This window comes from Melospiza georgiana, chromosome 18 (assembly GCF_028018845.1).
Source record: "Melospiza georgiana isolate bMelGeo1 chromosome 18, bMelGeo1.pri, whole genome shotgun sequence".
NCBI lineage: Eukaryota > Metazoa > Chordata > Aves > Passeriformes > Passerellidae > Melospiza > Melospiza georgiana.
The window spans coordinates 9678330-9748543 of record NC_080447.1 but is presented as its reverse complement, the minus strand read 5'-3'; the positions used below and the strand labels follow the sequence as shown (position 1 = coordinate 9748543).

The 70214-nt window shown below is 52.1% G+C and overlaps 1 protein-coding gene across 2 annotated transcripts; it reads right to left on the bottom strand.

The window, feature by feature from the left end:
• Nucleotides 1-9797: 9797 nt before the first annotated feature.
• On the bottom strand, nt 9798-65055 carry RBM19 (RNA binding motif protein 19). 2 transcript variants are annotated; one of them, XM_058036848.1, is made up of 25 exons: nt 64935-65055; nt 64118-64300; nt 63218-63340; nt 62415-62453; nt 61268-61481; nt 59922-60178; nt 59398-59472; nt 59080-59158; nt 58363-58434; nt 57235-57435; nt 56636-56766; nt 56189-56310; nt 55390-55486; nt 54869-54979; nt 53846-54046; nt 53226-53343; nt 52854-52996; nt 51820-51880; nt 50469-50548; nt 50023-50078; nt 48071-48187; nt 29784-29889; nt 24142-24262; nt 17402-17515; nt 9798-10180 (listed from the first exon to the last, which is right to left on the bottom strand). In XM_058036848.1, exons 1-24 carry the CDS (start codon nt 64968-64970, stop codon nt 17424-17426), a joined length of 2835 nt encoding a protein of 944 aa, XP_057892831.1. In that variant the 5' UTR covers nt 64971-65055; the 3' UTR covers nt 9798-10180; nt 17402-17423. The 2 variants fall into 2 exon arrangements, with proteins under 2 accessions (XP_057892831.1, XP_057892832.1); XM_058036849.1 differs by having other exon boundaries at nt 59922-60166; nt 64935-65035.
• Between the last annotated feature and the right edge of the window lie 5159 nt (nt 65056-70214).

Here is a 70214-nt window from a genome sequence, read left to right as displayed (position 1 = left end):
TGGCAGCAGGAGCAGGGATTCCCTGTAGACCCTACAGAATGGATTTGGGCTTTGGTGCCACCTCCTTGTGGTACTGCCAGCTGTGGGACCCCCAAACCACCCCAAATCCTCCTCTTCTCACACACAGCTGCCTCAGCAGGACCCAACAGATCCACCCCCTGATTTCCCTGGGAGAAATGAAGGGATTTTTTTCTCTTGAGCTGGGGACAATTTCAGAAATGGGTTTGCTTTGCTCACTTCTCCCTTCCCACCCCAGCCCGTGCATCCCCAGGCCTAGCACCAGGATGGGCACCAGGATGGGCGCCAGGATGGGCACCAGGATGGGCTCTGAGGCTCCTGTGGCTCCAACCAGCCCCAACCTGGGCAAACAAACGGAATGTTCATCAGCCAAAGGGCTGCAGCAAAAGCTGGGCAGCAAACTGGGCTGGGAAAAGAGAAAAAAGGGGACAAAGAGGAGGAATTGCAGCGCTGAGGGGTCAGGGGTGGGGGAACCGAGGGGTAACAAGGGGCTGGAGCTGCTGGAGGCAAGGGGTGGCAGGAGAAGGAGAAAAGGAGAAGGAGAAGGAGAAAAGGAGAAGGAGAAGGAGAAAAGGAGAAGGAGAAGGAGAAGGAGAAGGAGAAGGAGAAGGAGAAGGAGAAGGAGAAGGAGAAGGAGAAGGAGAAGGAGAAGGAGAAGGAGAAGGAGAAGGAGAAGGAGAAGGAGAAGGAGAAGGAGAAGGAGAAGGAGAAGGAGAAGGAGAAGGAGAAGGAGAAGGAGAAGGAGAAGGAGAAGGAGGAGAAGGAGAAGGAGAAGGAGAAGGAGAAGGAGAAGGAGAAGGAGAAGGAGAAGGAGAAGGAGAAGGAGAAGGAGAAGGAGAAGGAGAAGGAGAAGGAGAAGGAGAAGGAGAAGGAGAAGGAGAAGGAGAAGGAGAAGGAGAAGGAGAAGGAGAAGGAGAAGGAGAAGGAGAAGGAGAAGGAGAAGGAGAAGAAGGAGTGGCCCCATCTGCTCCTGGTGTCCCCTGTCCCCCCTCCCAGCCCACAGAGCTCTCAGTGCCATTTCCCTCTGCCCCCGAGGCATTGGGTGATGGAAGATGCCTGCATTAGCACGAGGGCAAGCAGCAAATGTCTAGAGATAAAGGAAAACATATAAAAAATACATAAATATATATTTATATATATATAGGGCAGGGGCATCTTCCACCATCCCAGGCCGCTCCAAGGCCTGTCCAGCCTGGCCTGGGACACTTCCAGGGATCCAGGGGCAGCCACAGCTTCTCTGGGCACCCCTTTGCCAGGGATTTACAACAATTCCTTCCCAATATCCAGCCTAACCCTGTCCTCTGTCAATTTAACTCCATTCCCCATCACTCCAGGCCTTTATTAGCAGTTCCTCTCCAGGTTTCTCCAGTGCAAACCAGTGTAACAGCCCCAGAACCAGCCCCCAACCAACCCTGACCCTTCCCAAGGATCAGCTTTGCCCAGGCCACCACACCCAGAAGCTCCCTGTCCATGGCCAGGGGATTTGTGATAACAGCAAGGCACTGACCTTCCCAGTGGGAAAACCCTCTGCACACCAGGCAGGTGCTGCATTCCTCAGCTGAGGGGCAAACACAGATTTTCCCCACATTTCCAGGCAGGGAAAAGGGAGCAGGCAGTGCCAGGGAGGTGACAAGGGCCACCTCTTCTGTCCCTGTCCTTGTCCCCTGCCCCAGGTGCCTCTCCCACAGATGGATGCTCCAGTCCTGGGTGGGTGTTTCAAACATCAAACTGAAAAGCTGAAGGGAAATAAAGAGATGTGCTGTGCCACTCCTGCTGGAACATTAATATTTGCCAAAAATAATTTGTCTTTAATCAGACACAGCCATATATTCAGTTTTATGTCCGTTCTGGATCAGACTTTATTACCTGGGGCCACTCCAGCTCCTTCCTGGCCTGCCAGGGATCAGCATCCAGGAGGGCAGAGCTGGTGGCACCCGGGGAAGTGTCCCCAGCCCTGTGTGTGCAGGGTGAGCCCCAAAAGCAAAGCACTGCAGGAGAACAACACAACAAGAAGCAGTTTTGTGTTTCTGTGGGGTGGCACAGCTTGGAGGTGGATCAGGGGCGTTTAATTCATTTCTGATGTGGAACAAACCCCGTTATTTTCCCTCCTGGCAGTTCTGTGCATGCCCAGGGCAGCTCCCCAGGGATGACAAGCCCGTTCCTGCCTGGGTTTGCACCTCCAGCCCGCGCCAATTAACGAGGTGTCACCCCCAGGTGTCACCCTGAGGTGTCACCCTGGGCCCTCCCTGCCCACCCTCCCCTCCTGCAGAGCTCTCTGAGCCCCTCTCCCCAAACAGGGGGTGCCCCAATCCCAGAGGATGGGCTGGAGCAGGGAAATCCATCCCCAAACAGGGGGTGCCCCAATCCCAGTCCCCAAACAGGGGGTGCCCCAATCCCAGAGGATGGGCTGGAGGAGGGAATTCCATCCCCAAAGCCCAGTGACAACCCTCTGGCTCCAGTGCCAGGCTTTCCCCCAGAAGGAAGGCTCCAGAGCTGGGCAGAGCAGCCTTAACCCAAAATCTGCTCCAGAACAGCCCTGGGAGCAGGCAGGGAGCTGCCAGGGGAGCCTCCTGCTCCAAACCCCATTTCCAGAGGCAGAGCTGTGAAAGGAGGGCTCCAGATGAGCAGTTCCTGAGGCCCTGAGCTGGGCAGGCTCTGCAGCCCCACACAAACACAGGGGCAGGGATTTTGGGGAGCAGCCCCAACTCTGCCCTGCCCTGATGAGAGCTGAAGGAAGAGCTCACCACCACTCCAACACATCATCTGTCAGAAAATGCCAGTGCAACACCCTAGAGCTGGCTGGAGGCACCACCAGTGATTTTATAGTCATGGAGATCCCACCAAAAACCACTCAGAGGTGTCCAGGAGCCTCCTCCAGCCCAGCCCTGCGCATCCCTCACCCCAAAACACATCCAGAACCTGCACCACTCAAAGATTCTCCTCCCACCCAGTTCATCCCACAGACACTCACCCCAAAACACATCCAGAACCTGCATCACCCAAAGATTCTCCTCCCACCCAGTTCATCCCACAGACCCTCAGAGAGTCCATTTGAAGACCATCAGAAGTGGAGAATTTTGCAGCAAAGCTCAGAGCTTGCAAGATGTTGGATGGGCTGGAGCAACCTGCTCTGCTGAAGATCTCCTTCCACCACAGGGATTGGGATGGGATGAGCTTCAAGGACCTTCCCAACACAAACCATTTAATGATTTTAACATCCAGGTTCCCCTTGGTTGAACTCTTATCCCAAACCCACAGTTGAATGTACAGGGTGAGCCCAACCACAAACCAAAACTCAGAATATTCATGGCCAAGGCACTCAGGAAAGGTTTGTGGAATACATTCACATAATTAATACATATGAGAACATTGCAATTCCCCTCTTTGCTGGTCCACAAACAGAAAGAAGCTAAATTCATTAGATTAATATTTGTTGAGACTTATTAGTTTAGCTCTAATTTCAGGATCAGATGGCATTTTTTGGGGAGCTGAAAAGCAAGCTCTAAAGATTCAATGGATCTAAATCATGGCATTAAAGAGCAAGGAATTTAAAAATTTCTAGGAAAATAAATTTCCTGTTGCTGGTTTGCTTCTGACACCGTTGTATCACCAGCTGGGGAATCAGGCACTTGTGTTCCTCACTCAGCCCCAGCCCTGGTTGATATTAAAGCACATAAACAGCTTCTCAAGGCTCCCCAAAATGGGCTGGCCTCTGGCTCTGATGGTGCCACCACCCATGAGAGCTCAGCAGAAGGTCCAGATTCCTTTAGGCCACCTTCTCACGGAACTGGGTGGTGACACCTGGGCTGACAGGGGTGGTGTCCCCATTCCCATCCCCATCCCCAGGGTGACCCCAACCCTCTGTGCTGCAGCCCAGGTAGGGCAGGAACACAACCCAGGGCTGCTGACCCTGCTCCAGGTGTGAATTCCTGCAAGCCCTGGAGCTAGGGGAGTAAATTTCATCCCAAGGAAGTCTTTGTGCAGCAAAAAAGGCATCACTATGTGCACCAAGAGCAAGGAATGCTCAGGGGATGGCTGTCCAGCAAAATTCCTGTCCCCAAAACAGCTCAGGATGCTGGAGAATTATCCCAGGTTGTGCTCTGGAGGTGCTGGAGAAAGCTGGACATGTCCCCGTGCTGGGGAAAGCTGGACACGTCCATTGCTGGGGAAAGCTGGACTTGTCCCATTGCTGGGGAAAGATGGACATGTCCCCGTGCTGGGGAAAGCTGGACAGGTCCCCGTGCTGGGGAAAGATGGACATGTCCCATTGCTGGGGAAAGCTGGACATGTCCCAGTGCTGGGGAAAGCTGGACATGTCCCAGTGCTGGGGAAAGCTGGACAGGTCCCCGTGCTGGGGAAAGCTGGACATGTCCCATTTCTGGATAAAGCTGGACATGTCCCCCAGGAAGGGCACTCCCCTCGCAGGTGACACCATGCCGCATTCCTGCACCTGAAGGACCCTTCCAGGGAGGCAGGATTAATTCAGAAGTGTCATTATCTCAATTAAGAGCCCGGCAAAAGCCAAGGCTCTCATCTGGCAGAAACCACGGCAGAGTTGTGGCGGCTTGGAAGCAAAGCTCAGGTGCAGCCTCCAGGGCTCGGAGGCACTCGGGGCTCCGTGCTCGTCCCTGCTGCGGCCGGGAGCTGCTCTGGTCCCGGCTGGAGGGGTCAGGGCAGGGCAGGGCAGGTCCAGCCCATCCCCGGGGGCGCCGGCAGCTGCGGGCGGCGGGGTGACCCCCGCGGGTGCCCGCGCTGACAAAAGGCCTATCTGCTCTCCGCCTAAATGATTTAAATTCTAATCAAACATCATTTATAGCACATCTCGGAGCCGTCTCCCGGGAGCCGGTCCCACGTGAGCCGTTGCCAGGGCAACCGGGGGGTCTCATTTCAGAAATGTCAGATTGCATTATTGTCTTCACACTTCTCTGATAACCCGGTGTCTCTCCCTCTCCTGCCAGCGCCAGCCAACCCCCACTCGCTCCCCGGAGGAAATCACCGGCTCCGTTTCACTCCCTGCCCTGCCGGCACCACCCTCCCCCGGCAGGGTCCCCGTGGGCTCTGGTGTGCAGGGTGGGAGGGACAAGGAGGGGTGGCTTTGTGGGGACCGTGCTGGGATGGAGGTGATGTTCCTGTCACCCCGCTGCATTCCAGGGACGGGAGCTGCATGGGGATGCTGGCTGGGCTCCCAAAAAATTAAAGGGAGAAGGGTGGACAGAGCTCAGAGGGAGGTTTTGGTGTGTCTGCAGCTCTCACAGGGATGTCCCAGCACGTCCAGAGCAGGGTGTGCCGCAGGATCAGCCCTGAGGAGACCCTGCAGGGCTTCCCCTGTGCCCCATGGCAGTGAGGGACTGACCCCATGGCTGCTCCTCTGCTCCCTGGTTTTCCCTTCCTTCCTTCTAGGGAAAGGTGTCCCTGCCCATGGAACCACTGGGTCTTGAGGGTCCCTTCAAACCAGACATAAACTCCAGTTTCTCCTCATTCCCTCATCTGCAGCCACCACCAAGCCCCTGCAGCCAGCTGAGCTGCTGTGGCCCCCTCCATGGCTCCAAGGACACCCCAGAGGTCCCAAAGGCCAGCCTGGAGCAGTGACACCACAGATGAGCCTTCAGTGCGGTTGTGCCCAGCCCTGAGATGTCCAAACCCAGCAGAGCCTGTCTGGCACAGCCATGGTTCTCACACACTGCTGGGAATAAAATCCTGGGGAAAACAGTCCTGGAAGGGTTTGGCCAGGAGCCAGTGAGCCCAGGGAAAAACTGAGGTGTTTTTATGATTATTCTGGCACACCTTAGGGAATCTGGGTGCATAAACTGGGCCTGGTGTTGTGGTTCAGGTGGCTCCTGCAGGAGCTGTCCCTGCTTGTCTCCCACCCCATCCCAACAGCCCCAGGTCCCCTGTTTCTAACCCTGTGTCCTGCTGGAAGGTGACAGGGCAGTGGTGGTGTCATCCCCACAGTCCCCAGGCACCATCAGGAGCCCACATGTGCTGTCCCACATCCGTCCATCCATCCATCCATCCCTCCATCCATCTGCCTGATAAACCCCTAATGAACCTCCCAACTCTGCCTCTTCCCAAAGAATAAACCAGCCCTGGCCCAGGCGGTTAATATTTAACTGAATAAGGGCCATAAATATGGAAAATGGGACTTTTAATTAAATAAGCAGCTTTTAAAAGGGCCCTTGGGCCGAAGAGGCTTTTGTTTAAATATGATTGATTTGACACGTCCTTTCCCTCCCGCTTCCCGCCGCTCTCTCTCTCTCCTGCCTGGTGCAGGGATGGGAAGCAGGAGTGGGAAGCAGGGATGGGAAGGAGGGTGCAGGATGGTCCTGTTGCAGCACTCTGTGCCTGCCTGTGCCCCCAAACCTGCCCACAGCCTCGGGCACCCAGCCCTGGGGGCGTGGGGGCACCTGGATGGGCACCAAACACAGACAGATGATCTGGTTTGTAGCTCTAAATGGGAGCAGGAGGTTTGCCCTGGCTGCTGGGCCTCCCCAGGGGTATTGGGGTGCCCCTTGCACCCCCCGGGCCAGCACTGAACCCCCATCACATAACCCTGTGATTGTCCCCATGGAGGATGAGGGGACATTACAAAGGCGACAGAAGGGAAACTGAGGCAGGCAGCAGCTGGGCAGCACAGCCAGGGGAAAGGAAGGGACTTTTCTGGTGCTTTGGGGCTGGATTCACCCCCAGAATTTCCTCACACACACAGACTCTGGGAGCAAACACGGAGTAAAACCAGGTCCTCATGACTCTGCTGCCCCTGACATTTGGGCACTGCCTGCTGGAGCAAGCGGCACTAATTACTTCTTCCTCAGCCAGGCACGAAGGGAGCAGGGGGTTCAGGGAGTGCCAGGATCTTCCCAGCCTTGGGGAGACCCTGGGGGGGTGTGGGGGGCCCTGTCCAGGCCAGCAGTGTCACCCCTGGGCAGCTGATGGACCCAGTGTGCTCCCAGGGGCAGCACCAGGCCTGGCTCTGCCAGGAACACGAGTGGGGTGAGCTCAGGGGGGCTGAGGGGCAGGAACCCTTGGGAAAAGGTGGGACAAGGACCAGAGCTGCTCCCACACGGGCAGGGGAGGATGCAGTGCCCATCTCTGGCTCCTGTGGGGGCTGAGGGGCAGGAATCCTTGGGAAAAGCACCAGAGCTGCTCCCACATGGGCAGGGGAGGATGCAGTGTCCATCTCTGGCTCCTGTGGGGGCTGAGGGGGAGGAACCTTTAGGAAAAGATGGGAAAAGCACCAGAGCTGCACCCACATGGGCAGGAGAGGATGCAGTGCCCATCCCTGGCTCCTGTGGGGGCTGAGGGGCAGGAATCCTTGGGGAAAAATGGGAAAAGCACCAGAGCTGAACCCACGTGGGCAGGGGAGGATGCAGTGCCCATCCCTGGCTCCTGTGGGGGCTGAGGGGCAGGAATCCTGGAATCCTTTGGGAAAGATGGGAAAAGCACCAGAGCTGCTCCCACACTGGCAGGGGAGGATGCAGTGCCCATCCCTGGCTCCTGTGGGGCACAGGGAAGCTGGGGAAGGATGTCCCCAGATCTGAATGGCCCAGACTGAGGGGCAGGGACACACCAAGAGAAGAGGCAGCCCAGGGAGGTCACTCTCAGCTGGTTCCTCCTGTGTTTTCCACCTGTGGTTGTCCCAGTCCATCCCCCACGGATGGCACAGCCCCAGGCTGCCATGGCAGGTTTCAGCTGAGAACACACAGTTAATTATCTCCACAAACAACTCGGGGCAAGCAAAGTGTTCCCGGGGCCCAGACCTGTTGCTTGCATGGGATTTCATGAGGGAGGATGTGAAAATGGGGGGAAAAAAAAAAGAGAAAATGTGGAAAAGAGCAGGTAGGGATTCACAAAACTTCTGGGTATCCTTGGGTGTGGAAATGCCCAGCACGAGGTGCCCAGAGCCAGACTGTGCTGCTGGGGGTGCTGTCCCACAGGAATGTCAGCAGGATCCCCTCAGGCTGGGTGGATCCCTGGGCAATGTGCCCAAACTCTGCCCAGTGCTGGGTGCCCAGAGGTCTGGGAGCAGGCAGGTGTCCCTCAGTGCTGGCACTGCTGGATATTCCAGGCACCCTGGGGTGACTCCAGGTCTGAATCCTTCAAACCATCACTAAAGTTTTTGTGTTTTCCCTTTAAAGCAGTCAAGGCACAGCCTGGATGAGCTGGTGATGAGCTGCCCCCTCCCAGGGCTCCTCTCCTCCAAACCTCCCTGTGGCACCCCCAGGTTTGGGTGCCCATTCCAAGGCACTGCAGTGTCCTCATTTTTCTCCCTCTGCAATCTGGGCACGTCTCAGCCCTGGTGTGCAGCTTCTGAGCAGCCAAACATCCCAGAATCCTGGAGTTCCCTTCATCCCAGCCCTTCCCTCTGGTGTCAGTGCTGCTGGGAGGACAAGGGATGGGGCAGCTCAGGAGGTGGTGCCAGGGGACAAACCTGGGCAGGGGTTTCTCAGATCTACTCATCTCCTGCTGGTGCCACCTGAGGGCTTTAAGGTTTTCAATGCCTGAACATATGATTTAAAAAGCAAATTGCAAACCTATCCCAGCTGGGGATGGGAGAAACCCTTGGCCCATGGGTTGGGGTGTCCTGGATGACCACCATGAGTGGATCAGACATGGTCCCCAGTGTGACACTGCAGCCTGGCCCTGAGCACCACTCTGAGTCCCCCTGAGCTCCGGGGATGCTGTGGCTGCAGCATTTTTGGATGCTGAGGGCTCCTAAAATCTCCCCCCTCCCAAACACTGAGCCAGCCCATCTGATGTGCTCAGCCCTGATGGAATCAGTGACATTTTCATGGATTCAGGCTCAAATTAACCTCGGTGAGAAAACCAATCTGGCCAGAGGCACCACCCAGGGGGGTCTGATGCCACCAGCAGATCCCAACTCTGGGCTGCTCCTGGGGGCTGGAGGCAAAAGGCAGAGCTCCTCCTGGCACTGCAGAGATAGAGATTTATTTTTTTTTTTTTTAAAAGAAAAAAAAAGGGGGGGGAAGGGGGTAAAAAAAGGCCCCGTGTTTGCAGCCAACACGTGTAATCTGTTGCAGCCCTTGTCAGACAAAACAGTTTTGCCGTAAGACAGCGATTCCCAGAGGGGAAAGGGGCGAAGTGAAAATACTTTATCAGCTGCCTACATATGTAAAGCAGTACCCTGGTTGAAAAGCAAAGCCTCTTTCCCTTTGAAAGCTGGGAAGGGAGAGACGGGAGGCGACTGCCTGCGAGCGGGGACAGGAATGACACAGGCACAAAGCCCAGCACAGCAGAGCCCAGGCCTCCCTCCTCAACTGCTCTTATCTCCCCATCGGCCCCAAAAACTACCTGGCTGTGGAGAGGAAACAAAGGCAAACAAAACCCAGATGTGCCTCAGCTTGGGAAACTAAAATATGGTTTGTAATGTACAGCAATTATTGCTCTAACTCCCCTGTCAGCCCCAAAACTGCTCTTATCTCTCTATCGGCCCCAAAAAACTGCCTGGCTGTGAAGAAAAAACAAAGCCAGCCAAAACGAGGATGTGGCTCAGTTTGGGAAATTAAAAATATGGTTTGTAATGCAGAGAATGTGGTTTTTAATGTACAGGAATGGTTTCTCTTATCTTCCTATTGGTCCCCCAAACCTACCTGGCAGTGGAGAAGAAACAAAGCCAAAAAAATCTCAGATGTGGATCAGTCTGGGAAAATAAAAATATGGTTTTTAATGTACAGGGATTATTGCTCTTATAACTCTATCAGCCCCAAAAAACCTACCTGGCTGTGGAGAAGAAACAAACCTAACCAAAACTCAGACGTGGCTCGGTTTGGGAAATTAAAAATATGGGTTTTAATGTACAGAATGTGGTTTTTAATGTACAGAAATTATTTAATTCAGATATTAAGAGCAGGTTCTGTCAGTCCCCAGGTCAGCAGGGAAGTGTCCATTGCTCCAGGCTCCTCTTCCCTCAGGTTGGGCTGAGATGAAGGGAATCAATCCCTGCCTGGACTTAAGAAGTGATGCTCAGGAGCTGCCAGCAGACAAGGGTTTTCCTTCCTCTCTGAATTTCAAAGGCTGAGATTCCCAGGATCTGGACACAGGGCATAAATCAGCCCTTGGGTCCACAGGATGAGTGGACTCCACTGGCAACAAGTGGGCTGGCTCCTCATGGAGGCTTCTCCTGCTCCATCCATCAGCCAGGAACCTGAGAAGGTGGGGAAAGAAAATGAATTCCATGTAGCAGCTTCCTCAGCAGGATAGAGAGGGGACAGGGGGGACACTGAGCTGGGCTGGAGAGCCCAGGAGGGGCTGAGATCCCAGAGCACTTCCATGGGTGGGGATGCACAGAGGCAGGAGGGAGATAAGGAATGGGATTGGGGGGCTGAGGGGGGCAAAGGAAGGAGGGAAGCAGGAGAAGGGCAGGCAGGGAGGCAGAGGGGGGAGAGGGAAGGAGCCTGCACTGCCCATCTGGGCCATGCATCACATTGAAATTGTCCCGCATTAAAAATTCACCAGCCAGTGAATTTTCAAGGGATTTGTAGTAATTAGATGACAAAATGCTGGCAAATCTCAGGCTTGCCAAAGATGTTACTCAGGGGTCAAAGACTCGACACTTTTGGCTGGGTAATTTGTAAGTGTCAATCACACTCAGGCATCAGAGGGAAAGGAGAGCTCCAAGGGCTGAATCCTAACGAAGCCCAAGGCTCCTGCCTGCTGAGCCCCCTCCTGCTGCCACCCAGGCCTCAGACCCCCAGCTGAAACCACACGGGGCTGCTTTGCCTTCTCATTTGTTAAATTAAAAGCAGAAACTTCCCAGTTTTGCTTTTCAGCAGGGAGAGCTGCTGCTCTGCTCTGCTGGGGTGATGTGCCTGTCCTGTTTATCTTGCTGGGGCGATGCAGCCCTGCACCAGCTCTTGTGCCACCGGGGTGGAATTGCTCCTGGCCCAGTCCACCCTGCTGCTTCCTGGGCTGAGCTGGAAATGGAATTAAAGCATCTCCTGCCTTGTTGCTGGGTGTCACAAGAGACTTTGGGGCCACCAAAGCAGCCCCATGGGCTGTGTGTGCCTGCCTCAGGCTGAGCCCACGGCAGCAGCTCATCCCACATACCCACCCAGAGCCTGGGGGAGAAAAGAAATTTAAAAGTTTTCTACATCATCAGCTTAAAACCAAACCACAAAATGCAGAAATTAATGCTTTGCCCAACACAGCAGGGGAGATCTGTCCCAGCCAGGTGTGGAGCTCCAGTGTGGGCTCAGCCTTGCTGGGGCTGAGGTTAAGCCTGGGCTTTGCTGCTGGGTTTGGGGGCAGGGGGTGGCTCAGAGGGGTGGCTGCCTAGGCCCAGATCGCTCCTATTTTGGTCTGGTTTCTAAGCTGATGAAGTGAAAAGCCCTGGATTTCTCAGCCCCACCAGCACCAGGGGGATGGCTGCTGCCAGGGGCTACTCTTACATCCAAAAAGATTTGGGGTCAGGACTGTGGGAGAGGCAGGAGCCTGCTTCACTCTCCATCCCTCGTGGCTCATACAGCCATCCTTGTCACCCCTGCCAAACCCCACCTCCAGCTCTGGTGTGAGGGATGTTTGAGGCTCTAAGGGAGGGATGGGGAGGTCCTGGCCATCAGCTCTGAGGGGCTGAGGCATCACACAGCTCCCACCACACCCCATGGAGAAACACTGCACACCCCAAACCCCCTTGCAGAGGAAAGGAAGTCCCAGAGCAAAGGAAGCTGAAGGAGGTTTGTTGGCTCCATCCCTCCCAGTGTGCTGGAGGGAGGGGACAGAAGGGAAAAGGAGGGAAAGGGCAGGAGGGAAATCACTTCTGACAGAGCTGCTGTGGGTTAGCTGAGTGCAGACTTGCTGCAGGCCAGCAGCACTGGGAGAGCTGCAAAAGGAGGCAGGCAGCAGTGTAATCTCTCCAGGGTGATGTGCCCCAGACAGGGGAAGGGGGCTGAGGGGACTGGGAATGTGGCTGGAGGCTCCTCCTCACTTTCCAAATTCACTCAGCAGCTGCAAAACACCTTGCAGGGCAGCCTTCCTCCAGCTCCTCATCAGCTGCACTTCCAGCTCCTACTCAAATAGCCCAAATCATGGGCTGAGGTCTGCAGGGAGGCTGGGCTGAGGGGTTTTTCCATGGTTTTATCTTCACTTGATCTCACAGTGCCTTCAGATGCTGCTGGAAGGGTATTTTGGGAAGCAGCAGGGAAGGACTGTGCCTGTCCCTGCTCTGTCCAGTGCTGGGCACCTGGAGCCATTCCCTGCTCACAGGGGGTGTCCCTGGGATGTTTCCTCCCTGTCAGAGCCTGATGCTGGCAGATGGAGACCCCCAGCCCCACCCCACTGCAGCTGAGCACAGCTCCTACCACTGCCCCACCTGGTATTGCAAGAGAAAATGAACCACAAAACACCAAATTTTACTTGAGGGAACACAAAGAAAACCTTTTCCCCCCAGATCACCTCTCCTGACACCACAGCCCTTACTGCCCTCCCACTCTGTGCCAGCAGCTTTGCTATACCCTGAGCTGGGGATGATGCCACATGTGGGGACATGGTGACGCTGGCTCTGTACCCCCCTGGTCCCCAGCAGCCCACCATGGTCCTGGGGCTGGAACATGTCGGTTTCTCAGCTGTTTTATGGCCTGGAAAGGCTCGGGGATGGCTTTGGACAGCCCGCGCTCCAAAGGACGAGAAGAGGCTTCAGATCTTTTCTCGGTCTCGGTGTTTATTAATTGTTTATCTAAAAGATTTTCTCTTGGCCCGACAGAGGTCTGCTCAGCAGCCAGCCATGAGCACACTGAGAGCCCCCAGGGTGGTCACTTATCTTTACACTCAAAATTACGTATACAATATTTATCATTTTTCCCCAATACCTTTTACCCTTATTAACCGGTGCACTTTTAGTAATAACCAATCCCAAAGCGCCAACATCACCACAGAACATGGAGGCCAAGAAGAAGAAGAAGAAGAAGAAGAGGACATGCCCCAATTCCTCCATCTTACTTCTTTAGACCCCCCTGTACAGAAATCCTAAACCCTGTGTTTCACACTCTAATTAACTTATCCCTTCACCATTCACCCAGTGAAATCCTCCCATCCTCATACAGGTGTCATGTCCCGTGTAGGATCAAAGTCCAGCCACCAGACACTTCTGGCAACATCCCAGGACCCCCGAGCCCCCCAAGGGTGGTCTCGGTCACTCTGCACATCAGTCCTGAGGTGCTGAGATCCCACAGAACAGAGAGACAAACCTCATTACATGGCACTAATTACAGCCTGTGGAATGCAGGGACTGTGCTCCTGCAGCTCCCGGGGAGGTGAGGCCCTCCCTCCTCCAGGATCCTGCCCACCTCCCTGCTCCTGTGCTGCCATCACTTCCTGCACACCCCCAGCTCTGCTCTGCTCTGCCTCCCCAGCTCCAGTTTGGGGTGAAAGCCTCCCTGATTAGCCAATTTGGATCCCTATTTGCTGTGAATTACTGAGCCTGATTATTATTCATGGCTGGCGAAGGCTGAGCTCCCAAGCCCGGCCATGCGGTTTCTCTTCCTCTCCAGTGCACACATTTAGGGAAAACAGGAGGCAGAGTGCCTCACTCAGGGAGGCTGCACCCTCCTCCTCCTCCTCCTGCTGCGTTTCCTGCTGAGGAAGGTGCTGCTGGAAGCTGGAATGTGGTGCCAAACGCTGGTGGTGCTGTGCCCCAGGGTAAAGCCCAGGTGTGTTGGAATATTGGCCCCTTCCAACTCAGCTTCTCCTGGGACTCTGGGATTAAGGAGAAGCTCCCCAAATCTCCCAGCCAGCATCCAAGTCAACTCTCTCAATCTGCATTTGCAAATTCTTCCTGAAGTCCAACCTGAACCTCTCTCTGGAGATTCCAGAGCTCCAGGAGGCAGCAGCTGGGCTGGAAAGCAGCAGGTAGGACACATCTTCCTGCAGAGGGTGAGGGAATGGCATTTACTGTGCCTGCTTGGCCTTGAAGTGCTTCCCAGACCTCATTCCATGGGAGGAAGACCAGGGAAAATGAAGGCATGAGAAGAGCTGGAATTGTAGGAATTGTAGAAATTGAACTGCAGGAGCAGTGCAGTGGTGATGACAAGAAACCACCAAGAGCTCACATCTGCTGCCTGCCTGTCCCTGCCAGCTCTCCTGTGGCACAGAGAGGAAAACACAGATGGTGGTCAGGAGTTTTCTAAGGGAATGGGTCACTCTGGGCACTCCCAGGGCACTGTGGCACAGCAGAGGGGCTCCCTGGGTCTCTCTGTGCCTTGCCTTGCTTTGCTGCCTGTCCCCATAAGGAGATAAAAGCCCACACAGGCCTCTGGCAACAGGCAGCAATGAGGGAGAGCTGCTTCTACATTAAAACCCCTTAACCCTCTCATTCAGTAAAAAAGCTGCATTTGAATAATATCCTAATCCAATTGCAGAGCTGGCCCTGGGGAGGGGGATCTGCAGCGTGCCTGGGAGCAGCTGCAGCCAGCACAGCTCCTGCTCCTGTCCAGCTCACCAGGGTCTCAGCCTGCATGGAGCTGTCACAACCTGACACACACTCACTGGCCAAGGCAGAGGGTTCAGCCCCCCAGGGACCCTGCAGTGCATCCCAGCAGCCAGGACTGAGTGTAAAGCACTATTTTGGGCTTTCTGAGGGGAGAGCAGAGGCTGAGCACAGCCCAGAGAGCCCAGCTGGGGTGGCTGTACCCAGCTCCCACCTGCACAGCCAGGGCTGATGGATGAGCTGGAGCTTGGAGCTGCTCATCTTCTCTGCCACAGCACAGCCTGGCCACAGCACTCACACCCCAAAAATGAGCCCCACACCCCTCCTGTGCCCAGCTGTGCCCAGGGAGCTCAGGGCAGCTGAGGGGTGACAGGAACACACGGTGACACCACCTTGGGCTGTCAAGAGCCAGCAGAACAAGGGGGACAGGACTACAGCTCATCCCAGCCCAGTCACAACCAGCAGTGTGCAATCATTTGGTACAGACAAAACCTTCCTGAATAATAGAACAGGAACTGTTCCCCCTCCCAAAGCAAACAAGAGCATTGCAGCAGCACAGCTGAGGTTAAGGACCAGGGGGAGGCTGTTCCCTGCTTTAGCTCCATGGACAGGTAACAGAGTTTGCATTATTTTATCATTAGGATTGCTTCAGATCAGGGGGAAAAAAGGAAAACAGTCAGTGGGGAGTGCTGAATTTCTGCAGACCTACTTAGGTGATCATTTTAATTCAGGTGTAGGCTCGTTTTGAGAAAATTCCTGCTGTAATTTTAGGGGTGCAACGTGTGGGATTCTCAGTACGTAACAAAGAAGTGGAGCAGGAATTAACTCCAACTGTTCTCCAGAGCTGTGATCAGCACTTCCATAATTAATGTCCAGGCACATATATATCTGTGTACACATACACAGCCCCCCCCTGCTCACATCAAACAGATTTCCTTGATACCAAATTGCCTGAAAAATTAACCAATGTCAAACTGCTCCACAAGATAAGTATCATTAAGGGAAAAAGAAAATCTTCATTATGTTTGAAGGTACAGGGGAAAAAAAAAACCCTCATGAATGTTTTCCAGCCTGTTCCCAGCCTGGGAAATAACATGTTTTAAAACATATCAAAGGGTTAAATTAATTTTCATTAAAATTTAAATTTGAGAAGGCTCCCTCTCTTCTTTCCTCCCTCCTCCCCCTTTGAACGTTTGACTGGCAACCATTTCATATTTCAATCTCGGCAGAACAAATTGAATTAGATGTTGAAACCAAACTCTGCTCTGTTCTCTAAAGCCTACATGCTCTGCTTGTGCTAATCCTTTTCGTCGCTGCTGCAGACCTCAGAGACACTCAGCAAGAAACCTGCCCTGCCACAAAAGACAATGAAGGGAAAGAGGAAAAAAAAAAAAAAAGAAAAAACAGGGAAAAAAAAACCCACAGGAAAATCCAAGCCCAAGCTGCAATGCTGCAGAGCTCTGCTGAAATCATGTGCTGGGTGATGCATGTGCCTGGAGGGGAGCCTGCCCAGCTCCTCTGTCCTCTGTGCTGGACTTGGGCTGGTCCTGCCCAGGCAGGATGGTCAGACATCCCTGCTGGGCTGAAATTTAACTGAGCTGAGGCTGAGATTTCCCTGCAGTGACCCCCTGGTGCAGAGCTGTGCCAGTGCTGGGGCAGGTGATGAAGGGCCAGGAATGCCACTCATCAGTGCCAAGCAAAAAAAGGGGAATCAAGCTTGTCACCACTTGAGGTGCCACTGCCACCCCCTCTGACAGCACTGCTTCCACACCCGTGCCTCAGTTTCCCCACCTGCTGCACAGGATGAGGGTTTCACACCACATCCCTGAGACATCCCAAGGGGCTATTCCTGGATTTTGGTTTGTCCCCTGAGCCAGGTGCTGGCAGGAATGGCTGCTGTGGGGCTTGGGAAGCCTCTCAGTGGCAGCAGCAGGGCTCTGGAGCTGCAGCACAGCTTAGGGGAGCAGCAAGGGCTGTCACAGCTCTGGTCCCTGGGCAGGAGCTCAGTGCTGAGCCCTGTTCTGGGAATTGTGCAGAAAAGCTGGGACAGGACATGTCTGTAAGCACAGGGCTGGGCTCTGAGCAGCACAGCACACACACCTGGAGGCACCCCCAAAGCAGAGCTGGGCAGATGGCACCCCAAAGCCCTGACAGATGTCACCCCAAAGGCCTGGCACTCCTGCAGGGGCCCTGCATGGAGCAGGCAGTGTGGTTTAACCCAGCTCAGCTGCTGTGAACAGGCTCCCATCAGATACTCAGGGTTTGCACAGTGGCCCCACACACACAAGGGACACCACGAGCCCACCTCACCTCTCCTGAGCCCACACAGGGTGAGCTTGGGGGTCTGGAAAGGATCAGAGGGGCTGCCAGGACTGCAGGGTTTGACCTTGAGGGGCCATTTCATCCTGGCTCCCTCTTGCCATCCCATATGTTACAGCCTTGAGGTGCTGCCCCAAGACACAAGCAGGAGTGATGGCAGCCAGGACTCACTCGGGGTGTGGTGCTTTTGAAGGGAGAGAAGTTGTGGAGATTTTGGTGCTGGCTCTTGCCAAACTATCTGTGACATGGTGGCAGCTGCAGGTTGGTGTCCAAACAGGGATTTTGATTTTTTGACAGCCCACAAGGAGGGACAATTCACACCCTGACAGAGATTCTGCTGCCTTCCCCTGGGGGATGCCAACAGCCAGGGGAGCACACAGAACACACCCAGGGCATGCACTCACTTCAACACTGGGCTCAAACCCAGCCAAATCTGGGCTGTAACCCCTGGGACCACAGCCAGGAGCCTCTGGGGTCACAGCTGGGAGATGCAAAGGGTGGGATTCCTGCTTGGAGGCTGCTGAGACTTTGGAATCCCACCTTCTCCTGCTCCTGGTGCTATCGACCCTACAGCATGGACACTGTGACTTTTAGGTCCAGCTGTGCCCACCCTGCCCCAGTACCCACCTCAGCAGAGCCCAGGCAGCTGTTAGATGTCCTCATCCTTGTTATTGTCCTCCTGTTCCAGGTGCTCCATGATTTCATTCAAAAGCTCCGATCGCTTTTTCTTCTTCGGGGAGTCTGTCCAGGTTAGGGTGGGAGCAAAGGGGGGGAGAGAAAAGCAAAAATTACAACCTGGACACACCTTGGGAGGGGCTGAGGGGGCTGGAGGGAGCAGGATACCCTTTCAGATGAGGGTTATCAATATAATCGACTTCTCCTCCCCAGGCAGGTCCTGGAAGGAGTTGGGATTCCAATATCTCCCACCCATGCTTTAATTCACAGCATGGGAGCAAACAGCACCCAGAGAGGTGATGGTGATGCCAACCCTTCCTGCAGACCCCAATTCACTGTGGAATTCACCATCTCCCTGTGGAAAAGTGGCTGCAAGCCTCAGCAGGAGCTCCTCAGGCTCTTGGCAGGACACAGCCCCACCAACACGCGGGCTGAGACCACCCCATCCCAGCAGCACATCCCTCACCTGGGTGGGACCATGTCCCTGCTTTAATTCACAGCCTGGGAACAAACAGCACCCAGACAGGTGATGGTGATGCCAACCCTTCCTGCAGACCCCAATTCACTGTGGAATTCACAATCTCCCTGTGGAAAAGGCTGCAAGCCTCAGCAGGAGCTCATCAGGGCTCTTGGCAGGACAGCCTGGCTGAGACCACCCCATCCCAGCAGCACATCCCTCACCTGGGTGGGACCATGTCCCTGCTCTGCCCCACAGCACCCTGCACACAATCCCTCCCAATGCCTGCCAGCACCTGAGGGAAGATCCCAGCCCTGGCTCTGAGGTGACAAAGCCATTTGGTCCCTGATGTGAGGCTGACACCCTCCTTTCTGCTGGGCAGGAGCCGTGGCACAGCCCCCTCTCCCCCCCTGGCTCCCCAGCTCGCTTGCAGCACATGGAGAACAGCTGTTTAAATCCTGCTTTCAGACATCAAAAGCCTCGCTGGGTTTCTCAAACAAACAAACATACCATAGGACTAAAGAAAAGGTGTAAAATAAATAAATGGAACAAGCTGTGCATTTTCTTTTAGTATTACAGCTGCTGCGGGAGATAAACAACAAGTAAATGTCACAAAACATCAATACAGAAGAAATTAACCTGACAAAAGCTCACATCCCCCCCCTCTCTGCCTCCCCCCAACTCCCAACAATTTTTGCATTTCTGGAGTTCCCATCTAATGATTTTATTTTTCAATTAATTCTTTGACAGAGAGCCAGAACCTGCCTGCTTTCTCCCTGGGGGCTGTGGGGACAGGAGGGGGACGAGGGTGCTGATGGACCCTGCTGCCCTCTCAGCTTCCACCTCAGGGGAGCCATGGGGGCCACAATGTGCTACCCCCAGACCCTCCAGCAGCTCCTCCCAGTTCAATCACCCAAAGGCACCAGGGATAACCCACCCTGGATGCAAGCAAGGTGCAAGCTCAGCAGTTCTCCCTCTCTACTCTGCTCCCAGCTCTCCTGCTTTGGAATGGCATCAAATGTGCTCTCATCTCCCAAATCCACTGTAGGAGCGTGTCCTGTACCTGCCACCTCTTCCCACCCAGAGCCTCATGGAGATGCTGAGGCTGCACAGCAGAGGAAAAGCTGGATATGGGGCACTGGGGGCACAGGGGACATCCCTCAGCAGAGCAGGACCTGGCAGAGCAATCCCCCACTGCATCCCCCAGATTCACCAGCTCTGCCACGGGCAGCACCAGCAGCATCCCAAATGTGGCATCAAATGTGGTCTCATCTCCCAAATCCACTGTAGGACCATGTCCTGTACCTGCCACCCCTTCCCAACCAGAGCCTCATGGGGATCCCACAATGCTGAGGCTGCACAGCAGAGGAAAAGCTGGTTTGGGACACTGGGTGCACAGGGGACATCTCCCAGCAGAGCAGGACCTGGCAGGGCTCTGGCAGTGAAATCCCCCCATTGCATCCCCCACATTCACCAGTTTGGCCAGAGGCAGCACCAGCAGCATCCCAAATGTGGCATCAAATGTGGTCTCATCTCCCAAATCCACTGCAGGAGTGTGTCCTGTACCTGCCACCCCTTCCCAACCAGACTCTCATGGGGATCCCACAATGCTGAGGCTGCACAGTGGAGGAAAAGCTGGATCTGGGACACTGGGTGCACAGGGGACATTCCTCAGCAGAGCAGCACCAGGCAGTGAAATCTCCCCACTGCATCCCCCAGATTCACCAGCTCTGCCACGGGCAGCACCAGCAGCATCCTCCTCTTGTCTAACAAGGGGAAAATAAAAACCCAGGAGGGTGGGGAGGCGAATTGGTTGGGCTTCCTTCCGTTCTGCTGCTCCAAGCTGGTTAAGGTTTGCCCGCTAACGATCCCATTTGCTTCCTTTAAACAATGGGCAAAGCCGGCGGGGGTGGGCCGGGAGGGGGATTACCACGGGATTAGAACGTGGCAGGGTTGTGGATGCCACGCTAATCCTGCAGGGTTTTACTCCCCGGCTCCGGCATGTGTTTGCATTAGTTACAGATGCTCTCGAGAAAAAAAAAAATTAAAAAGAAATAGGAAAGGACAAAGGAGAATAAAAAGGGAGCCCAGCAGTTGGGAGGTGAGGGAAAAGGAAACCTGGGGGATGGAGGCCAAAGGAGGAGCGATCTGGCAGAGAGGATGGAGGCAGGAAGGCTTTCCCAGCCCGGCAGGAGGATCAGGACCGTACCTTCCCTGGCTACCCCCTGCTTCCAGCCACAGCTGTAAACAACCAGGGACGAGCCACAGCGGGGCTCGGCTGCTCTACAGCCCCCCACGGCCTCCCAGCTGAACCCCTCCTCACACACCATCACAACCCCCCCACAAGTCGTTGTTCCCCTCCCGGCGTGGTGAAATTCCCCATCTGTCAATTTAATGCTTTGATCGATGGCAAGGAGCAGGAAAGCGGCCCGGCACAGCTGGCTGCCCCCGTTAGGCCTGGCGGGGGAGCGGCGGGGCGGGCTCAGGAGCAGGGGGATCGGCCTTTAGTGGGATTGGGAGCCATGGCCTTCCCTGCACGGCCCGGGCTGAGGGGGAACAGGAGGGATCAGCCTTTAGTGGGATTGGGAGCCATGGCCTTCCCTGCACGGCCCGGGCTGAGGGGGAACAGGAGGGATCGGCCTTTAGTGGGATTGGGAGCCATGGCCTTCCCTGCATGGCCCTGGGCTGAAGGAGGGATTATAATTTAGTGGGATTGGGAGCCATGGCCTTCCCTGCATGGCCCTGGGCTGAAGGAGGGATTATAATTTAGTGGGATTGGGAGCCATGGCCTTCCCTGCATGGCCCGGGCTGAGGGGGAACAGGAGGGATCAGCCTTTAGTGGGATTGGGAGCCATGGCCTTCCCTGCATGGCCCTGGACTGAAGGAGGGATTACAATTTAGTGGGATTGGGAGCCAGAGCCTTCCCTGCATGGCCCTGGGTTGAGGAGCACTGGGTGGGATTGGAACAGAGCCCTCCCTGCAGGGCCTGGGCTGAGGGATGGATTATAATTTAGTGGGACTGGGAGCTAGAGCCCTCCCTGCACAGCCCCAGGCTCCCAGGGAGAGCAGAGCACCCCGAGGGCTGGGCAGTGCTTGCCAAGCTCCCCTCAGGATGGAGCTGGGGAGGAAAGGGCTTGGAGCTGCTCTCAGCCCTTTGGGAGTGGTGCCTCCATCATTTGGGGATGCAGGGGTGAGTGTGGAGTGTTCCCCCTGCACAGGGCACACATCCACGGCTGCCCCTTGCCCCAGTGGGATCCCTCGTCCTCGAGCCAGGACAGCCACCCTGCTGGTTTCCAAAGCTTCAGTGTTCCTTCTTTTCCAAAGGGAGGATCCCCCTGCCCAAGCCAGGCTGAGATGCTGCTGCTGGTTGTGTTTGTCACCTGTCCCTGCCCTGCTGAGGCATTTGTCACAGCCCTGCCCCAGGTTATGGGCTGCACTAGAGGTTACAGGGACAACAGTTGGCCAAGCTTTCCCTGGCTGCTCCTTCCCACATAGAGTCACTAATTTCATCCACACAGCCTGTCCCTGGCCAGGCCCTTGAGCCCTCCAGCCACCTTACAACAATTAAAATTGCCCACAAATTAAGTGGGGTGCAAACAAAACTCAAAGTGTCTTTTTTTTTTTCTGTCTAATATAAGAGCCTCCTGCCCCAGGATGAAGAGCTGATACTCTCAGAAATGAGCAAAAAGCCTTAAACCTCTGCTGGGAGCCAGCAGGGCTGAGGTGCCAGGCCTCAGGGCTGAGCTGTGGCTTCACTCCTGACAGAACTACTGAAACCACCCGTGGCAGTCAGTGACCACTCCTGGGCTCCTCACTTTCTCCTGGAACATTACAAAGCCTCAGAACAAGCCATAAAGAATGACCTGAAAACTACACAAAATGGGAAGGAAGCCTATTCCATTTTATTGCATCTATTAGACCTATTGAAAAGTCGGCTCAGAAGTGCTTTGATTGCCATGACAAATGCCTGCATGGAGAAAAGATTTGGGAGACCAGACCTCTCCTTCACAAATAACAGCAGAGACCTGGAACTGGAAGCCCAATCTCTCTAAATGGTCTCTAGAAATAAGGTGTGTAATTGTAGCAGAGAGCAGAGTGGTAGGACACGTCTGTCACAGCCCAGGTCAGGACCTTGAAATGCTAAGACAAAGATGATGAGGCTGACATTAGAGCTGGGGACACCACAGACCTCAGTCCTGATTGTTTCCTGAGGCTTGAAGACCTTAAAGGATCTTTTCTTTCCCATTTCCAGCTTGGGATGGGGACCTGGCCACTGCAGCTGTGGGAAGACCCTCACAGTTCACCCACACAGTGCTGGCAGAGGAGAACTCATGGGACAAACAGCACAGGGATGTCTGAGCTGCTCCTGGGCCCTGTGGGGAGAGGAGGAGTCTTGGGGAAACTGGGATCAGTAGGAAAAATCCTGTTTTCTGGGCTGTACCACCAGTGAAGAGAGATGTACAGTGTCAGCCTGGCTGTTGGGTGCTGTGTGTGCTCTGCATCCTCTCCATCCCTGCTCCATGTGGGACAAGCAGCCTCTAGCCAAACCAGGGAGAAAAGCTGAACGAGCATCCCCCTTCCAGAGGGCTGCAGGCAGAGTGGGGCCAGCCTTTTTTCCTCTCTTTATCAATATCACCCTCTGCACACCCACAGAGGGACAGGGTCCAGCTCCCTCCTCACCTCACAGACACTGGGCACCCCACAGTGCCTTGAAACCAGGAGCAGGCATTTCCCAAGGGAACAAAATCTCACCCTGACCCTCCAGTGTGACACAGAGAGGCTGAGACCTGGTGCCAGGCACCAGCCAGACCCTGGTGCCCACAGGTGTGCCCCAGCCTGGCTCTCCTGGCACAGATCCCTCCTGGCACACCCTGCTCTGCCACAGCATTAGCTACTGGCCAGGCCTGGAGTCCCTGGGTGTTCCTGAGACAGGCTGGAGCACAGCAGGGATTGTGCTGCCATCATGTTTCCCATCCCTAAAGATGGAGAGGGGCAGCCTTGCTCCCGTGTCTCACCTGAGACCCTGGAAACACTTCAGCTCCAAGGCTGCATTCCTGCTGGGATGTGAAAATGCCCTTCCTGCTGCCCTCCCCAGGGCCCCAGCTTGGTGAGGAGGAGCCCAGACAAGGAAGCTGGAGCAAAGGCAGGCAAAAATTGGGAATAAGATTTCCCAAGTTTTGGGAAACGTGCTGAGAGTCTGCAAGGATCCTAAAGCCAAGACTGCTTACTTCCCCTTACAGTGAGCAGAGTGGAAAGGGGGGAAGGAGATCCTGAAGATAAAACTGGGAGCTTGAAACACCTCACTGCTGTTTTCTCCACGTGCACAACGTGTCCCTACTCCAGGGCTGGGTTCTGGGCGGGCACATCCACCCTCAGCCCTGCCACCACCCAACTGCAGCTTGCCCAGCCTGCAATGAGCAGCCCTGAACTATTTCAGGAGCAGCCCTGAAGCATTTCAACATGGGGATCACTGGATCAGTCAGGATCACTAAATAACTGAGATGTGCAGCCCCACAACTGCTGCCCCTGCACTGTTTCAGGACATGGGGATCACTGGATCAGTCAGGATCACTGAATAACGAGATGTGCTGCTCTTCCTTCACCAGGGATGTGCAGCCCCACAACTGCTGCCCCTGCACTGTTTCAGGGAGATGGGGATCATTGGATCAGTCAGGATCACTAAATAACTGAGATGTGCAGCCCCACAATTGCTGCCCCTGCACTGTTTCAGGGAGATGGGGATCATTGGATCAGTCAGGATCACTGAATAACAAGATGTGCTGCTCTTCCTTCACCAGGGATGTGCAGCCCCACAACTGCTGCCAAACTCCTGGGCCATGGGCATGTGGTGATGGAGAAGGGAAGCTGGAAGGGGATGCAGGAGGAGGAGCATTGATCTCCAGCTTAGCCCTGCAGCCCAGGGGAGCCCTTCCAACATAAATATTTGCCAAGCAATGCATTTGTGCCTGTCGATGGCTGTCAATAGGAGCCTGCAGTGCTGTCATCTGCAGAGCTGTCACTCCCAGCAGCCTGAGCCAAGCAGCCCCTTCTGCATCCCATCACCACAGAGTTTTCCCTTTTCAATCCACGTGCTGCATGCCCAGAGCCTGTCCCCACCTCGGGAGCAGCCAGGGGAGGGAGCAAAGGCGCTGTGGCTGCCCGGGCACACGCAGAGTTAACAGCTCCCAGGCAGAGCTGCCAGCCCCCAGCAGTGTGGCAGTGTGAGCAGAGTTACCGTGGAAGTGCTGGGCGGTTTTGCGGCGCAGGGCCTCCAGCGTCTCCTCCGTGTCTGCCCACTCCAGCACCAGCCTGCGGCCGTACAGGTGGGTGCTGTGGCACAGGGCCTGGAAGGCTTTCTGCACAATTCAAAGAGAGAAAAAAAAAAAAAAAAGAAATTAAAGGAGGAAATAAGAACAGGCTCACAGGAGGGAAAGGCAGGAAAGGCAGAAATGTCACTCCCTCTGCCCCGGGGTGGAAAGGCCACCGGAGAACATCGTACTGGGAGTGCTTTGCTCTGATGGGGCAGGATCCATCTCCATCAGAGGCTCTGACTCGGTCATTTATCTTCTCTGCACTTGCAGCAGAGCACATTCCCATCACCACTGCTGCTGGCTCTACTCCTGGGGGCAGGCTGGAACCCAGCACACCCTGAGCCGGGAATGCTGCAGCCCCTGCAGCTCTGGGTGGGACCCTGTGACTGCCCAGCACCCTGTTCTCTGCTGGAACACAGCTCAGCTGTGACAGAGGAGTTCCTTTCTGCTCTGGAAGCAAGATGGAAAACTGCCTTTCTCCTGCCAGCCATTTGGTGACTTGGCTGCGGTGGCAGCACATGTGGCAGAGCAGAAGCCAGCACAGAAATCCTCTGCTCTTTCTGCCTGTGCTGGTTTGCTCTACTGCAGAAACCCAGAGGTTTCCTGGTGTTAGGTCCTGTTTGGTAACACCCATCCAGCTGGAATCTCTTGCTGATGTTGAATACAAACATGCCAGCCAGCCCAGAGCTCAGATGGCTTTCTCTGCCCCTAGCCAACCAGCAGAGACATCCAGAAAACACTGACTCAGTCCAGGGAAGTTTGATTTTGTCTTTAGTTCCCACAGAATTTCAAGGAAATTCAGGACTGAGCAGGATTGGGCACACAATGCAAATACACAAACACACTGGCCAAATATTTTTATCCCCAGGGGCCCACAAATGCTCCCACAGTAAAGGCTGGGCACAGGGGGAGAGAAATGCCCCAAATGCTTTTTCAAAAACCTCAGCCAAGGCTGAGATTAGCTCAGGTTTTGAGCTTGCAAACTCCATCCCTGGAACAAAAATGGCAACTGTAGGATCAGACACACATCCTGCTGTCCAGCAGGGCCCTGTGCTCCCATCTGGAGGCCCCACACCAGCTCCCAAGCTGTCCTGCAAAGCCCACATCTCTCCTCTGAGCCACCTGTTAAAAGCAGCTCTGAACCACTGTCCCCAAATGCCACATCTCTGGGCAGAGGGGCTTCTCCTGCTTTGCTGCCCACAGCTGCTCCTCAGACCCTCCTTGAGCTGCTGGGTTATGAAACCCAGTAAAAAAATCCCATTTTCAGTAACCAGCACCCAGTAACCCGAGCTTTCCTCTCTTTCCACATTCCTTGCACTCATATAACCCTCCTGTGCTACAAAGCAGTGACAAGGAGCACCAGCTGCACCATGGCATGGGTGAAACTCCCATTTTCCCAGCACCCCCAGGGTGAGCCTGGCAGGGCAGAGTGCCCCCTTTTCCAGGGGCACATTTCCTCCTGGAAGAGTTGCAAGCTCCAGCTGTTTTTATTTGCTGCTGCTGTGTTTTCGAGGCCTATCTCCCAATTAGCAGAGCAATGTGTTGGCTTAAACAAACACTGGGGGGAGGTGGTGGGAGGGAGTTGTGAGGGCTGTTTGTGCTGGCACCAGGAGGCTTTTCCAAAGCCTGGCACACAACCCATGGCTCTAAACGCTGCATTTCCTTTGTTAATTCCTATTTTTGGATTGCTCCTTCCCACAGCACAAGGAAGAGGGAAGTTGGGTGACAGCACACAGCTCATCTGTGCTCCACAAGTCATGGAGGAGGGCAGACCATGGTGCAAGTGGCACTTGGTGGGCTCTGCTCCTCTGAGCCACCTCTCTGCCCCCACCTCCTCCTCCTCCTCCTCATGGGATTGACATCCTCTGGTTTTGCTGGCAGCCCTGGGAAAGGTCATGGAGCAACAGAGAAGGCAGATGCTGCCATCAAGTCGTGTTATGAGCAGGAAACCCACTGGGTGAGACACACCAGCCTGGTGATATTGGCCCTTCCTGGCCAAACACATGCCCAAAATGAGTTGGTTTGCACCCACGATGAAGGAAAGCTCCAGCCTGTACTGGGATCTCTGCTCCCTGTCTTCCAGATGGGCTCCAGGAGCTGGGAATGCAGAAGGGAAGCTGCACATTTCAGGTGACAAACACACGGATGTCACTTCTTTGGAAACGAGCTAAAAGACAAAACTAGCTGTTCATTGCTCTGAGAGGAATTGAGACTTTTTCAGGGAAAAAAAAAGAGAAAGCACTGATGATTTAAAAGACAAAGGGATGAAGGGGAGAAATGCCATCCCCATACATCCACACTGCTGGAAATCTTCCAGGGAGAGGAGGAAATCTGCCACTGCTGCTATTCCAAATGAAGAGATAGGTAGGGGAAAAATATATTTTAATTAGGTGACAAGTATGAAATGAGGAGAAGCAGGCTGGCTTTCACAGAAAGCAGGAGCTATTTTTGGGGTGCAGCTCCTCTCTGTGAGCATCTGCCTCCCCAGGACAGCTCTCTGGAGAACAAAGAAGGACCAGAGGTTTGTGGAGCTGTATCCAAATGAGGGATAAAGGCAGGTGTGGTGACTGCTCATCCAAGAGAGAGACTCACCACAAAAGCCCTCTAATTCCCATGCTCCATATATTCCTACACCTTTAAGGAGAGCCTTTGCCACAAAAAGCTCCTTTGGAAATGTCCAAACCTGATTCTGCTGCATTTGGTAACATACCCTCTGCCAGGCCACCCAAAGCTTGCAGATCCCTGGCAAACTTTGCTTTCCAGATGCTTTAGGGGTTGCATGAAAACACTATGGGCTTCTCCTCCTCAAGAATAGGATGTGACCATGATTTAAAATGCCATTTCTGAGCATTTTTTGCAAAGTTTGGTTCAAGCTTAACATTACGGCTCAGAATTGCAGGAAAAAGTGGGGAGAGGAAAGGGAGAGGCTGAAACCGCAGCTTAAACATGTCTGTGGGATTCAGAAAGAGAATTTCCAAGTGAAGAGGTGGCTGATAACCCCCCAGGAAGGGCAGGCTGCTGGGAGGAGGCAGGCAGAGCTGTGGAGCAGAGCCTGCTGTGCTGGGAGGGCCGGGAGCAGGGACAGGAGCGCAGCGTCTGTCACCCGCGGGTGTGACAGCGCCAGCCCTGCCTGCTGCACTCATTTGGAGGACAGTGCTGCTCTGCCTCCAGATTCCCCCTTGCCCTATTAAATACTCAAGCCAAAGAGCCTCCAGGCTGGAATCATTAGAGGGACAAAGGGTCAACAACATTAGGAGATTGATAAATCTCCCTCCCTTGCAAGAGCCGGTCCCAACTGAGGACGCTCTCCGCGATGCCAGCTGCACACAAGGATTTTTCCTTCCGTGTGTGTGCATTTTGAAAGCACTGGCTGTCTCTCCCAAATGGGCAATTTCTATTTGGAGACCAGATGTATTTTTATATCAACAGGGGAGAAAAGTGGGAACTCGGCTTCCCAGTTAATAGTTCAAAAATAAAAACAATTCCGCAACGATTCTGCACAGGGAACGTCAGGAAACGTTTAGTGCTTCCTTAACTGGAGTTAATTTGGTATTGCCAGTGCATCAGAGTTGCAGGGGAGGCTGAGGAGATCAAGCCAAGCCTGATGGGGCAGATCTGCAGGCACAGCATTGGGGAGTTGGGAGGAGGAGCCCCTGTGTCTGTGCTGGCTGTGGAAAATCTCCATGTGCGCTCCCACAGCAGCCGTGCTCGTTCAGAGAAAAAGACAAACACGGGAGGTCACAGGCTTTAAATGCCCAACAAAGGCAGCCTAACTATTCTATTACAAACCCATCATGTTTTATAAGATGCTTATAAGCAATTTCCAGATTACCACTCTGAGCAAAAGCGTCACTGACAGTCAGAGCTATTCAGCTCAGAGGTCTCTAGGCCCACTCCCCTCCTCTCTCATTTCACTCAGCAATAAACTCTAAGCCAATTATGAGCGTGTTTACAATATTCAGGATCCTATTCATCAATACACCGTGCATCCTCTTCCAGACGGCCAATGGAGTGTACTTGATGTGCCACTTGTGAGACAATTAAATCCCTCAAAGAGATGAGGGTGGAAAAAAAATATGAAGAAGGAAGAAGAGCTGCTTTGCTGGGAAAGAAGAAAACCCTGCTGAGAGCTGTTCCACAGGGCAGCTCTCTCCCTGCGTGCTCCCCTCCATGAGCTTTGGGAGCTGTGCCCTGGGCTGGCTCTCTCCCCTCACCATAGATGGGCTGCCCATCACTGAGATTCCCATTTGTCCAGTGCAGCTGGAATCAGCCCCTGAGGGCATGAAAAGGGATGGGAAGCAAACACTGAGCCTGTGCCTGTTTCCCCCAGAGAGCAGCAGTAAAGAACCAGTCAGGCCCCTGTGTACCTTTTCATCCAAAACCTCCCCCTATGTACCTTTCCATCCAAAGCCTAAAGTTTCCTTGGGAAAAAGATTAATTCAAACCCCAGGAACAAAGCCTGAGTGACTGTGCAGTGAAGCAGAGGTGAAGGCAAAGCTGCTTTGAGCAGAGCCACAGGCACAGCTCGAGGTGCAGGGAGAAGAACCAGGCTACTGGGGGGATCCCTGCACCCCCAGCTGACCCCCAAGGGGAGGAGGGAAGCTGAGCAGAGGGAAGTTTGAGTTAGGATCAATACAGGACTAACAAAGAAACTCCATGTACTGTGTTATACAGGAGGTCAGGCTGGAAGGGATGATCTAATAGTCCCTTGTGATCCTGGATCAATGAATGCTGTCTAAAAACATAAACACAGGCTCTGGCTGGCTCCCCCCTCCTCTCTCCTTCATCTGCACTCACAGTGTGGAAAATCTGGAGTTCTGGGGGCTCATGTGGTCCCTTCCCTCCAGCAATAACATCCTGTGGGTTGTGCTTACAGCCACTCCCTTCCAGACCCTGCCCAAACCACCAGGAATCAGCAGCAGGATGAAATCCACCCTGCCCCAGAACCTCTGGCAAAGGATGAGAGCAGGATACCATCATCAGACAGGCTGCAATCCCCTTGTTTCTGCAAAAGGAAGGAACTTAAAGATATAGGAAAGCTTTCAAAAAATAAATCAATGAGGCAAATTCATAACTACCGATCCTCTGGCACAGTCACTGGGAAAGCAGCAGGGTGATGCTGCTCACAGGAGGCTCTCAAAACACACAGAAGAACTGGTGAACACAAGCCTTGCACGAGTCACAAATTAGGGAACTAATATTAGCCACAATATCCAAAACTCCCCTAAAATCAAGGTGGTGCTGGAGGTGGGACATGTGCAAAGGTTTCCTGATGTGTTAATGTTGGGTTAAAACCATCCTGGTCTCACCTTGGTGCTACCAAACCTAAAAAATAAGCTCCTGTCCTGCTGTATTACAAGGATTTTGAGTTATTTTATCAGTTGCACCAAAATTATCCCCTTTAAGGTTTGACTTTTGGGTTTTGCTGCTGCCCACATGGGGGTTTCAGCCTGAGTCCAGCTTTCCTGGAAAATGCTACCAGCCCAAACCTGGGCTAAACCTCAGTGGGACAGAGCCTCCAGGCTGCCCTCCCCACCTGGGGCAGTGCCAGAAGGGCACAGCTCACCTTGGCATCCTGCTTGGTGACGAAATCCACGAAGCCAAAGCCCCGGTGGGATCCTGTTCCTGCCATTTTCTTGGGCAGCCGGACGGTCTTGAGCTCTCCAAAGGTGCTGGGAATGCAAGGAAGAGCAGGAACAGCATGAGATGAAGGCAGGAGTCACCCCTTCCCCACAAACCCTGGCAGTGCCAGCTGCACACCCACACGGAGTGGTGTCCTGCAGCCCTGCAAGCCCCATTTCCAAAGCAAATACCACTTAAAAAACTCAGCTTGGATTTTAAGCATAATTCTGGATATAAAACTTAACAATACAAAAAACTTCTCTAATCCAGCCAGAATGCCATACCCTGCTCAGGGTGAGCAAAGCATCTCCAGGTTACCAGGGCTGCTCCAGATCCCCCCAAAACAGATTTATTGGCACCTTTAAGGAGGGGCTGGAGTGCACAGGATACAGAGCATGGCCCCACAGGGAATTATTCTGTTTGCAGAACAGCTCCTCCATCCCTAGAGGTGTCATCCCTCCAACTCCAGGGATCCTGGGCATTTTTTATGATTGGATTTCCTCACTCTAACCCTTCAGCCTCTGCCATGCTGCAGCTTCTGTGCTGGAATAAACTGGTTTTATCTAAGCTTTCTGGATGTAGGAAGGGAAACAGGCGAATCCAGCAGACCACAACAACCTCCATATCCAACAGCATTTCAGACAAGTTTTGCAGTGTCAATGGAAAGCCAGGAATGGGGAGATAAGGGGGTTCCTGTCCCACAGAAGGAACGTGTAGCTTGAGCAGCAAGGCATGTAGCCATCCCACTTTGTCCAAAAACCCTACAAAGGTTTTTTTAGCCCCAAAGGCAGCACGTGCTGGACACCCCTCTCCAGTGCCATCCCCTGGAGAAATTCCAGGACAAAGCCAACGCTTTCCCTGCTGCCAAGCTCCCTCTTCTCCTCCCCTCCCCTCACACCCATTTATCAAACACATATGCACAAACTGCAGGCAATAAATATTTAATGTGGCCCAGGTCTGAAGAGATGTGTTATTTTATTTGAAAATCTCCACACAGGCGTGCATACACAAAAGGAGCCTGGGATACAGCAGTGCCAAAGAGCACCTGGGAATAAACACAGTAAAGGCCATAAACGCTCTCGTGAAATGATATAAGCTAAATCCTGGGAGTTAACCTGCTGCACTGGCAGCATGACCAGGCATTCATCCACCCAATTTCCTTAGGCAACGTGGTGTGTAAATGCACCATTATGAAGCTTCAAAATGAATCCGCACGTCTCGCGCTCGGTGCTTTCCCTCCCTCTCCCTGCTGCCCCCTCCGAGCTGGAGCCACGCAAACAAACAAACAAACCCCAGCACGGCACAGGGAGCAGCCTCAGCTGCTGGAGAGCTCAGATCTTGGGGTTTTTCCCTGGGGTGGGGGTGACAGGGACTCCCAGGATCCCTGGAGCACCTCAAATGCTGCAGTTGGGTGAAGGGAGAGGCAAGGGGACAGCTCCTGAGCCATGGGGATGCCCATCTAGCTAGGAAAAATGGGAGGTAAGGGCCATGGGCACACTCTAGCGTCTCTCTCTCCATGAAAAATATCAAGGACATTGCCTGGGGGCAGCAGAATATTTGCTGAAGGAACAAGAGCAGAGTGTTGCTCAAAGGGAGGTCTCAGAAAACGCTCAGTCTGTGCACTGAAACACCAACCTGTCCTGATACCAAAACCCAGCACTCAGGGTGGCCAGGGGTACCCACAGGAGCAGCATGGCTCTGGATTTAGAGTGCCAGGGAAGCTGTGCTGGCACACATCAGCCTAGGCAGAGCTGGGAGAAACTGGCAATTCCTTCCTCATCAGCTCAGAGCAGTCCAAGCCACCCACACGTGGAGAGGAGAGGAGGGAAGGGAGGGGACACCTGCTTCAGATGCACAGCAGGGCTGGCCAGGAGCTTTCCCTGGGCTTCCAGAGGGATGGATGCAGGGAACAGACGAGGTGGAAGGGTGAGGGAAGCCGAGGGGACAGGGCTGACCCCAGAGGGGCCGTGCAGGGGAGCAGCATCCCCCCCACTGCGGCGCTAATTAGAAAACACAACACAGCAATTACCGGCGGGAGCTGCGAATGAGGCACAGCTCCGGCCTTTAATGTTCTCCTCTCTGGTGCCAGGCACAGACTCACACCTCTCCTTTCCAATTATTTCTGCTGGATTTAGGGGGAGAGAGAGGCAGAGGCAGAAGGAAACCCAATTACCCCCTGCAGTGGCAGGCTCCCTGCCCAGGGGAGCCAGAGGGAAGCCAGGTGCTGATGGCTTTGCTCCCACTCCAGCTCATCCAGCATGGGATTGTGCCATGGCAAAGGCATGGGGATGGGAGGAGGAAAAGCATGGAGCACATCACCCAGGTGACACCAGAGCATAATGGCAAGGGAGGGAAGAAAGCTTTTCCATTAGATGTCATGGAGATGTTTGAAAATGTGCTCCCAGAGGCTGGGATGGCTGTGGAGTCACAGCAAGTCAGACGTGGTGGCACTGCCAGATGGAGTGAAAAAACCCACAGCAGCCCAGGGTGGAGTTCCTCTGGGTGCTGGGGCCTCTCTCCTCTCCTCTCCAAGTGGGCAGAGATCAGCAATCCTGCTGCCAGCACAGAGCACAGCACCAGGCCAGGCTCCTTCCCTCCAGCAGCACGGTTTGCAGGGAGGATTCCAGCATCAGCGAGTGTGAAACCAGAGCAGTTTCTGGATTTATCCTCATTCACCCATCCATGCCTTCTCCAAGTGCTCCTGAGCCCCTGCTCCAGGGCTGGTGGTTGTGGGAGCAAAGCCCTTCCAGGCCTGAGACATTCACTTGTTTGCAGTCAGCCTGGCTTAACTCTGCACAGGACTTGATCCTCAGTCCTGAAGAGCCCACCTGTGCCTGGCCTGGAGCTGGGTTTCTGGCAGGACACTGGCATGGGATTTCAGTGTGGCCAAGCTGTGCAGCAACCCCAAATCTCTGGTGAAACCTCCATGGAGCTGCTCACAATTAACACAGAGAGGTTTGAGGGCCAAAAGCAAAGAGTTTTGCTGCATGGCAGAGCCTCTGGTGACCAGCCATGCACACAGCTGTTCCTGGCTTCCTTCCCACAGGTCCATGAAAAATGGTGTCCCACAGCTACTCTCTGAAATCCCAGGTGGGATCAGGAGCAGGAGGGGAGAGCGGAGGTGTGCAGGATGTGGCTCTGCCTGGGCTCCCCTGTCCCTGCAGGCCCTGCCAGCCAGGCTGGCACATCCAGCCTCACACCTCACTCTCCCAGGCTTGGCACATTCTCCTGCTCTTGGCCTGGAGGGATGACAGCCTCCACTAACACTGCAACTCCTATTTCCTAAATGAGAGCCTTTGTTTTGTGCCCATTCAGATTTGCTGGGAAAGCAGAAAAAGCCTGTGCTGGCCCTGGCTGAGCCACAATCCACAGGGCTGCAGAACAGAGACAGCCACGAGCTCTCCCTTGACCAGTCACCCCTTCCAAGCTCAGGGTGCATCCCAGAGATGCCAGCAGGGACATCCCCTCCCTCCCACCCACAAGAGGTGCAGCATTTCTCCACGGCACTGCTGGCTATCAGCTGCTCTCCTGCTGCTTTGGCAGCTCTTCCAGCTGCCATTCTGCTTCCCTGGCTGAACACAGGCAGGAAAAGGAGATTTCTCCTCCTCACTGCAAGCTGGCTGCAGGTCAGAGGAACATCACTCCTTGGGGTTGTAATTATATCCTTTTGGCACAGGCCAGCTGGGAGGCAAGTCCTTTGCCTGCTAATTACAGGACATTATATTGCTATTAAGCAGCACATTCCAGCTCAGGACACAACCCACGGCTCACCTGGCTTTGCCTGGCCACCAGAAGGAGCCTACACATCCTTCCAACACAGCCCAGAGGCCATGGGACAGAGGAGAAGGGGCAAGTGGGCTCCAGAAAACCTCTTCCCTCCCCTTCCTTCCTCCCTGCTCCCCAGAAAACCCCACAGCTCCAGGCAGCAGTGAAGGATGCTCGTTCACGGGACAGATCAGGGTGAAACTGGAATCAGAGTGGTTTGCTTGGAAGAAACCTTAAAGTTCATCCAGTTCCACCTCCTGCCACGGCAAAGACACCTTCCACCATCCCAGGTGGCTCCAAGCCCTGCCCAGCCTGGCCTTGGGCACTGCCAGGGATGGGGCAGCCACAGCTGCTCTGGGCACCCTGTGCCAGGGCCTGCCCACCCTCACAGGGAACAGTTTCTCCTAAAGAAATTATAAACATCTCTCCAGCTGAGAAGTTTTCCCTCCATTTCAGCCCCTCCCCTGTCTCAAAGAGCAGCACTTAAACTGCAGAATCCTTGGGACAGGCCAGACTGTCCATCCCTGATGGGCATTTTCAAGTCCCAAACGCAGAGATGTGTTCATCTGACTTGATCTTGGTGCACCCCAATCCACAAGCTGGTCAAGGACTCTTGGGTTGCCAAGCACAACAGACACCATGAATCTGTCCACTGCCAGAACCACAGAACATCTCTGAAAACAACCACAAAAATCACCCTGAGCGTTCTGCAGATGTGTACAGAGGTCCCACTGCACAGAGCAGTCCTAAATCCCCCTCTCTGGTTTGTATCCCTTCAAGAAAAACAAAACCAGCAAAACCACGCTGAAAAACTGGTTATGAAAACCTGTCTCAAGGCTGCCAACCTTCTCCTGGGTTGCCCCCATCTCCTCCTCCTGCTCTCCTCTTGCTGCCTTGCTCTCCCAAGCAGCACCATGACCGCTCATCCCAAACGCCTCTGGGCAGGGATGAAGAGTCCAAAAGAGACACAAATCCTCCCCTCCCCTCCCTGCACAGCCTCAGCCCCAGGAGCAGGCTGCAGCCACATGGAATTCACTCAATCCCTTATTCTTTTTCCCCCAAACAGGACCTTCCCCCTCCAGAAGGCCCCGCCACACTCTGCCTCTGCATTTGCTGATTAAAAGGGGGAAGGAAATAAAATACAGTAATGGTCCTTTTTTTCTTTCTTCCTCCTGGAGGAAGGCAGGACCCTGGCAAATGGTTTTGCCCCTGGGCTGAGCCATGGCCAGTTGCACCCCCTGCATGAGGGAGTTAATGGAATCCGCAGCAGAAGGGCCCTCCCGCCTCCCGCTCCAGGACTTCAGCTGACTCCAGGATGGCTAATCCCATTACAAGAAAATAACGTGGATAATTCAAGCTAATGAAATCGTTACAAGAATGTGGACAGCCAGGGGTGGACATTCAGAGCCAATTTAACACTCCTTGGTGTTGTTATCCCCGGCACAGGAAATAGCTGAAAAGGAGGAAGGGAAAGGGAAGGAGGGAAGAAAAAAGCCTTCCTCTCTTGTTAGCTTAAATCCTGTTAGAGAGTTCAGGAATTATCTGGCACCCATCTCCCCTATTACCATTATCAGCAGCAGCATCAATAATGTCTCCTTCACCTCTGGAAATCAGCAAATGAAGGCACAGGAAGACAAGGTGGGAGGGAACCTGTGGATCCTGGAGCTCAAACTGTGGCTCACTCCAGCTCTGGTGGAGAGATTTGGGAGCAGAGCAGGGGAGCAGCATCCCCCTGGCCCACACCAGGAAGCAGTCCCCAGTGCAAAGCTGATCCTTCATTCATGCCCTGCTGGATAATCAAAGCTCCTGTGAAATCTGTGTGAAAAGCCAGGGGACAGGGGACAGCCACGTCTGCACCTTGCTCTTTACCATGGATCATCAGTTTTTCCAGCTTCCTCTTTGCCCAGGAGCATCATCTTTGTTTGGAGGCCCTTGATGTGCTGCTGCAGCACAACTGGGTTTTGCTTTGTGTGATTCCTCCTTTTCCTTGTGCTGCTGCCTATCCAGGCTCAGCTGCTCTGTGGATCCTTTCCTGAGCCTGGTTTTCTCTGTCCTTGAGGCTCCTGTGGCAGGGCCAAATCCAGGCTCCCATCACTGCAGCATCTCACACACTCCCTGGAATAACACTGCTGCTGGTCCCAGCTCATCATGGAGGAAGTCCATGAGATCCACTGGAAAACAGCTCCAGCTTTTGGATTGCCCTCACTCCCTCAGTGAAAAGCTCCAAGCTTGGTTCTTCCTGGATTTATCCAATTTTGGCACAGATCTTCAAGAATTATTTAGAAGCCCAACACCACAACTACTCCAGGTGCCAGGGACTATGTGGACATGGATGTGTTTCTTCCAAGGAGCTGGGAATTGACCCACAAATCCCATTTTTAGTGGAAAATGGCAGCAGCCTCCCTTGGAGCTCGTGGCAAAGCAGGATCAGGAACACAACAGCTTTGGCCCCAGAGCAGGAGCAGTCAGAGGATGGATCTTCCCTCTCCTCAAGATGCTGGATCAAGAGGCAGTGGCTGCTTCCTGTGGCTTAACTGGCTTGTTTAAAAACACAGCAAAACATTTTATCCCTTCTCGATTTATTTTCCTTAACAGTTGCTTATGAGGGACCTTATCAAAAGCGTTCTGAAATTCCAAGCAAATTAGTCATTAGGCAGGTTTTCAGAACAGTAATTAGGCCACTCCATGCCCCTGATGTATTATTTACCTGAGAAGATCTACATAATTAGGGCTCTTCTTTATAACTGGTATTACACACACTAAATTCTACTCCAGTCTATCGTGTAATTACGCAATTAGGGCGCACGCTAAACAGAAACCAATCCTGAAAACCAAGCAGAAAGAAAAAAAAACAAAAAACAACCACCCAACAGTAATTATTATTTTTTTAAATCCTCCATCAGCAGCGCAGCAGCAAGTCTTAAAATTTTAATATCCCTCCACTTAAGTCATTTCTAAGCAGGTGCTGCAACCAGGTTTGGTTTCTTAATTTCGCTGCGTTTAATCTGACTTTGGGAGGTTTTAACATTGGGAGAGATCAGCTTTAAAGGCTGGTGGGAAAAGGAGCCTTTCCCTGGCTGGATTTGCTGTGCTGGTGGCAGCAGCATCATGTCCCTGCACCTCCCTTTGCAGCTCCTCAGCCCCCTGCTCCTCCCAATCCAGGCTGATTTTCCAGCTCCAGCTGCTCTGTGTGACTGTCACAGTCGCTCTGCCCTCCAGAGCCCGCTCCCACACTGGAATTGTAGTGTGGAAAAAAGGAATGAGAGCCCTGGAGCCCCTGCAGCAGGAGCTGGGATGTGCAGAGCCCCACCCAGCAGCCTCACACACCTTTAGGATGGAGAGATGGGCATCTCTTGATTTGTTCCCATCTTTTTTTCTGGTCTGACTGCAAAGCAAGATGCCAGGATGTGCCTCCCTGTGGATATTGCACATGCCCTGCTTTGTTTCCTGCTCCTTGCTGATGGAAGAGTCTGCACCACTGGGGTGGGAAGTATTTTTTAAATCCACTTCTTGCCATAAATCTATTTTAGACTTGGTGACATCAAGGAGAAGCAGCCAGGACTCACTGACACCTCCAGGAGAAGACACCTGCCTATTCTCCACGTTTATTTCCGTGCTTTAAAGACAGCGATGATTCACTGGCTGATGAAAGCAGGAACAGATTTCCTCCTGAAATTTCACACCTCAATGCCCACAATTCCAGTTCCTAAGGGCCAGGGGAAGGTGCAGAGCTGGCATAGGGAGCACCACAAGCTTTAGGAAGCCCTGGGTTCTAGCAGCACTGCTGAACACTGACATGAGTTTGGGAGTTCAAAGCTACCCCAAAAGAGTTTGAGGATTTAAAGATAACTGGTGGGTGTGTGATGGAAGAGGTCACTCCAAAACAGGATGGAGGTGGAAAATCCTACTTTAATATTATTCAGGTTTTGTTGTTGCTTCTCTTCTCTTGGGCAATCTTAGAGCTCTGAGCTGGTTCTGGTCACAGCAGGGCTCTGGTCCCCTCTGCTGTCACTCTCAAATCCCCTCATTTCACCTATCCAACATCTTCCTTCTTAATCCTACTAGTAATACTAGTTACTCCTAATAGTAATTACTTTTTTTTTTTTTTTTTAATTTTTGCTGGGGGAGACAAAAGACATTCAAGCCTGGAGGAGAAAGGAGCAGCTCTATCAGGACATCTTCCCCAACATCACCTCCCTGGAGCACAGCAGGGCCAAACCCTGCTCCCCTGGCAGCCGAGATGTACAAATGCAGCAGTCACCTACAGACCCCTCTATCCCAACCCTCAGGGAATCTCAATCCTTGCACAGCCTCCAACAAGAGCCCCCAATGCCTGCAAAGCCCTTCTCAGAGCTCACACTCCTAAGCCACAATTCTCCCAGCACGCAGCACCTTGCAGGACCAGGGCTTAGGAGCCACCAAGTCACTGCCCTAATCACCAGAGGGTCAGCATTTCAAAGGAACCTGCAGCTCCCACAGAGCTGAGATTTGGGGATTTATCTCTCCTGGGCTCTTTTGAAAATCCTGATCAGAGTGCAGCTCTGGTCAAAAAAAAAAAAAAAAAAAAAAAGTTATGCTAAAAATAGTGCTCACAGGAGGGTCTGGTGCAAATCTCTGCTCCTGGAGGATTCTTATGAGTCAGCTCCTTTCAAAGACAAGAGGAAATTTGTACAACTAGCAACTAGGAAACTCAGAAGAAACCCAAAGGTGTACCCAGGGCATCCTTTGGAGAAGGCAGCCTTGCTGTTAAAGTACCAGCTGCATCAACAATGCAAAAAATAAAGAAATATCTTATATTCAGCTGTAGAACCTCCTGCACTGAGCTGGGGAATAAATATAGAAGCAATGAGATATTTATAGGCACACAGCTATTTTAACACAGCTCTGCTTTAAAGAGAATCCTTATTTAAGTCTTGTCCCTGTAAAGCTGCAGGATGACTTAGAGAAATAACCTGATTAATTATTTTCATCAGGGGAACAGAGAAACACAGAGGGGAGATCAAATGCACGCAAGCGCAGCGGGAACGCGGGCGCTGAGCTGGAGGCTCAAACACAGCCAGGCTGTGAGCTCTCCTGAGCTCAGGATTGTCCCCAGAGCCCAGGCTGGCCACATGGGACACCTGCCAGGGCTCACAACAAGGCCAAGCATTAAAAGCAGGCACAGAGCAGCTCCTTGGTGAGGCAGGCTGGGAGCCACCACGCTCCAGAGACAGAAAATCCCATTTTCTGCTCCTGCTGGAAAAGCTCTGGGAGCAGAGGTGGCTTTTAACTGCTAACAGCCCAATTTACCCATCCTGTAGCCAAACTGGAGGTGTGGCTGCTGCCCAAGCCACAATGGTGGCTCTCCTCCTGCTCCAGGACTTTGGTCACCCCTTGGCAACATGCCATGACCACAGCAAAGCTCAGAGGCCACTCTGCACAGTGGGATTTGTCTTCACAGGTCACCTAGAAAAGTCCCAAAAGACAGGGAGTGACTGGTGCAAGCACTGCCTGAGCCACCATGGGCTTCAGTGATGCTGTTCCCACTCCATTTCATGGAAAGCTCATTGCTCTCCACCCATCTCAGAAAGTGCAGGATGAGAGAACAGAGATTCCACAGGATCCCTGGATGGTTTGGGTTGGAGATCATCTAAGTCCAACCCCCCCTGCCAAGAGCTCCAAGAAGTGTGGCCACAATGAGAGAAAAGGGAAGGGATCATCCTTCCAGCCACAACCCACAAAAAATTGCAAGCACAAACCTGGAAAAAAGGTGAGATGAGTTCTAGGGGTGAGAACAATCCAAATGGCAGGGACAGAGCAGAATGTCTGCCATGGAGAGTGAGCCTCAGCCAGGATGGGCTCAGCAATGCTGAGCCTGTGTGGGAGCTGTCACAGGCCCAGCTGATGGCAGTGAGTCCCTGCAGAGGTGACAGCTCTGGCAGATGCACTGAGCAAACAGCAGAAAAGGGGGAGAAATCAGACAGGAGGCAAAGGCAGCTCCATCTTTACTGTGCTCGCTGGTGTTAAAAAAGGGAGGCAAGTGGTTAAAAAGCAACTTTGAAGCAGCATCCTTGCTGAGCACAGGTAGGGCAGGGCAGGCTGGCAGCTCCCCTCCCTCCTTCCCTCCCTCCTGCAGCCCTCCCTGCTGCAGCAGACCCAATTTCATGGGGTTTTTGCACAAGCAGCGGGGTGGAAAATGATCATCGGGAGGCAGCGCACGGCGCTCCCCACATCGCCCTGCAAGGTGAGCAGCCCCAGTCCCACCTGGGCGAGGAAAGAGGCACCAGAGAGCTCCCAAAAAGGCAGCCATGGGTGAGGATGAGGGGCAGCCATGGTGGGGATGAGGGGCAGCCACGCTCCCCCCAGCCCTGTCACCCTCCTGGCTGCTGCCGGCACAGACAGCGCAGTCCTGCGTGACAGCGTGAAATTAATATGATTTTGGGGGAAGCTGGCAGTGAGTAATGAGCAGCTGAAACACCTCATCCCCACCCCCTCGCCCCCCTCAGACTCTTTTAACCCCTCAGCTGCTGGCATGGCATCAAAGAGTGGGAAGAGCAAGAGCTGGGTTAAAGAGAAGTAGGGAAGGGCCACGGAGCACAGCTGAAATGGGATTTGCAGGGTGGATTTTGGCACAAATCTCAGTGGTGCTGCCTGTGAGCAGTCCCAGCCTGTTGAGATGCTGAGATTGGCACTCCTGGGCTTGGAAAAGTCAATATTGCTGCTTTTCCAAGTGAGGTTTCACAAAGAGATGCCCAAAAAAATGAGGGGCTGAAGGAGACCCAAGGCTGTTCTCCAAACAGCCCAGAGCCCAGCCAGGAGGGGACAGCCTGATGTGCACAGACCACAGATGGGCAGCAGAACAAAATGTGGTTTTCCAGCTTCCCTGGTACCTAATAAATGGGAATATGGGCAGAAAAACCATCCCATCTTCACAGGCAGCTGATGTGAATCCCTGGATGCCTGGTAGGGCTCAGTCCCACAACAGCACCTTCCTCAGAGGATGAGGCTCAGCAGCTTCCCCCTGGACTTAATTGCAGCAAATTTAAGATCTCCTGTCCTCTGCCAGATGCCTGGAAGTGCTCAGGATACTGCTGGGGGAGGAGGAAAGAGAGGTGAGAAGACAGATGGTCATCCTGATCTGCCTTAACTTGATTTCTTCAGGAAAAACAAGGTGCAGACAGAAATGCTGCTGGTGCCAGCAGCTGCAGAAGCCAGCACAGTTCAAAGGCCTTGGGCACAGGCAGAGCCTCAAGGGAGGTGAGAGACTCTGGAATGGAAGGGCTTTAATTGCAATCACATCCCAAGGCTGAAAAATCTCCCAGATTGGGAGAGGGAGAAAGGCTGCAGCAGGCATGAGGTTAAAAAAATAATGATGCAAACAGAGATGCAAATAAAGGACACGATGTCATCGTGAGGAGAAAGCTGTGATTCATTAGAGGCTTGTTCAGGACCTTCTCGTGAAGTGAGACTGAAAAATACCCACACAAGTGAAAGGCAGGGGGGTGGATGGATCAACATCACCAGCAAAGAGCTGCAGTTAACAAACCCAACAGACAGAGGAATTTTAAGAGCAAGGAGATAATCATCTTGGCTGTACCTTGATGAAAGGCTGAGACACAAACTCAAAAGTTGTGTAATTTCAATGTTATAGATTGTGCAGTGCCCCAGCTGGCAGCCCCCAAAGGCCCAACTCTGAGAATTAACAAGAACTGGCCACAATATAAGGCAAAAAAAAAGAGAAATCCATGTTTTTCCTTTCTTAGACACACACACTCTCTTCTTAATTCAGACAAAAAGACACCTTGTAACACTAAGAACCCTGAGTGGGTTATTTTCAGGACACAGCACAAGCAGGCTTTGCTTTTCTCCCTATGGAGAACCACCTGCCCACATCTGAAATTTTTTTGCACTGAAAAAAATGGCAAAAAGCCCAAAGCAAAACCCCAGAGTGGCATTTGAACAAGACATTCCAAAATCAGCCCCTTCCCCAGCTCACTCCACCTTCCCTGAGCCCCTCCACGCTGCTGAGCTGAGGAATTTGTGTGGAAAACTAATTAAAGTTCCCTTGGGAAGCTCGGCTGGATGCCCTGGAGAGAGGTGGCAGGAGTCAGGAGAGAGCAGCCCAGAAATTCCCTTCATTTGCACAGGACAAATCCAGGTGTTGGGTGGGCAGAAAAGGGATCTGGAGTACATGGAGAACAGAAAAAGGGGGAAAAAATAAATATAAAAATCAAATACGTAATGAATATTCAAACCCAGGAAAGGGATGTGCTGAAAAAAGAAAATCTTCCTTCTGCTCTTGGGAAGAGCCACCTTTTAAAGCAACTTTGCTAAGATAACACAGAGTTAAACATTTCCTTATCTATGTTAAACACCTTTATGATTCAGACTGAAAAACAGCACTGCAAACCCATTTCCCTCTCCCCCACCCCATGGCTCTCTTTGGAGAGTGGCCAAATTAAAGTGGCCACTTCCATTTCTGGCCTCTGAATATCAACCCAATTCTGCTGTGTTTGGGTTTCCAGCACACAAGGAGAAGATTTGAAGAAGAGGGAGGGGAAGAAATAAATAAAAAGAGTTTAATTTATGCTGTTTGAAATAGAGAAATAAAGCAGCCCAGCAGATCCCTGCATTCCTGGTGCACATTCCTGCAAGCTGCTTCCCAAAAAGCTCCTGCACTCTGTATTTTCCTGTGCCACACTGCAGCTTGGGCATGGAAACATCAGGGTTGGCCAAAGGCTGCAGTGATGCCCCTGGCACCTGTGCAGGAGATGCAGGGCACACAGCCCACAGGGGTGGGAGAGCAGAGGGTGGCTCAGGGGGCAGCTGTGCCAGGGGTTCCTCACCCTCACGGGGGAATTCTTTCCCAAAATCCCATCTAACCCTGCCCTCTGGCACTGGGAGCCATTCCCTGTGTCCTGTCACCCCATTCCTTGTCCCAGATCCCTGCCCAGCTCTCCTGGAGCCCCTTTAGGCATTGGAAAGGGCTCTAAGGTGTCACTGGAACCTTCTCTCCTGCTTCTCCCAGCCCCTCCATCACCTCCTCTGGCCTCTCTCCAACAGCCCCACATGTGCTGTGTGCCCCTGGCACAGCAAAGACAGACTGACAGCCAGCAGTGGGACAGAGGGAGCCATCAGCCAGGCAGCTTCCTTTCATCCAAAACCAGACACTTCCAAAGGTGCAATCCTTGTGAGAACCTCCAAACAGCAAGAGTGGGACCCCACAGCCCATGGGTGACAGGGACAGAGGAGGAAAAGCCTCAATCCAGAGGAGCATCCTGCACCCCCAGAGGCACCAGGCAGCCCCTGAGCTCTGAGGTGTCACTGGATCCTTCTCTCCTGCATCTCCCAGCCCCTCCATCAGTTCTGGGGCCTCCTCTGGCCTCTCTCCAACAGCCCCACACGTGCTGTGTGCCCCTGGCACAGCAAAGACAGACTGACAGCCAGCACTGGGGCTGAGCCCTTCAGCCAGGACACAGGGAGCCATCAGCCAGGCAGCTTCCTTTCATCCACAACCAAACTCAACAAACACTTCCAAAGGTGCAATCCTTGTGAGAACCTCCAAACAGCAAGGGTGGGACAGGGACAGAGCAGGAAAAGCCTCAGTGCAGAGGAGCATCCTGCAGCCCCAGAGGCACCAGGCAGCCCCTGAGCAGCCCAGCACAGCCCTGGCATTGCAGTGAGGAGCTGGATGGGAGCACAGGCACCACATCCACTGTGCCAGCACCCTCAGCCCTGACCCAGCCCCATGAAGCTCCTGGCCCAGAGCTCCCAGCATGGGCTGCCCTGAAATGCTGTTATCCCAAAGGAGAGGCCACAACCAGGCTTGGGAACCCAGCCCTAAGCTGGAAAGCCCAGAGCACAGCCACACTGGGATGCCCAGCAGCACATGGACCCCCTGGCATTGCAGCAGAGGCCTGGGGAGGCTGTGGAGAGCTCATGGCCTCACCTGCTTCCTGGAGGACACGATGTGGTGACCCACGCAGCACCACATCAAACTCAGAGGCACCTCCCAGCTGCCACTACACCTCTGGAACACCTTCTGCTCCCAAAGTGCTGTTTGTGGCAGGTTTCCAGGCAAGGTGCAATTCCACAGCCCTTCCAGTCCTCAGGGGAGGCCAGCAAGGTGGGACCCAGGCCCTGGTCTGCTTCTCCAGGGGTTTCTGCTTCTCCAAAATTCATTTCTGGGCACTCCCTTCTTGCAAGCAGAGGTGTCAGCACTGCAGGGGAGTTCAGGGAATCATTCCCCTGTTCCTTCTGCCACATGAGCAGCTCTGTCCTGCCCCAGATGTGCCAGCACCAACCACCTGCAGCCCCTGTGCTACCCCAGCATCCCTCACAGCCCCCAGTAATTTCTGCAGCTGTCCCCAAGCCCTTGGGCCACTGCCTGGAGACAAAATCCAAGCAGCTAAGAAGCAGCAGCAATCAGTTTTGAGCCATTTCTAGCACAACATTTAAAAGTGAAGCCCAGCAATCCTGGCAGCACTGGGCATTCTGTTTGCATGGAATGCTCTAATTAACTCTGCCCAGCACTTGCTTAACAAACTCACATGTTTCTCCTCAATTTTCTTTTTCTCCTCCTGTGTCTTTCACCAGCACAGATTTTCCACATCTGCAACAGGAGGAAGGAGAAATTGTCTCCAGTCATGTAGACTCCATTACTGGCAGAAAGGTGTGAACAGCAAGCATGTCTGGCAGAAGGATTCATTATCCCACCGTGTCCTTTATAATGGGAAATGAAAAGCCCATTCTGGTAACTACACTTTATTATAATAGGTCAGAAGAAGTGAAAGGCATCATCTTATAAAATTAACTTCATAAAGATTGCCTTAAAAAATAATAAAAAAAATCTCTCTGCCAGTTTATCCACTGCATCTCCCTGAGATTTCTTTTCTCCCTGCAGAGATTTTTTTCTTCTCTCAGAAGGGGCTGACTCCCAAGTCTTGTCCCACTTCACTTTTCCCCTCCATCAGAAGGAATTGTTCTTTTTCCTCCTCATCAGGCCCACACATTTGCTTTGCCAGATGCAATAAATGCCATGTCTTTGTCAAGACAAAGAAAACAGTCAGCAAAGGAGTTAAAATGAAAAGAGACACCCACCCTAAAGGTCTCTGCAAGAAGCAGTGTTACTTTCTGTGCAGGAAAGTCAGGCTGTGCAGATGAGTGTCCCTGATAACCTGTTCTGTGCCCTGCAATACCTTTCAATTGCTTTTCTGCTCACTGCTTCTTTAGGCAAACTAAAGCTAATGATAATTTTGTGATTTAACAGCTTTGTGCAACGTGTTTGACTGCAGGATGACAAACCACCTGAGTCCCGATCTCCTCAGCTAACTGGAACTAACAATTGCCGCAAATTCCAGAGAAATCAAAGATAAAACCAAAATTCTGAGTTCTCAGATATATCCTGCAAAGAAAAGAAACAACTTAATTCCCAAAACACATAACTCCAAGAACTCCATCCTTTGGTGGGATGAGCAGCAGCTCTACCAAATTCTAAGCACACCCTGGACTGACTCCATCCCCAGCTTGCTTTGGATTGGGCAGGAATCCTTTAAGAAGTGTTTTTCTAAATTTTATCATTCCCTTTTTGAGGAAAATGACACCCCCATCTCCTCAAAACATTATAAACCACTTGCACACAGCCTGATTTTCCATCTTCGTGGAGTTGGGAAAGGAGGGTGGAAGGGGATGCTCTGAAACAAAGAGTTAATTGGATCTCCCAATGAAGGCTGCATGGATCTCATGAGGTAGATTCTTAAAGGAGCCCAATTTTCAGAAATTGCCAGGGCTCCAATCTGTGAAAATGTGGCCTTTCACAGATCTCCAATTCAGCTTGCCACGTCTAGAGTTCCTTCTGAGAAAAAAAAAAAACAAGTCTTGCCATAAAAGCCCCACAATTTGTTAGGAAAAATTAGAATTAGCAGCCTTCATGGGATAGCAATCCCTTTGTCTCTCCTCCCCTAACTGTGGCTCTTTGCTAAGAACTAAGCACCATTTACCTTTTGTTATTTTTCCAGGTAGTAAAGAGAAGAGTAGGATCTAATCAAGAACAAAAATGGGTGAAAAAAACACACCCACAAAAGCTAAATCTTCACACCTCGCCCAAAAGCAGCCCCTATAATTGAACAGCAGTTCTCCCTCTGAAGAAGATAGGTGTTATCTTAAAAAAAAAAAAGATAAATAAATCTCTTGAGGGTGCAAGAGAGGGCAGAACCTCCAGGAGAACGTGGCAGGACATGCTCTGAACCAGTGTCACCCCCCAGCAATGCCACAGGGGATGGGCTGGGAGCAGAGAGCACCTGAGGCCTGTGGAACTGCTAGAATTGGATTGTTTTGCAGGCAGAGGATCTGAGCTGCTGATCAGAGCATTCCTGACTCCCCTCAAACCCCTGAATTAAGCAGCACCTTTCTCCAATCCAGGGAACAGAGCCTGCTGGCCCCACATTGCAGAGTGGAGAAGTTCCTCCAGGCTGCTGCAGGAACACAGGCAGTGCTGCAGGGCAAAGCTGAACATCTCAGTGATGGATCCATAAAAAAACAAGATCCAAAAGTGTAAAACCAGCCTGGGCAGGGATCCCTGAACTGCCAGAGCTGGGCAGGTACAGCAGCTTGAAAAATCCACTCTCCAGAACACCCAGCTCCCTTGGTTTGCTGTTTCAGTGCCACCTAAACCTCCTGTGGGGCCACTTGAGAAGGGGGACTGAGCTCCTTGACAAAGCTCAAAACATGGCAATATTTGTTTGGGGGGAAAAATAAATATATCTACACGTATATAATGTGTTACAGATATTTTTTGAACAATATTGACATCATCTATGTATTTTTCTGGGGTAATACATACATATAGAGTCTGTGTGGATGCAGATAATGTGTGTGTACATAAAATAAATACACACCTATCAACTGAATAGTTATTCCTAATTTAATATTTATAAATTAACATTTATTTATTTTGAAATTAATATTTATTTATTTTAAATTCGTATTTCTTGATTTTTCTGCTGCTGCAGGGCTGGAAGGTGGCTCTGGAGCAGGGGAAACAATAGGGAAGATGCTCATCCTGCACAACCTGGGGCTGTCCCCAGGCTGTGTGGTGATCAGCCTGGCAGAGTGGCCTGGTGGTCCCCAGGCTGGCTGTCCCTTGCTGTCCCCAGGCTGGCTTTCCTGGGCAGGCTAAGAGTGCCCCCTGCAGCCCTGCCAGCCCTTCCACTGCCAAAGGACTGCTTGCCATTGCCAATAAATGCCTAACAAAAGCCAAACTAAGGCAGGTTCCTAAATGCAGAGCAAGCCCAGAGCTCCAGAGCTGACTGAAGGGCACAAACAAAGCAATGCAGGAGGGTGAGGTGCTGGTTGTGCCTGGTTTGGGCTGCTCCAGAGGACAGGAGTGAAAAGAACATCCCTCCAAGCTGCTGATTTTTGTTTTGAGGATAAACCCAGCTCTGAACATCCCAGGTGAATGAAAGGGAGGCTCTGAGAGCACTGTCACCAGCTGGAAGCTGCAAAAATCAATCAGATGCTCCCCTGCCCCTCCTCTCCACAGCTCTGAGGTGCCAGACAAGACAGGAGGGAAAAATCCCACACCAAAAACCCCCCACAGGCTCTGTGCCTGTGATGTACAAACCCTCCCAGTGCCTTGAACTTCACCTCAGCCTCGGCTTTGCTGGCTCCAGCTTTACGAGGGTCACGGCTCTGGCTGGGAGTGTTGGGATTTAAATTAGCAAAGCTCCACGTGCTGAGGGAACTCAGCACGGCACTGGCAGCCCAGGGGCTCTGCCTGGATCCCTCAGGGCAGAACTGAAGCAAAATGCTTCAAGAAAAACCTTTTGCTCTTCTAGAGGCATCTCGTTGTTGTGACCGTCATCACACCCCTGTCCAAAAGCCAAGTCGTGCTTTGCCTTTGGTGAAATCCCTGGAATTCATCCCAAATGAATCCCTGGGATTCATCTCTCACAGCCTGCAAGGGAGCAGCCTGCCAGCCACACAGGAGCCACATCTTCACACAAATAAAGGAGGTGCAATTCCATCAACACAGGGAAACACAAAAATCACTGCCAGGGGCTTTGTGCTGCGTGGTCTGAGCAGGTTTTAAAGGGTTAAGGAAAGAAATGGCCCAGAAATGTGACAAAAGCACCCAACTTCTGCTAAGACAAGCCCACAGAGGCCACAGAGGCAAAAAAATCAACAATTCCTGCAAAATAAGAGCAGAGCAGGGACCACAGCCTGGGGCAGTGAGCAAAACATTCCTGGGAGCAGCAAAGATGCCTTTCCTTTTACAAAGTTTTGTCTATTTTTCAGGATGCAACAAGGCTTAAATCACAGCACAAAAGGCTGAGGACACACAGAACAGAGGTGATCCCAAAATCCCTGTTTTCTTCCACAAAGACAAGAAAAAATTCACAATATTCACAAAGTGAGAAAGACCCCGTATGAAAATCACAGCAGCTCCACCCCAGAGTGACCCACAGACCCCAGAAATCACTTTCCTACCTGAAGAGGTCCCTGATTTCCTTGACAGTGGCCTGGAAGGGGATGTTTCTGACCAGGATCTTGGAAGTTTTCTGCTTCTTAGCAGTCTGTTTCTTCCTGGCTGATTTCACAGCAGGCCTGGAAGGCAACGGGAAGGGCAGGTGAAGAGCAGGGAGCAGCAAAGTCTCTTTGAACTGTGGCTCCCTCAGGACTTGGAATGTGGAAAATCGAGAAACCAGCTCACACTGGCATCCTGGGTTGTGCCAGTGGCACAGGACACCAAGAAATATCGAATTCCAAACACCCTAAAATCCTCCATCTGGAAATGAAATAGCCCATCTTGCTCCAGTTGAGGTCCTCATCTCAATCTGCCACATCTGTCACCAAATCTTGCCCTTTAATTGTAAGGAGAATGCATTAATGAATATATTTTTTAAAATTAGCTTAATGTAAGCTAATTTTAATTATTTTTCTTCCTGGCTTATAAAACAGTCAATGAAATTTTGTAACAGAGTATTAATTTAATTTTTTTTACCTCTGGAATTGTATTGCATTTGGACAAGGTCAGAATTCACCTAACACAAAAGGCAGCAGCTTATTTCATAAAGCAAAGCACTTCCCATTGTGGTCTGGATACCTGCTGAAGGGATTTTCAAAATCAAACTGGATAAAAATGGTTTATGAAAGAATTGAAATACAAAGTGCAGACACAGGGAGCTGTCAGACTGCTTGTGGTCCCCAGGAACCAGATTTTCAAACAAATTTTGACATTTAACAGATATCACTTCCAGTAGGGTTTCCAGAGTGTCTGAAGCACAAGGTTTAGGTGCCAACATTCAAGTACCTGGATTAATTTGCAGCTTTACAGTTAGAATATTCTGTGCTGAGTAAGAACTAGGAAGGAATCCCTAAAAACTGAGCCTAATTCTAAGTAAATTCACCCACAAGTAACCTTCTCCTCTGTGCCTGATTGCCTAAAGCAAAGGAGCTAAATCCAAACTTTTATTTCAAGCAGGAAATTTGGTTTTGTCTTGATTTGATCAGATTTGATAAATAATTTGAATATTATTCTTAAGCTCTTTTTTTCTCAGATGAGCAGATAGAATACTTCATTACCTAGAGAAGATTTCTTTCCAAGAACTTTTTAAACCCCTAGGAACTCCAAAACAGGATTTTTCCTTGGGCAGGGAAGAAAACTCTGCCTGGTTCTCACTTCAGGCTCATTTTTGGGGCCCCACTTCAGCTCATTCCCCCCCTTTTTTTTTTTCCCTTTCAAGCTAAACTGAGTCAGCAGAGCAGAGCAAAGGCTGATGTGTTCAACAGCTGGAGCACTCCTGGATGCAGATGTTGAAGGGAGGAAGGGAGGAAGGGAGGAAGGGAGGAAGGGAAGAAAAAGGGAAAAAGGGAGGAAGGGAGGAAGGGAAGAAAAAGGGAAAAAGGGAGGAAGGGAAGAAAAAGGGAGGAAGGGAAGAAAAAGGGAGGAAGGGAAGAAAAAGGGAGGAAGGGAAGAAAAAGGGAGGAAGGGAAGAAAAAGGGAGGAAGGGAAGAAAAAGGGAGGAAGGGAAGAAAAAGGGAGGAAGGGAAGAAAAAGGGAGGAAGGGAAGAAAAAGGGAGGAAGGGAAGAAAAAGGGAGGAAGGGAAGAAAAAGGGAGGAAGGGAAGAAAAAGGGAGGAAGGGAGGAAGGGAAGAAGGGAAGAAGGGAAGAAGGGAAGAAGGGAAGAAGGGAAGAAGGGAAGAAGGGAAGAAGGGAAGAAGGGAAGAAGGGAAGAAGGGAAGAAGGGAAGAAGGGAAGAAGGGAAGAAGGGAAGAAGGGAAGAAGGGAAGAAGGGAAGAAGGGAAGAAGGGAAGAAGGGAAGAAGGGAAGAAGGGAAGAAGGGAAGAAGGGAAGAAGGGAAGAAGGGAAGAAGGGAAGAAGGGAAGAAGGGAAGGATTACTGCAGCTGAAATGTCACTGAGGGGAAAGGTGAGCCTCACCTGACAGCTCTCTCTGACAGCTTCACTTCCAGCTTGTGGTCATCCACAGTGCAGCCCTGGGAGTGCAAACAAAGAAACAGCAGGAAAAAAAAAAGATATAATTAATAGAAATAAATATATGGAAGAATTAGAAGGTAAAGCAGCACTAAATGAACATTAATCAGTATTTGTTCTGTGAGGGGATATCTGGGTCTGCACCTGATAGGAAAACTCATGAAAATTTAATCCTTGCACATTTTCTGGGATTTCCACCTTGGATCAGCACTGAGAAACAAACTTCTCCACCAGTCTGTCCTTTTACAAACCCTCTTCCCTCCAAAGCCTGGCCCATTTTAGAGGCTTCTCCACCTGTGCAGTGCAACCCTCAGCCCTGACATCCCCAGGGGCATTTGGCAGTGCCAGGCTGAAGCAAATCTCTGGAGGGAACTCCATGGGGTCAGGCTCACCTGGAGCTGGCGCAGGGCTCTCTGGGCACTCTCTGGCTTCTTGTACTCCACAAAGCCAAAGCCCATGGAAAGCAAAGTGCCTGTCAGGAGAGAAAGGGGCTTGGTAAGAAAGCAGTGATGATACAGGATATAAAAACAAACCAGGAGCAAGCACTGATTGCCAAAACTGGGGGGACAAAAGCTTAATATCCCATGAAAAGGGCCAGCCTGTCCATGGCTGACCTCATGAGCACCCCTGGCTGAGTTTTTGAGCAAGGCTCTGCTCTGGACCAGCTGGTTTTGGTGCTGATGTGATGAGGAGACGCTGCACACAAAACCAATGTTTTGCTTTGCATCATCTCAGTGCAACTTCCTTAAACAAAACACTGCAAAGCAACTGCTGGTCACAATCAGGGGAAGAGATCCTGTTGTGGGACAGACATCCCATAAACTGCAGTGGGTGAGCAGCTGTCACTTGCACAACAAAGGAGAGCCATCCTTCCCCATCCTTCCCCTCCCTGCCCAGCCAAGGTCTGCAGTCCCACCACACCCCTGAGCAACGTGGTGCCTAGCACAGCAGCCATAATTAAGGGACAATTAATAGAGGGGAGAAAACAACACCCCATTTTCAACTTCAGAGCCTCAGCAGTGGCACAGTGTAGAGATGACCCCCAGTGCCTGAAGGGATCAGGTGCTACAAGATCAGCCCACACTTGGCGCTGCCTGTTTGGATCCACAGAACTGAAGAATTCACTTCATTTCTTTATCTCCCAGCAGATCTGAGCTTTTAAATATCACATCACAAGGAAGCTCTGCCAAGGGGAAAAGCCACAAAGCTGTGCAGCTCGCAGGGAGAAGCCCCAGCCCCTCCAGCCAGTGTTTCCCTTAATCCAAGTCGCTGGGAAGGGAGAGCAGCCAACAGCAGGCACAGGCACTCATCCCTGCAGCCTGGGGGGCTCAGGGCTGGCAGGGAGAAGGCAAACCCAGCCCACTCAGCACAGCTCTCAGCCAGGCATCCTTGAGGATATTTGCAGGATAATGCAGGGTTTAATCATCACAGGGCACTGGCTCCTGTCAGCCTGCATCCCACTCTCCTCTGTGATCCTGAAGGAGTTTGGCTTCTCCCATCTCAAGATCTCAAGAGAAGGCCACATCTCCACAAATCCCACAATGGAGTTTTAACCTTCTAGACCCAACCCTGGGGGAAGCTTTGGCTGCTGCTTGCAGCCATTTCCACGGGAACACTTCTGGAAGCACTGAGGATTTTGCCAGCAGGAGCACAAATGCTCAGCCAGATGAGTGCTGAAGCAATGCCACACCTGAGCCCTCAGCTCAGCTGAGGGAAGGAATTGAACAGCAGCATCTAGAGTACCTGCTTTGTCTTTCTTCTTGGATATTGTGCAGCTCTTCAGGGCTCCCACTTTGGAGAATGTCTGCAAGGAATTTGGACACGTGATTCAGTTCCCTTTGTCACAGGCTTGGAACTCAACTGCCAGCAGGGCCCTGTGCCACACAGCCCCACCTCCCCAGCACTGCAGCTGAGCCTCTCCCCAGCAAATTATTCTGTACAAATACTCACACACAGAGTTTGAAAGGTATCAAGGCAGGAGTTCCCAGAAATCCTCCACCACCCCTCAAAAAGTGCAGGGATCTGAGGTGGCTCTGGAGGAACACTCTGGATTGCAAGATGCCTTTAGCCAGGTTGAAGCCTTAAGGGTGGGTGCTGCCTGTCCCTAGAACACAGCTCTTCCCAAAAATGGGGGCTAGATGGTAGAAAACTATTTATTTGACTCCCTTGTAAAGCCAGAAAAAGAAAAGGGGACAAGTCCCAGTGCTGCACTGGGTATTTATCTGTCCACAGCTGGAGCAGAGTCTCTGCAGGACTCACAGGGTGCTTGAGCCATGGAATGTGGCATTTTACACAGCTACAAGTGCCAGAGGTGGAAATTCCAGCTGCTTTTCCTTATTTTGGTATTACCACCCCACATAACTCCAGGAATGCCACTCTCTCTCCCAAGTGCTTATTGAGGTGAAGCAGCACAAGGCAGCACACTGTCAGCAGAACTGAGAGGAAAAGCACACTCAGAAATCATCATTTATTTATTCATTCACTGCCTCTCACACACCAGGCAGTGGCAGAGCTGCAGCAGTGCCTGTCCCAAGGAGCAGCACTACAGAAAACATGGCAAATCAGAAGATTTAGTAGATTTCTGTTAGAAGATTTCCTACTGCCTCCACCTGTCTCTAGGTGGAATTAAACCCCACAAAACCAGCTCCAGATGCATTTGTCTTATCTGACACCTGGAGTGATGTTCCCAGCCCCAGCAGAACCCAGTGCTCTCTCATCTCCCACCAGATCACACTGGCTGCAGCTGAAATCCTTTAAACAGTGTCCTTACTGCTCACCTCCTTCAGTGTGTCTTCTGTGGTGGCAAAGTTCAGGTTTTTGATGAACAAGGTACAACCAGGAATATTTTCTTCTTCTTCTTCTTCTTCCTCCTCCTCCTCCTCCTCTTCTGCTGCTTCCTCTGAGTCTTTTATAGCTTCACCTGAACCAAGGAGAATAAACCCAACTTTGTAAGATGCAACAAAGCCAAAATTTGGGGGAGTTTCCCACTCAAACTGCGGGGGAGCCCCTGGGATGGGGAGAAAGGTGATGTGTTCAGGGAGGGAAGATCAGCCCTCACAGTGGGAGGTCACCCAGATAAAACACATTCTGGGACTTGACACAACCCCAGAGAAATACAGAGACCCCAGCAAGTGAGCCAGAGTTCTTACCTGGTACCAGCCCTGCTTCACCCTCCTTTCCTGGAACCCCAGCTTTTTTTTTCTGAGGGGTTGGGCTGAGGAAAACCCCCATTGGAGCCCACTCCAGATACAAGGGCACAGAATGGAACTGTGAAGGGAAGACAGGAGAGAAAGGAGTGAAGGAAAAACTCTGCTCTCAGCTTCAATTTCACCTTGCTCTGTAATGAAAATCAGCAGTGGAAAAGCTGAATAACCTTTGCAAGGGGCTAAACTCTGTCAGGTAAGGATCCAGCCTTACAAGACTGCAGTCTAAACTCTCTGTCAGGTAAGGATCCAGCTTTACAGGACCAGAGCCTAAACCCTCTGTCACAGAAGGATCCAGCCTTACAGGACCAGAGCCTGCCATGGGTCACTCCCAGACTGAGAAAGGAAAAGGAAACCCTCCAGCTGTGTCACAGCCCCTTCTCCAGCATCCTCTGCAGGCTGAGCCCTGCTCTGCTGTACCAGGCAGGGCAAAGGACACAGCTTGGAGCATCAGTGTCTCTGGGATAACACCTTCCCATTACTCCCTGTGCCCCCCACACTGAGAGTGAGCCCTCCTGCAGCTCCCCATCTCACCAAGACCCCCCCTCCCCAGGCAGTGCCCTCACCTTGGAGTAGGCCAGCCTGGTGAAGGCTTGCTTGGCCTCTGTGGGCTCCAGGAACTCCACGATGGCTGTGATGCCTCCCTCTGGCAGCAGCACCCGGCCCAGGTCCCCGTGCTGCCCAAAGAGCTCCTCCAGCTCCAGGGCACTCGTGCCAGCTGGCAGGTTCTTCACCAGGATCACTGTCCTGCTCCTCTCACCAGCAGCCTGGCACAGCCAGCAGGGAAAGAAAGAAAGAATATGGCATGGAAGAGAGAAAATCCAACAGTTTTCTAACTGGAGATTTCAGATCTCCAAGGCTGTGCTCTCCCTCTCTCTGTGTCACGCCTCTCCCCAGATCCAACAGGACTGACAGGCATGTAGGAAACACTCCCTGGAAAATCCACATCTCATGGATGGAGGTGTCAGCTGCAGATCCACAGGGCTCCTTCCCTGCCCACCATCCTCATGCCATCAGATCATGGATTTCACCCATCCTGAGAGCCACTGCCTTTTCAAATGGATACATTTCCTGTCACATTCACATTTTCTGAAAAATCCCTTTGCCCAGGTTTTTCTCCTGGGAAGCTGAGAAGCCTCAGAGAAAAGGAAAACAATTCTTATCTCATTTGCTTCTCCTGTGTTGTGCCCATGTGGAATGTGTTTGGAGATTGTTTCATTGGTTTCATGTGAATTGTTTTGACTTAATGACCAATCAGGGTCAAGCTGTGTCCAGACTCTGGAAAGAGTCACAAGTTTTCATTATTATCTTTTTAGCATTCAGTAAGCATCCTTTGTGTATTCTTTAGTTAGTTACTTTAGTATTTTTTAATATAATATAGTGTTATAAAATAATAAATGAGCCTTCTGAGAACATGGAGTCAGATGCATCATTCCTCCCTGCCACGGGGCACCCCAGCAAATACAATAATTTCCAAACTCATCAGGGAGGGTTCAATCCTGCAAGATGCTGAGGATTTAGTTACCAATTTCCAGGAGAGCTGAGAACACCAGGACTAGAAGAGGTGGATCCCCACTGGTGCCTCTCACCTGGCTGAAGGAATCCAGGCTGACTCCGTTTTCCACGAGGAACCGGCGGATTTCCTGCACCAGCTCCGTTTCTCCCAGAGCCACTCTCACTGCCACGCTGTCTCTGCTCTCCTGCAGGCAAGAATTCAGTCACCCGCTGCTCTCAGAGGCACATGCAAAAGGGAATGTGGCAGGCAGCTGGAGGGTAAAATGCTCCAGCTCCTCTGCAGCTGCTGGAAATAAATTGTGCTGTTGGAATTCAAACGCGTCCCAGAGTAAAATGGAATTTCCAGGAAGGATCTGAGCTTTAGGGTGTTAATTTTCACCACTTCTAGTTATGTGGAAATGCAAACTTCAGCCACAGGAAAGCAGAGTGGGAAGGAAGGTTGGGGACCAAGGGATCAATAGGCTCAGACCCCACAGCCTGTGTGGTGCCCATGGATGCACAGAGGCTTTTCCTGTGCAAGACAAGTCCCTGGCCACAAAGAAACAGGCAGGAAAATGATGTCCCAGCCCAGCTGATCCATCCCAACCCAACTCACAGCATCCAGCACTTGGCTTTTGGCAGCATTGTACTTGTGGGCCATAGCATCAGCCACAGCATTTGTCCCCACGAACAGAGCGTTCCAGTTGTGGGAGCTGCCAAGAGAAAACACAGCCAGGGTCAGTCATGGCCCCTCCAGCCAATAATCCTGGGATAAAACAGCTCTGAGCACCAGCACGAGCAGGCAGGGTGAAGGGAGAGGGAAAGAAGGGTGGAAGATCCCTAGGGAAGGGACAGGATGAGGAAGATGTGACTGGAGAGCAAAGAGAAGCTGTGCAGGCAGTGAGCTCTGCTTCCCCACACCTCACTGGCCACAGCTCTGCAGCTGAAGTTCAGGCTCTGCCTCACAGGAACACACCTTTCCATCTGGTTTCCTAAACCATGCAAACCCCTTGCTTGCAATTCCCTTTGCACCCTTCTCCCTTCAAGACAGAAAATATCAGCCACTTCTTTCAACTGATTTGTCACACAGCAAGAAAAAGCCTCTACAATTACAATTACAGGTGGCCAAGCAGAGGAGAAAGGTTCAGCTGATCTGAAACCACCTCCCTGAAGAATTACAGAAATTACAGAACCAGACTAACTCTTATTAGAGAAGGAACTCCCACCAAAGCCATTCAAACTTCTCAATTCCTGCTGCTCACTGAGCTACTGCAGCTTTGAGGGCAGAGGGGCTGGGGACGTGAGAGAGAAAGGAAACAGAGCTGCACAGCAAATGCTTCACCAGCTCTGGGAATCTCTGCACCCCTGTCAAGATCCCACATGCATTCCTGGGAATCTGGCAGCTTGTGTAATACCTGGCACTGTTGGCTTTGTCCTTGGCCTCTTTGCTCTTTTTGTAGGAGGAAGATTCTTCTGCATCTCCATCTTCCACTTTTTCCTTTTTGATGGTGGAGGGTAGAAGATGCATCATTCTGCCCTGCAAGACAGGAAGGAGAGGTCCAGCAGCTCTGGACTAATCCACATGGAGGAAATTTCCTGGCATCTTTCCCAGTCACTGGAAGGAGGGAATTTTCCTTCCCAAAGGAGCCACCACTGCAAGTCAAAGTGGCTCTGAGACAGACTCAGAGCTCCTTCCCCACCTCTACCAGGATTTTGGTGTCTGAAAGCTGCTCAAACCAAGCTGCTCTACCAAAAGAACCTGCAGGAAAGCCTCAAACCCTTTTTAACAAAGCCCAGAAGCAAACTCAGCTACAACCCCACCAGCTGCAGTCCAAAGCAGAGGAAAAGCATCAGAGCTGTACCTGGAACACCTGCCCATCCAGCTCTGCCAGGGCCTTCACAGCATGCTCAGGGATCATGTAGGTGATGAAGGCAAATCCTTTGGGTTTCTTGGTGAGTTTGTCAATGGGGAAGTGGATCTCTGACAGGGGTCCTGCAGGAGGCAAGGCTCAGTGGTCACAGATGTCCCTGAACGGGCACCTCCCAGACACAATCAGGGATGAGGGGAGCAGCTCTGGATGGGTGGGGAGACACCAGCCTGGGCCAGGAGCTGCAGAGGGACAAGGAGGGCCCAGGACAAGCAGCCCAAGGTCTGACAGGTGACACAAACCAGGCAAGCTCTGAGCAGCTGCCTTCACCTTCAGTCAGGGACAAACACATCCACAGCCTCACCCTCTCTGCCCCAGGATGCCAAGAGAACTTTGAATGCCTTTAATTTGGAGGTAAAAGAGGGGAAACTTCAAATTTACACCCCAAGTTTGGGATGTCAAGTGAATCTGAAGGGTTCACCTCTAACCTGCAGGGAGCCTCCTGCCAAACAGGCTCACAATCACACCAGAAAATAAAAGATGTGGGAGCTGGGCAATGTCCAAGCTCTGTCCATCCCGTGGCAAACACTCACCATACTTTGAAAAGATCTTCTCCAAGTCCTCCTCAGTGCTGGTGAAAGGCAGATTCCTGACAAAGAGCCTCCCTGATTCAGACAGGTCCTCTTCCTCCTCATCATCCCTCAGGGTCCTCTGCCAGGGCTGGTGCTCAGGTTTTGCTGGAGCAGTTTCTTTTGGGGTGTTCCTGCACTGGGACACCTCCACACAGCGCCCACCTGACCCCAAAGAACACAGAGGGATCCTGGATGCTTCCCAAGGCCAGGAGCAAACAGCACCCACATGCAAATGATGCCTTGAGAGGCTGCCCAGAACACAGGCTAGGCAGTGTTAAAGGAATAAAGCAGGTATTTATTTAAAAGGCCTCCAAAGGATACACCTTGGGGTGTACAAGAGCCTGGCCAAGGCTCCAACCTCGGGTCATGGAGGTTTCACACTTTTATAGGTTTTGGTCCATTCACATATTGGGGTTAATTGTCCAATTACACCTTATGTTGTGAAGTCCTATCCTCCCAGATTGCTCTCCTCAATTTGCTGCTGTTTACACTTTTTGGGTCTGAACTGGAAAAGGATTTTGTCTCACCAAGCTGTGAGGAGAACTTGCTAACACTTGATATGAAGTTCAGAGTTATAAACTAATGGAGCACAGAATCTGGATAATGTGAAAGCTAAAGCTTAAGGCATCACAAAGAACCCAGGGTTAGACACAATTACAGCCCCATAGGCTCTAAGCAGGACTCAAAAACAAGGGGGAGGTGGGAGCTGTAAAAATCAGTCTTCATAAAAATCAGGGTATCAACCCCAGCCCCCTTTCCTTTCAGAGAGTCTGTGCCAGCCTAGGCAGTATTTGCAAACAGAATTTCAGGAGTTACTCCGAGGGTTAGGCCAAGCCCAGGGCTGCAGCCCAGCCTTGCAGCACTGTCTGTACCAAGCTGCACTCCAGCACTGTCAGTTTTACCCCAACAAGAACCACCTCAAGCACAGGGCGAAACACAAGAGCCCCAAAACCCCACCTGGTTTATCCCAAGGAACAAACCCCCCCATGTGCCTGGGAAAAACTCCAATCACAGCAGCCACTTGTGCAGGGAACACTCGAGCAGCTGAGCTCCCAGGCTGGAACAAGGAGGAGAACAAACAGCCCTTACCCAGGAATTCTTTTTTCCGCTTCAAGGCCCTTTGCATTTCTGCTTCACTCTTCAAGTCAACAAAGATGTAACCTTGGAGGAAGGGAAGGTTCAGCTGAGCATCATGTGGGGAACACACACAGCCACTAATTGGGTAATTAAGGGTGAATTGGGCTTGCTTTAATATAGATTCCTATAGGCAGAGCATTCAGCTCCCATGGAAAGTTTCAATCCAGCCTGGAAATTATGTCAGACTGCCTTTTCAAAGCTTATTCTTTATATAAAAATCACAAAAACTTTACTTGGCAGCTGGAGGAGGCTTTCACAGGTGCCTCTGAGAGCAAATAAAAGGTGAAAACTGAAGGCAGTACCTCTGCACACAGCAAAGCTCCAAGGACCTGCTCCCACAAATCAGCACAGTGCCCTGGGCTGCTGCAGCTATCCCAGGGGAACAGGCTTTTCCTTGGCATGGGGTAGGGGTGTTTAGAATAAAGTTTTGGATGTAACTCAATAAAAAAAAGCTCCTGCTGCTACTCCAAAGGGAGCACAGCCAACATTCCCCTGCCCAGGGCATCCTGTGGCCAGCAAGTAGGGCAGGAGAGCTGCAAAGTCACAGAAAGGTCTCCAACAATCAGGCCACGAGCCAGGGATGTGGAAATGCAGGCTAAAAGAGCAGAGGGGTGACCAACAGATCCCCTAACTCACAGATCCCACCCCTCTTCCACACACAGCTCTTACCTGAATTCTTCCCCTGGCCCTTTTTCCCCATCCTGATTGCCACTGGCTTCAGAGGGAAGAAAAATTCCCGAATTTTTTGCTGTGGGAAGAATCAGAATTGTTTGAATAATTCTCAGATACAGGAAGCAGCAAGTTGCAGGCTTAAGTTTTTATAAATAAAGCACTCAGATCTCTGCACAAAGACACTTCAGAAGTTGCCCTGATCACCCACAAAGCCCTCAAAGGATTGAGAAGTGAAAAATTTCTGCAAATATCTTGTAGAGGTACATTCTGAGACACCCCTGAGTCCCCCTTCTCCAGCTGGGAAAGCAAACTTGCCTCAGTGATGTTGGAGGGAGCCCCACGGAGTTTCACTGTGAATGCAGTGCTGGCTTCCCCTGAGCTGGCCTGGCTCTGCACAGAGGAGGAAAAAAAGGGAGAAAAAGCTGAATGAAAGAACAGAAATCACAGCACAACCAGCTGGGCTTGGCCAACAAACAGGAGGCTGAAGAGTGGCAGGGAATATCAGGAGATTGCACAGCTGCAGCAGCCTGGGGCAGGAGGCGCCAGCTGAAGGAGCACTGCCATGAAAAGCTGAGTTCTGCTTTTCCAGGGCAGCATTTCCTGGAAAAAAGCCTCTGAGAAGGGCACCAGCAGCACTTATCTGGAAGCCCCATCTTTGGGAATTTAGTCAGCCCTGAGGGGATTCAGTGAAATTTGTAAATGGGTCACACCAAGCAAGAGAGCTGGTACCCAGTGGGGCCTGCAGCCTTGTCAGGCTGTCAGCTCATTCTGCAGGACTGACAGACACCTGCTATCCACAAAGCTGCTGTTCAAAGAAGACAAATCTAACCCAGCTGTACCTCTGGTGTGGATCCTTTTTTCTTCTTCCCCACTGGTGTTTTTGGCTCTGTTTGTTTGGCTTTTGGCTTCCCCTTTTTCTCTGTGTGTGTTTCTGCAATGCCTGAATCCTCCTCAGCCTCACTTTCCTCCTCTTCCTCAGTCTCTGTTTCTTCCTCTGTACTGGATGAGGAGGAAGAATCCTCCACCACTTTAGATTTCAGGTAATCCATATCTGAGAGGTCTTTGCTGGTAGCTGCCTTCTTCCCTTCTTTCTTTCCTGGCAGAGAGGAGAGAGCAGAGAAGTTTTATTCACACAGATGCTGCTGCTCTCCCTCCAGGCCAGGAAAAAGCTAAGAACTGACACAATCATGGCCATCACCTCCTTATCCTCCACCTTTTCCATGGGAAAACAGCAGAGCAATTTCATCTTGGCACTGCCAGACTGACAGCCTGGACTTCAAAGCAACAGTTCATGTATAAAACGCGAAAGGTTTTAGGTAGAAAGGGGTTTGAGGTACTCCGGGATGAAGTATTTTGTCACAATTTTAACTAAATACCCCAAGCAGGCCTCAGAGAAGGATTTGAAGTGTTTGGTTTTACAGGGAAAAGGACACAATCACACCTGGATTTGAGTTACCCAAGGAGAGATGAGGGGCAGGAGGGAAAACATCACCCACTCCACCAGAACAGATAAGGAAATGCCATGGAGGGAAGGAGGGAGGGAGATAAAAAAATCTTTATTTCCTGGTGTGATTAGGTGAGCCTGCTTGGCAGGAGGCTTCCTGCAGGTTAGAGGTGAACCCTTCAGATCCACCCCAAACTTTGTAAATTTGAAGTTTCCCTCTTCTGCCTCCAAATTAAACACACTCAAGGTTCTCTTTCTCCCTCTGTGGGAGCAGGGACACTGCACCCTAAATTCCACACACCAGGCTGTGAGTCTTCAGAATGAAGCCACTGCTCCAGATTTGCTCTCTGGAGCCAAGACACTGAACCTTGTCCCTTCCCCTCAACCTTGGCAGGCCCAATTTCCAGAAACATCCATCAAAGGGACACCAGATGGGTTCCCAGCCACCCACAGGTTCCTAAAGCACCAAAACCACCTCCAGCCCTGAAAATCCTGGAGATGAAAGGGCTGCAAGAAGGAAAACACTTCAAGGAAAGCTGCAAATGTCTGTCCTGTTACTGACACAGGGAAAGCATAAATGGCACCCCAAGATATCAGACACTGCATTTCCCCAAATTTGGGGAGACACCCAGGCATTCCCAGCACAGAAAGGTGAGAGCCAGCCCTCCTGGTGGCACTGAGTCCAACGCTGTCCCTCCCTGTGACAGGACACAAGCAAAGGGTGACAGCTCCCTCAGGTACCTTTGACTTCCTCCTCATCTTCAGAGGGTTCATCCCCACCCTCACTCAGCTCCTCAGACTCATCTGAATCAAAGTTCAGGTAATCAGATGCTGCTGCTGTGGCTGATTTTCCCTTCTTGGGCTCCTCTGCCAAAGTGTCATTGGCCCAGGTGGCCACCTGGGACCTCTTCTGGTGAACCACCAAGAACTCCTGGAATGTTTTATCTTCCTTCAGCTGAGGGGGAAAAAAAAGACAAGCTGTGAACAGAGACTCATAGTGAATCTGAATCCAAGATATCACCTCATTTCCAGCAGTGTAAAACCAAAAATCCCTTAAGGGGAGATCAGTTTTCACTGACAAGGTGATTAAAATGTTCTCAAGGTGTCTCATTCCTATTCTTTTTTATAATTGGTGTTTAGAAAGTATTTTAGAGAAGAAAACAAAACAAAAAAGAGAGAAGGAAAAAGGAGGGAGGAAAAATAAAAAGAGAAAAGAAAGGAGAAAAAAGGAAAAAAGGAGGAAACGCAAAAAAAAAGGAGGAAACACAAAAAAAGGAGGAGGAAACGCAAAAAAAAAAAGGACGAAACGCAAAAAAAAGGAGGAAACACAAAAAAAAGGAGGAGGAAACACAATAAAAAAAGGAGGAGGAAACAAAAAAAGGAGGAAAAACAAAAAAAAAGGAAACAAAAAAAAGGTAGAAACACAAAAAAAAAGGAGTAAACACAAAAAAAAGGAGGAAACACAAAAAAAGGAGGAAACAAAAAAAGGAGGAAACACAAAAAAAAAAGGAGGAAACAGAAAAAAAAGGAGGAAACACGAAAAAAAGGAGGAAACACAACAAAAAAAAGGAGGAAACACAAAACAAAAAGGAGGAAACACAAAACAAAAAGGAGGAAACACAACAAAAAAAAGGAGGAAACAGAAAACAAAAAGGAGGAAAGTTAAATGTGATCCAACTCAGATATGTTTAAACCCCAGAGCTGCTGAAACAGAGCAGACCTGGGTACAGTGTGTGCTCACAGGAGAAGCTGACCATAAACCCCCATGTTGGGGTTGTTGAACTGATTTTTTACAACAGAACTGGGCTGTCCCAGCCTGAATGAACAGCGTGGGAAGCAGAACAGAAAGGAACTATTCAGCAGGAACAGCAACTCAACCTCAACTCACCTCCTTTAAGTTATCCACTGGATCTTTCTTCTTTTTATCCTTGGGGGAAAACACCCAGAAAGGTTTATTAGAAACACAGGCAAATCCAGTTAACCCAACAGCACAGGGAACAGAGACCCTGAGGCAGAAAACACCAGGACTCTGCTGTCAGTTCTGTGCCCTTGCCCACACTGGCACACAGGGGTCAGGCAGTATTGGAAAAAGGCTCCCAGTATTCCCAGTTAGATTGTGCCTGGGCCAGTCTGACCCTCGCTGCTGGGCCAAAGGCAGCAACTGCAGTGTATCACCCCAGAGATACCTTGGCTTGCTGGAGATTGCAGCTGGGCACTGAACAAGTCCAGGCTTGTTAGGAACCCCGTTTACCTCAGGAGGAGTAGCTTCAGGCGATGGTGAAGAGAAAAAGGATGGATTCTGCTGGAGGGTTTAATGTCCAGAGGTTTATTCCATGGTTACAGAGGTCTGAACGTGAGGAACTGCTCCAGCAGAATCCTGGCCACATGGTCTGATCACCTTTTTAAGCTCAGGGACAGGGGGAGGGGAGGTACAGGTGAGCCACCAACCAGGTGAGAGGGGCAGGGTCTCAGGGGAAGATGACACCCAGACAGGCCAATGACCTCTGGGCATAGGGGCATCCTTTGAACTTGACCAACCACAGATGCCTTGCTGGAATGTTCAGCCTGATTGACAGGACTCACTCAGCACAGGGGCAAGGGGGAAGGGAGAGAGGCACAGGCACACCTGGGGGAATGACCTGGAAGGCCAAAATGGGACATTACAGCACACCACAACAAGGCAGGACTCACCTTCTTTGTGCCTGAACTTGCCAAGGGCTCCTTGCTCTGCTTCTCTGGGGCAGGGGCCTTCTGAGAGTGCTTGCTCCAGGCTTTGGGTTTCGTGGGGTCACCAAAGGACTTGCACAGCTCCACCTGGAATGAGAATGTAATTAAACACAGGGCTGTAATTGCTGGGTGGTTTCACTCAGGAGTTACTGAAACCCCGGTGGGATGGAGGGGGTGTCACAGACATTTCTCCACAGAAATGCTTTCTTTCGGATTTCTGTGTCTTCGGGAGGCCAGAGGCTCCAGAAGACAAGGTAAACAATTATTATCAGATGCTGTGGAATGCAACAGGAACACCTTGATTGGCTCATTTCCTATGTTTATAATTAAGGGCCAATCACCAGTGCAAGCTAGGGGACTGAGTCCTTGAACACAACTTTGTTATAGATTCTTTCTATCTATTCTTAGCTTAGCTAGCAGCTCTGCAAACCTCTCTCTATATTCTATTAGTATAGTCATAATGTATTATATATAATATCTTAATAAATCAGCCTTCTGATCAAGAAACAAGATTCACCATCTCTCTATCACCAGCTGCGACCTACTCAGGCATGGTAATAAGGGAGGGTGCAGGAAGAGCTTTTAAAAGCATAGAGCTATAAATTCAGTCACCATGAGAGAGGCAGGAGTGCACAGGCACACCATCCCAGGATGGCAAGGGGACTTAAAGTGCCACCCCTGCCATGGCAGGGACACCTTCCACCATGCCAGGTGCTCCCACCCCCATCCAGCCTGGCCTTGGGCACTGCCAGGGATGCAGGGGCAGCAACAGCTGCTCTGGGCACCCTGTGCCAGGGCCTGCCCACCCTCCCTGAGATCCCATTCCTTAGGAATTCCAAGGATTTATTCCTGGAGATAGCTCACTGTGACTCTGGAAGTGTCAATGAAGCTTTTGTTGAAGTGGTTCAGGGCAGTTTGAGCCTCATCCTCAGACTTGTAGCCAATGAAGCCGAATTTCCGGAACTTTCCATCCTTGGTGTACTTGAGGCAGCAGTCAGTGAGCGTGCCAAAGGCAGCAAAGAGCTTCCTGAAACGCTCCTCCTTCATCTGGGAAAGGAGGGAGGGAAGCACAAAGGGAAATCAGCCCCAGGGAGCCTCTGAGGACGAGTCCAACCCAACACATTCTGTCTCAAAGGGCTCCTGAAAGGCTGCAGGAAGCTCATTGTGAGCTAAATCCCCGCTTCAGCCCCCAAACCCGTTCATGTCCCCCCGAATCCACGCGTGGGGATGGGGAACACGCGGGATCCTGCCGGGCACAGGAACAGGGCGGGATCGTGCCGGGCACAGCAGCACCGAGGGCACCGGCACCCAACCCCGGGCAGCGAGAGGGGCACAGCGACCACAGCGATCCACTGCCCACCCTGAGGGGCTGCCACCTGCCAGCCCGTGCCCCTCACGCTGCTTCCTGCCCCTTCCTGACCCCTCCAGGAGCTCTCCCACCATCCTCCCCCCGAAGTGTCCCCATGTCCCGCATCCCCGCACCGACCGCGACCTCATAGCCCCTTCCCCCGGGACATCTGGCCGTTCCCACTCCAAAACCTCATCCTCCCACCACTTCAGACCCTCTCTCCCCCATCCCCACCACACGCTCCCCTCCCGGTGCCTCTCCCTGCCCCGCATCCCGCTCACCCCGCAGCGCCCTCAGACTCATCCCAGGCCCCGGCACCGCACAGAGCCTCACCCCATTGGGGAGATTCTTCACGATGAGTCGCGACATGGCAGCGACAGACGCCAAAGAAGGAGCGCTCAGCGCCGCGCACGCCGCCCCATGGGCGCCGCCATATTCTCCTGATCACGTGGTCTGCGGGCGGCACCGCGCATGCGCACGCTGGGACCCGGATGTTGGTCCTTAGCAACGGCCCCTTAGCAACGGGGCCTGCAGGGCTGGGGGCGGCGAGAGCATCCATGGGGCACCGGGGACCGGAATGGGCGGGGAGGGGAGGTGGGCAGGGTGAGGAGGGGGTGAGCACCCCCGGGTTTCCCCGCAGAGCGGGCTGCAGCCTCCCGGCCCGTCCGCGCTGCTCCGCGGGGCCGCAGGAGGGAGCTCCGCGCCCGCCGCTCCTGGGTCCAGAGATGCTGAGTTTGCAGGGGGATGGCGCAGAGAGAGAGCATCGATGTCATCCCTAAAAGTCATGTGGAAGGGGGGACAGAGGGTCTAGTCCAGGGAAACTCTGGATCTCTGGATGTATTCAAGGTGTCAGGTTGGAGGGCCTTGGAGCAGCCTGGGATAGTGGAAGGTGTCCCTGCCATGGCAGGGGATGGAGTGAGATGAGCTTTAAGGTCCCTTCAAATCCAAACCATTCTGTGATTCTGTGAATAAAGATTCTCTCCAAGGAATGGCTAAATAACCCCACAGCCAGAGGATGCTGTGCTGTGACAGCTCCAAAGGATCAAAGAGAGCAAAAGTCATGGCATAAAGCAATCCCTGGAGGGTTGCTGAACACTGCAGGATGAACACCACCTACAGCTTCCTCAGGAGGGACAGCTCCAATGTCTGCTGTGTTCCAAGGGAACAGCTGCAGTGTGCTAGTGGACAATTAGGTTGGGTATCAGGAAAATGTTCTTCCCCCCAGAGGACCTCCAATGATCCTTGTAGGTCCCTTCCAACTCAGTATTTTGTTTCCATGACCCATTGCTGGAGGCTGAGCAGAACTGTTGTTCTTGAAGCATCTCCTCCTGCTCAGAGCCCTCAGCTCTGTCTGTCTGTCTTACACCAGCTGGAAATCCAAATTACACCAATCCAAATTACACCAATCCAAATGACACCCTTATTGCCAGAGGAAGATGCTGGGGACAGCTCCGAGCTCCAGCACCAGCCCTCACCCCCTCTCCCCGCGGTCTGGAGCTACCCCAGGGGTCACTGGAGCAATTCCAGCCCCTCACAGCCTCTCCTGGTGCCCTTGGAGGCTGGGGGGCAGCCCCTGCTCTCAGCAAGGGAAATGCATTTTCCAGGAGGCAGAGCAGAGCCCAGCCCAGGCTCAGGGCAGGGGGAGCAGGAGGCATTGTGTCACTGTTCTGCGATATTTTATCAAAAATCCCTTTGCCAGGATTTCTTCTCCAGGGAAGCTGTGAAGCTTCATCTTCTCCCTGTTTTCCTGCTCTGGGATGTGATTTGGAGAATTGTTTACCCAGCATGTGAATTGTTTTAACTTAATGACCAATCCCAGTCTGGCTGTGTTGGGACTCTGGTCAGTCACAGGTTTTCATTATTCATTCCTTGCCAGCCTTTTAATGTGTCCTTTCTCTTTCTTTAGTATAGTTGTAGTATATAATTTCACATAGTATAATATAATAAATATAGTATAGTAGAATATAGTATAAATATGATATAATAGAGTACAATATAGTATAATATAAATATAATATAGCAATAATGTAATGTAATAGTATGAATATAATATAATATAGTAATAATATTATATTATACTATGTTATACTCATATAATTACATTACATTATTACTATATTATATTTATATTATACTATATTATAGTATATAATGTATGTAATAATATATAATGTATGTAATGATATATAATGTATGTAATGATATAATGTAATGTAATGTAATGTAATGTAATGTAATGTAATGTAATGTAATGTAATGTAATGTAATGTAATATAATATTCAGCCCTCTGAGAACTTGGAGTCAAATTCTCATCTCTGACCTCGTCCTGGGGACCTCACAGCAGTGGGAATGCCATCAGTGCCCTGCTCAGAGTGCACCCCACCGCCCTGATGGGGGCTGGCAGGGGAGCTGCCCCTCTGTCCCCTCACAGGGCTGTCCCTGCGGTGTCACAGCACAGGGACACAGTTCCCTCCCCCCTCGCCCTCCGCTCCTGCCTCGTCCTTGGCCACCAGGGCTGTCAGGGCTGTCACTTGCCACGAAGGCTGGCACTGACAGGACCCTCACGCCGTCACTAACGCATCCAGACCTTGCCCTTGTCACTGCTGTCCTCTCTGAGACACTTGTCCCCTGTCACCCTGCCCGTGTCGTCCTCACCTGCTGCGTGCAGCTGGCAGCAGTGCCCACGCTGCCCAGACAGGGCTGCCCTTGCCTGTTTCTGCCTTGTGAGGGTCTGGGCAGGGATGGACCCTGCCTGTGTCTGACCCCTCTGCTCTGGGCAGCTCCCCACTCCCACCACAGCTGCACCTGCAGCGCCCTCGTTGCCCTTTCTGCAATCAGGGGGGATTTTGCCCACGTGGAATTTTGCCCACAGTTGCTGCAGGTGTGAGTCCTAAGGATGCCTGGGGATCAGAAAGAGAACACTCTTCTCACTCCCAGCAGTGCTTACCTGAGACCAGGCCAGGTACCCACTGACTCTTGCAGTGAATGTGGCCAATCCTGGTCTCACTTAATTGCAAACAATGATTTTATCCCTCCCCTGAGCATGCAAAGTACAGAAGCACAAGATTCACACACGCCAAATTCAGGTTTGATTTCCTTTGTGGGTTCTGCTCCTCAGGGTGGGTCAAGATTTTAAGTTTGCACATGTAAGAGTGGGAACATCCCTTTTTCTGGAGAGCTGGGGATTTTAAGGGGATCAGAGAGATCTGTCCCTTCAGCAGGTGTTGTGCTGCACCATGGAAGGTCCTTCCCCAAGGCAGGCTCAGTTCCAGCCTGAGATCCCAGCCCTGGGAACGAGGGAAACTGAGGCCCTGTCCTGAGAAGGCTCAAAGGAGATTTTGGAAAGTTCCCATTGCTTGAATGGCTGCTCTGAAAATCATCCTTAACCCTTCTGCTGCCGGCACAGAGCACAGGCAGGGGCCAAGCCAGGCACTGGAGAGCCAGTGTGGAGGTTCACTGGGGCAGGTCACCCCCACATGCTCTAAAACAGAGTCCAAATTAATGATTTGGGATGTTTTTCCCCATGGGAACGATTGTCTTTGATGGCGACTGTGTCCCAGTGTCACTGTGTGTCACCTGTCCCCACAGCAGTGCTGGGTGGCTGCAGGTGGCACCTGGGTGGGCAGGGAGGGAAAGGGCTGTGCCAGGCTTTGTTCCCTGAGGTGCCTGAGAGCAGCAAGAGGCAGAGGGTGACTGGGAGGTGACAGATCCAGCAAAGGTGACACATCCTCCCCCAGAGAGAGCCCCATGTCTGTCTGCTGTCCCCACACTCCATGCTGGGGCGCCCACAGACTGGTGGCAGGGTCCAGGTGACAACTGTCCCCTTTCCCTCGCTCTGCAGACCCATGCTGGGCACACAGGGACGCCGGGGCAGTGTCAGACAGGGCCTTGAGAGATTCCCCCTGCCAAAGAGCAGGGCTCAGCTGGCTGTGAGGGTTATTATAGGCTGCCTGCAGCCAAGGAACTGAACTTTGCCAAGCAGGCCACCATGGGGTCAGGGCCATCTCTCTGTGGGCAGAGGGACAAAGGGACCTTGTGCTCCGGGTTTGAGGGCACCAGGGGGAAAAGTGCTACTGAGGAGGAGAGGAAGAAGAGAAAGGAGCTGCTGCAGAGCCTGTCTGCCCCTGGGTGGGAGAAGGCAGAGGTCAGCTGCAAATGTGGTGTTTGGAGAGCTTCTCTCTCTCTGTGCCCAAAGGGGCACCGGAGGTTCCCCAACTTCTCCAGGTGCCACACGTGCCATGCCAGCATGAGTGGCAGCAGCAGAGCTGTGACCCCGAGCCAGAGCAGCCCCTGTGCTGTGCTGTCCTGCCCTGGCCAGCCTGGCAGTGCCAGCCCTGTGAGAAGGACGAGCACAGCCCCGGGGTGCCCTTCATGCCTGTCGGATTGGGGCAGCCTCGGACGCTTCTGGAGGTGGACAGGGAAGGTAAAAATCCCTCTGAGCCGGGGTCACCTTGGCTCTGACAGACTCCCCCACGCCAGGCAGCCTCTCTGGAGCTCACGGGATGCTGCTGAGCAGCTCTGGGGGCTGTGGGGGGGTCCCAGTGTACCCACACCCCTCCATGGCAGAAAACATGGGGGGTGCTCGGTTTCCTTGGCACACGGACCTTGAGTCCTTCTCTTTTCTTTGAGATGTGGGAAATGAGTGAATTCTGCCTTGGGGGTTACTGCAGAGGGCTGTCACCTGGCTGAGGACCTTCCACTGACTAAATTCACCCACAGACAGCAGCAAGGACTGGGATGAATGGGATCAGCAACACTCACAGCCTGATTTAGGTCTGCTGGCCCTGCTTCAGTGGGTAACATTACTTTAATAACAGCACCACAGGAAATGCTCCCTGAACCTCCTCAGTTTTGCTGCTGGAGATGTTAAATTTTGAGAGGGGAGATAGCCAAAGACTCCTTGTATGAGCAGATTGTGCTGACAGTCCTGAAGGAGATAAAAAGCTGCTTTAAAGACAGAGCTGGTGCTTGGGAAGGCAGTGCCTGGGACACTTGTCCCTTCTGTGTGCTGCACAATGGAGCCAAGGGAGGAGGAGGAGAAATTGCCCTTCTGAAGGGCTTCATCCCTGGGACTCTGCCCACCTGGCCTGCCAGACCCTCTGCTAAGGGACAAGATGCTGCGAGGATGCTGTCCTTGCCTGGGGGTGTGACTGCTGCAGTGTCACTGTGGGCAGCACAATTTGGCTTCCAAGCACACCTGCCCTCACCTGAACCTGCAGCCAAGGGGACAGGCTGGGAGTGTGTCCATGCTCCTGCTCTCTGCCCTCTTTTTTGGTGGAGATTGTGCCAATCTCTCTTTTCCAAGCCTTCCAGCCAAACTGCAATGCTGAGATCAGCAGATGGGGGAGAGGATGAGGAAGGGCAGGAGGGATTTTCCCCCACACATCAGGCACAAACAAGCTGCTGATGCCACCTCCATGGAGGAGGATTCACAAAGGACTTGGAAATCCAGCTAATCCCAGTGCTTTGCATTACAGCAGCCGGGGAGCAGAGGTTAAACCCTGTCCACGAGCAATAATTAATTCATCTGATGGGACCACACCTGCCCAGGAGAGGAGCCACCAGCAGAGCAGGCTCAGACCTTCCTCCTCTCCCTCTGGAGCAGTGCATGG

Bases quoted from the DNA above. Each gene is read 5' to 3' on its own strand.
- RBM19 (XM_058036848.1), bottom strand. From the start codon at position 64,970: ATGTCGCGACTCATCGTGAAGAATCTCCCCAATGGG. The intron at 64,301-64,934 runs GTGAGGCTCTGT...CTCCTTTCCCAG, and splicing joins TGAAGAATCTCCCCAATGGG to ATGAAGGAGGAGCGTTTCAG. The intron at 57,436-58,362 runs GTAAGGGCTGTT...CTTTGGGGTCAG, and splicing joins GCGGAAAAAAGAATTCCTGG to GTGGGCGCTGTGTGGAGGTG.